Consider the following 72,089-nt stretch of genomic DNA (forward strand, 5'->3'; position numbering starts at 1 on the left):
CTGGCGTAAATCAGGTCCATTTATGTCAATGCTGTTTAATCAGGGTAGAATTTATGTGAGAGGGTAAAGGTGGGTACCTAGCTCACGCTTTTCTCTTATTTAATTTGGAGATAGTTTGACTAGGTAGTGTTTGTATTTTCCAAAGGTTATACACCTGATACCAAAGAACAGATGAAAAGATGCCCAAGTGAAATTAATTTTTTGATCCAACTTAAGTTGGATGAATTTGAACTCTGGTCAGGAATATTTGGTCAAAATTCCAGTATTGGCAACAAGCAAGTTGTATGTCAAGCTAATTATAATTCCACTCACCCTAACCATCAATTCTGGAAATGTCACTATTAAAAACAGATTAATTTAGAATCATGAAACAGGGAAGGAAATATATTTACAGAAGAAAAGTAATTAGACATTCTATTTTACACATTAACAGGCTGCAGCCAACTGAATGCAAAGATAATCACTGTTCCTACTCTCTACATTCAAACATGCTTTTATATTTTTAATTTTGATGTTTTATTAGCCTTGTGAAGGCTCCTACTATTGAAGGAATGTTAACATGCTGTGATGCAATTAAGGAAGGGAATGGGAAAATCCCTGCAGGCAATTGATCAAAGTGTGTATGGGAGAAAACTACCTCTGAGAAATGTTACACCATGGGAAATCCACTTTCATTCTGAACACTAACTTGGCAGGGAGGTGCGGGAGAGGAATACTTGTTCCATGCCAGTGGATTCAGATCTTACCAGCATTCTGAATAATGGAATTAGAAGCACTGATAGGTAAACTAAGCCCAAATATTGAGCATCTAAATTAAAACTTGGAACAAGTTACAATTATATAAAAAATTATTCTAATAGAAATATACTAAAATGCATTTATCAGCAGGAACACAATGCATTTCACAAACATTACGTTTCACAACATGCCTCTTGAACTTGGGTAATTATCTCCAGTTTACAGATGTGGAAACTGAGGCACAGTGTAGCAATTTGCAAGAGGGCACATAGCATGATATGCCAGGTGTCTCAGTCTCTGTCCTTAAGTATGACCCAAGTCAACTAACCAACATTCTCAAATGTGAGATAACTGGTATTTGGCAAATTATGGTCTCGGTAGTGAGAGAGTTAAGATTGCATCATTTTTTTCTGTTTTTACATGATCTGTACCTCAGCGTCCCACCTTTTTTGGAATGCTTTTTTTTGTAAACATGCTGATTTTCAAACAAATTCCAGCCATTAAGTGTGTGTGTGTGTGTATGTAAGTAACAGGGTACACTCACCTCTCATGAGTATCCCCTTGTCCGAGTGCATGTCCTTGCACTCTCTTGCTCAGATTGTCCCTGCTCTGGGAGAGCAGTGCCCCAGGGCTCCCTCCCTGGAGGCAATGTCTTCGCCCTCTTGGGCTTCCTGGCTAAAGCCCTCCAGCTGGGCCACTATAGTTCAGTTCCCCCTCTGGGGTGCCTCAGTGTCCAGGCCACTTCCCCCCTGTGGCTAAAGGGGGGTGGGTGGTCCCCAGGCCTGCCCACTCCTATACTCCAGGTTCCAGCAACCAGCTCAAGGCTCCTTCTCGCTCTCCCTGGCTTCTGGCAGTGCTGCCGTCTGAGATTCCCTCTGGCCCTGCTGGTCTTCTTATACATCTCTACCCCATATAACACGACCCGATATAACACGAATTCGGATATAACGCGGTAAAGCAGTGCTCCGGCGGGGGGGGGGGGGGGGAGGGCAGGGCTGCGCACTCCAGTGGATCAAAGCAAGTTCGATAGAACGCGGTTTCACATAAGGTAAGATTTTTTGGCTCCCGAGGACAGCATTATATCGGGGTAGAGGTGTACTATGCTGCTGGGCCCCGATTGGCTGTATGGGACACAGCCACTCTAGATAGCTTGGAAGACCCTCTCCACTGCCTTTTTTTGGGGTGGGGCGTGGCAGGGCCACGAGGCCTCCACAGCAGGGGGCCTCAGAAGGTCTGGTATACCCTGTCAGTGTAGAAGAACCTCCAATTTGTACATTGCTGGGTTATTGGGAAGTTTGGGAAAACCAAAAAATCGGAAAAGCCTAATTTTCTCCTCCTCCCTCCCCCCAAACAATGCAAATTTGTGACTCCGTGCTATTGCTGCCTGAGCTGAAACATTAAGACACTAGAGATAATCAGCCACTCCCTCCCTCCTAGTCATTTGAAGTCTTAGAGAAAGTCACTCTTGCCCTGGTTATCTTGGCAACAGCTGCCTATGATAACCAATTTCCCCTCAGACTACCATAACACTATTAAGAAGGGTCACAGGAGGAGCTGTAATCATAAAAATGTAGGGCTGGAAGGGACCTCAACAAGTCATCAAGTCCAGCCCCCTGTGCTGTGGCAGGACCAGTTAACCATAGATGCTAACTACTTATGCTAAACGATTTGTTCCATCATGCATTTTGCTGTGATTCTGGGAGTACCTTTCCCAAAGCTGAAAGAGAGCTCCATGTAGCTCAAATGCTTGTCTCTCTCACTAACAGAAGCTGGTCCAATAGAAGATATTTCCTCACTCACTTTGTCTAACATCCTGGGACCGACACGATTATAACTACACTGTATATCAGACCATCACTGACAAGTGTTTGTCCAACTGGTCTTTAAAAAACTTCCAATCATGGGGATGCCACAACCTCCCTGGAAGCCTATGTAAGAGCTTAACTACTCATAGTTAGAAAGCTTTTCCCCAATATCTAAGCTAAATCTGCCTTCCTGTAGATTGTGGGTATGGCTATACTCGTAACTCCAAAGCGCTCCCGCGGCAGTGCTTTGAAGTGCGAGTGTGGTCGCGGCACCAGTGCTGGGAGAGAGCTCTTCCAGCGCTGCAGGTACTCCACCTCCCCGAGGGGATTAGCTTACAGCGCTGGGGCACTGTTTAACACTGGCGCTTTACAGCGCTGTAACTTGCTGTGCTCATGGGGTTTTTTTTTTTCCACACCCCTGAGCGAGAAAGTTGCAGGGCTGTAAAGTGCCAATGTAGCCATAGCCTAAGACTATTACTTGTTGTCCTACCTTCAGTGGACATGGAGAACAATTTATCACCATGCTCTTCATAATAGCCCTTAACTTACTTGAAGATATCAGGTCTCCCCTCAGTCTTCTCTCAGGACTAAATGTGCCCTTTTTTTTTTTAAATTAAACTTTCCTCATAGGTCTGGTTTTTAATCATTTTTGTTGCTCTCCTCTGGACTCTCAAATTTGTCCACATCTTTCCTAAAGAACTGGACACTGCACTCCAAGTAGGCCTCACCATTGCCAGTTAGACAGGACAATTACCTCGTGTGTCTTAGATATGACACTCATGTTATTACACTGCAGAATGATAGTAGCCTTTTTTCATAGCTGAAGCTCATTGTTGACATATATTCAATTGTGATCCACTGTAACCTCCAGATCCTTTTCAGCAGTACACCCTCATTTTGTAGTTGTGCATTTGATTTTTCCATCCTAAGTAAAGTATTTTGCACTTATCTTTATTTAAATTCATCTTGTTGCATTCATACCAATTCCTCAATTTGTCAAGGTCCTTTTGAATTCTAATCCTGTCCTCCAAAGTGCTTGCAACCCCTTTCAGGTTGGTGTCATCTGCAAGTTTTATAAGCACACTCTCCACTCCATTATCCAAATCATTAATGAAAATATTGAATAGCACCAGACCCAAGACTGACCCCTCCAGGACTCCACTAGGTAGTGCCTCCCAGTTTGACAGGAAACACTTGATAACTACTGCGAGTATGGTCTTTCAACCAGCTATGCACCTACCTTATAATGACAGCAGATGGGTTGGATAAGCTTCTGCTCCGCTCTTTTGGGGTTGTACTGTCATATGTTACATTGTTTCTTTTCAAAGAGTAATTGTTTGGTATTTCCCCCCAAAAGTGTTGCATGAAAAGTTACATGAAGAGCAGCTAGAATATTGAATATTGCTGCCTGGTGCAACACCATCAACTGTGGTCATCAGTAGACTATGACTGTTTGAGGATGATATTCTTCATGTACGTTGTTTATGGCTTCTTACCAATCGAAATTGCTTAGTTATCTTTAAAAAGAGCAGAAAATTATAGATATGAAACCCTATTCAACTTTGAGAGTTTTTTAAAATGTCATTTAGAAGTGGAAGTAAAACTGATTTTGCATAAAAAAAATCATGTTTTGTTTGAGTATAGTTTAATTACTTTCAATATACTGGTCAGCATGGCACCATCACAAAGATAATGGCAATAATACACATTTGTTGTCTTCATTGTATAAGTGCTTTATTTAAATAGCACTTGAGATTTTCTATTTAAAAACTAAGGACATTCACAAACAAAAAGCTTCAGTGAACATTAGTTAAGGTTGCTCACATGAATGAACTGTAAAAAAACAAAAACAAAACAGGAAATACAAAGTTAAGGATTAAAAGGTTGCAAAGTCAAGAATTCTCCAGCTAGGAAACGCCAAGATGTACACGCTCATCAAAAACCTAAACTATTAAGTTTTTGTTTGTGAATCTAAAATAGGATTTGAATTATACTGTGCCTGTCATACCCATGACATAAGTGATTGCCCAAGACTCAGTGTGGCAACTGCAGGTAAACAGTGTATTTTGTGCAGAATAAGGCCTCGGGGCCTTGGACATTGCAACTTGTTACTCTTGAAAGAAGAGCATGCTGGCTAGGACAGTGGAGTTATTGATCCCCTACTCATTCCCCAAAGTGCCATTAGATCTATACGCTTCCTAGAAAGCCAACAGATTATGGTCACATTTGTAAGAGGACAGTATTAACAATATAGCTGGCTCCCCACTCCCACACTTACCGCCGTAAAGTGATGGCAATAGTAGCTGCGAACACAGGTGGTGTTGCATTGCTCCAGCAGAGAGAAAGGAAGAAAGCACCTACCTGGTCGTCATTAGTGGTCTGAGCACAGGACAGGCATACACAAGCAAAACTCCATTCCAGTTCCAGCTCTCTTTGGCCTTGGGCAAGTTATGTAACCGTTTTACCTTAGTTTCTGTATGTGCAAGATGGGTATTAACACCACTCATGCACCTCACAGGGTCACTACGACAAGGGAAAATTTAAGTCCGGAATGAACTGAGCATTTTATACTCCACTGCAAGACCAATTCCACAGCTCTCAAGAACAGAAATTAGCAGGGGACACTAACAGACAAAGCTTAGTGAAGACAACAGCAACTCATTATTGGAAGGGTTGGGCCATTAATATGTTCTATTGTCCAGCAAAGCTCTAAGGACAAGAAAAAGTTTTTCCAAAGCTGCCCCTGGCCTGTTGTAGGAAGCAATATGCTGGTAGTGCGGGTACACTCAGCTATGCTAGTCACTTGGAACTCATGCTTGGGGTCAGGGGGTTCTGTTGCTAAGAAATGACTGCACATTATGGATAATGAACTTTTTCGGTTCTTGTGCGGACGCTTTCACATTTTCATCTGGAGCCAGATGGTTAGCACCATCACATCTAGCCACATGACTAAGCACAGATGTTTGTTTTGTCCTGTATTTACATAAGCTCCTTCTCTTCCCATTTCCCCACTTGGTTACTGCACAAAAGTGGGAAGTGGAAATGGCTAATACTGCAGGAGCCTAGTGCTCACTGTCCAGTCATATCCTCAGAGGCTTAAAGCGGTTCCAAAGGCCCAACTCACCACTCCTGGTCTCCCTTCCCTGCAGTCCCTTCTGCTTTTATGCCAGCAGGCTGTGGCAGAGGTTGTATTCCTTAACTACTTCCACGCTTGACAAATTAGCCTTCAACTCCAGCTCAGTTTTCCTGAGCATGTAGAAGGGTCACCAGAGGCTACACAGCCCCAGAAATAGGCTTGTCCCATAATCCAGAGGTGAGGAAGTAGGGTCACAGATACATAGGAAGGTGCTTGGGGAGGGGTTTAGGCAGTGGTCTCTACTAAAGAAGGTTTGCCAATATAGCTATTCTGGCAAATCCTCCTAGTATTGACACAGCTTGATGTGCTTTTGCCAGTATAGCTTATATCAGTTCCCTGAACAAACTAAGCTATGCAACAACAAATCACTTGTTTTCTAGTGTAATTGTATCCACAGTAGGGCTTCTGCTGGCATAAAATATCACAAAAAGCCTCCACCCCTCTGACATTGCTATACGGCAAAAGTTTTTAAGATCAGGTATGTCTATATTAATCCTGTCCTGCCCAGCCCACTCAACACTATTTAGAAGGTGTTTGAGAGTTGATTTTCACTTAAAGCAGAACATTTGCTTATGCTGAGGAATAGTAAAAGCAAGAGCAAGTTAAAGTTTAGTCTTAGGAATTGATTCTTGGGATCCATATAGGAATGTGATAAGGTTTGAATTTGATTTCTTGAGGACGTGACTACAACATGGTTACCCCCCCCTCCCACTCTGGTTAAAAAACAGAGGTCTGTCTCAGAGTGGAGATGGAACCAAATGGTGGTGTTGTAATCACAATTCTGTTGATGGAACCCTGCCATGAGGGTGGGGGGAGGAGGGGGGAAGAGACCTGCTTCGAAACAAGTCCCAACAGTTGGATATAAAGGACCTTAAAAACATGCAAAGAACTGATGCTTTAATAAAGGAGTTGGGAGACTGGGGTTTGGAAGTTTAAACACCGGCAAGATAGTTCCAAACAATGATCCTTGCTAGCTTTAAAATGTGTCTCATGAAGACAGAGCTGCTTGGGAACTCTCACAGAGCATTTCAACCCCCAAAGAATTAAAGCCACATTTTCAAAAGTTGTGATTTTGAAGAAAGTGCATGCCCTGCCAAAGGTCAGGGAGCAAAAAACGTATGCCTGTTGACAAAAGATCAGACACTCAGACCAATTTGCAAGGCAGTCTGATTTGCCAGGAAAATTAGGCAGATTTTTGAGGATTTATTGAAGTGCTTTTTAAAGCAGGACACTCACCTCACCTTGTTTTTTACACTAAGGAGACATTTGACACCTGCAGTAGTACTCACAGTAATTCAGTGCTACTACCTAACCTCAAAAGAATATATGGGCAGGTAAGGAAGCAGTAGAGGGAGATGTTCCTTAGAGGGAGACAGAAGTTAATTCTGGGAAAAGTAGTTTCTTGCTTATTATGTCTCCTGCTGTGTCTTAAAATGCCATGCAAGATTGTGCACATTATATTTTACTGCCCCTTTGGTGGAGGTGATCAAGAGTGATTTTCACCTGTCCAAAATAAATAAATAAAAAATTACTTACCCTAAGTGAGGAGCAGTGAGAATTTTGCAAGGATGTTTTAAATGACCAAATTTTAAATATTCCAACTTCAGCAAGTTGTTTAAAGACTTGACTATATGTTTAAAAGGGTGATTGAAAATGAATGAAATATCTTTATTTCCTTTTGCCTTCACAGTGTTGTCAATAAGCACCAAAAGTACAGCGAGGAACAGATTCTGACATTTATAAAAAAAAAAAAAAACAGATCAAAGACTACTTATTAAGCAAAAATGCCATCATGTTCAAGCTCACAATAAAGCAATAGCCCTTAATATCTGCTGATAATGTTCATCAAACCCTCAACATTAATTTATCTTTGATCCAGGAGTACTAACCAACTTTTAACAGTAAATAACTTTATTTGAAGTATTTTGGACAGTGGCTAGAACAGAGAGATCAAGCTCTGGGGAGTAGTCAAAGCCATTATATCTCAAAACATTAGATATTATAGACATTCCTTATTTAGTTTTCTATGTTCGCTCCAAAGCATAAAGACCTTAATTAGCAAACTCATTGTAGTCGCTTGCTAATCACTGGAACGCTTTCCCCCATATACACCATATCAAGACTTAAGTGTTAAGAAAAAATAGCTTTTGCATTTTCTCAGCTAATTTTGCAACCCACTTCTGTCTTTTAAAAAATTACCAGTGAAATTTTAAAAATTTCCTGTTTTGTGACCCAAGTTATCACTTTCTATTCATATCCAAAGCCCTTTTGAGTTTGCATTTACAGCAAGCTTAGTTGCTACCTTTTATGTGATATATGCTTGGAAGTTATGACTATCAGCTTGTGTGAGTATTTTAGTGCTTGGATAGGCTGTGACTGCACTAAATGGCACAAGTGTGGGCTTTGAAAGAGTTATTACATCCATTAAGCTTTAAAAACTCACCCATCTTTTTGTGAACCCATGTAAGTCCCTTTAAGTGGCATGATGATAGAATCAGGTTTACAGTTACATTACAGTTGTCTGAGCTTTCCTACTTTAGCTACTCCCAGAGGTGGCATATTTTCATTAAAGACTAAAGGAAATTCACACACAAAATTAGGTGTGGCTTAAATGTACACTAGCCAGGAAATTGAAGTGAAACTCCTGCCAGCATTCAGAGGCATTGCAGAAGGTATGTTCTCCCAAAACAAGAGGCAACGTTGGGCTTTTTAGCTAATCTATTCTGAGAAACCTCTATCTGCTTCTTTCAGAGATTTGTTTTGATGCTCATCCTATGCACAGGACACAAACAGCAGAATTGAGAGAACCTAGGGAAAGGACATGTATAGAGAAAAGTGACCATGAAGGAAATTAAGAAATTGCAGAGGCACTCTCTCCAATTTAGAATTAAAATCACATAAGCAGTGTGATAGGATGCCCAAGAAATATATTGATCACATCACATCATAAGCTGTCATTTCACCACATGCCCTCAGTCCCGCTGCATCATTTCTAATTGCTCCTTAGATTGCTTCCCTGATTCACTTCTTGCTTCCTTGTATGCTGCCACATCTTACGCATGGAATAGTTCCTCACTTCCCAGGCAGTGAGTAGCACCTCCCTGATCTTTTACAATTCCTTTTTTGCAAAGCCTTCCTGTGTAGGTTTCCTAAACCATGGAAATACCATTTGTTAATTCATCCTGTGTATCACACTTGTCAAGAGTACTTTTGTGTTGTGTCCCAGGAAACACTGTTGACAGCTATAGCTTCTATACACCGATACTGGACCAAGGGATTACTTTGTGCAAGGCAGAAGTTCGCTGGCCCTTTTTCAGAGAAATATATTGTGAGAACACAGACAGTATTAACAAATAAGTATGTCAGATGCAGGTCTTTTGTTTATTGGATAATCTTCATCAAGATAGCAGTGGAAATGGTCACTAAAGAGTGACTGCAGACTGTCAAACACAAGACTTCACATGACCTGTTCTACAGAGGTTACGAAAAAACACATGGATTCCACAGTCAGAAATGCCCTAGTACCACTATATTCCCCACATGTTTAAGAGGGTCTTTACAATCTGCTGAATGGCCGAATGACTATAACAGTCATTAAAAGATACGCTAAAACCTTGTGGAAATAAGTTCCATATAAATACACAAACAACAGAATAAAAAAAGGGAACTATATTCTCTAAGTTGCTAAACTAATTTCTGTAAGGTATTGCCTCTTCAGTTTTGTTAGGATTTGTAGTATTTTTTTTTTTAAATTAAAAAATGAAAGAGTTTAAAAACTTTCCTAGCCTGTTCTGCTACGGACACGGTCATCTTAATGTGTGACACAAAATTACAATATGCAATATTTGTAAGAAGACCCTCATTGTTAAAACAAAAGTTAGCAGACAGGTTATTTTTGAGAGAGATTTTCCCGCCATCCCAACACATCCCTTAAAAAACTAAATTCTCTAAAGATATAACTTAAAGAACACTGCCGAACGTGATATTTAAAAAAACCCCAAAAACATAGCATTTGCCACAAATCAGAATAAAAGCATATTGCACATTGTCTAGACTGCTGTCCTGAGAACCTTTAAAAAAACAATACTGGCTTCCAGCAACTACGGAATGGTGGTTGCATAGCAAGTGAGTGTTCTACACCCAGGTAAAAGTCTCCATGTTACTTGTAACTATCTACATTACTACACAAATCCTCCATAGAATTTTTGACCAAACACAGGACGTTCCAGCTCAAAATGATTTTAAAAACAACCCTTTGGATACATGGTAGCAGGTATTCTCATTTCAGTACCCTTAACCCAATTTTGCTATAATGCTCCAAGATGGAATTTAAAGACCAAAGTTCTGTGCAGCTTAACGTTGCAGTCTTAGAATAAAGGCATAATCTCCACCTCCTCCTCATTAGTACAAGTTCTTCAGTCCTAAACTTCACTTTTACCACAAGACATTAATCCTCAAAAATAACTGAAGGCAGTGAACCCCTTCAGTGTATATATAAGAATTTTCTTCCAAGGGGTTTTCTTCAAGTAATATTAGATCCCTGATGTAGCTTGTAAACATTTTTACTAAACAAATTATATCCAGTCACATAAGGCAGCAGCATCTTAAAAATCCTAAAGGTGATTTAAGATTGAGGTTTTTTTACATGAAGGCAAAGAGAGGTTTTGTTCAGTGGCACAGCACCCAAATCCAAGAGGACTTTTAAGGCAAAGAGGATTTGATGGTCATCTGGGTTGCTTTCACTCCAGGTCAAGCAAAGGGAAAGCAACATTTTACAGAGAGATTTTGCCGAGACTGGGATTGTTCATCCAGATAGCATCAAGAAGCTTCTGTATCATCATTTTTAGTGGTAGTTTCCAGTGGAATAAGCTGCCATCAGAGAGACCTTTGGATAAATGCCACTTTCAAATAACATTCTTATTGGAGGATATTATTGACCAGAAGTCCCTCCAGGCATTCCTGCTCAAAATAACCCTTTAAAATCACAAGCCTTAGCATTTGTGATTCATTGGAGCCTGCTGTATGGAAGACAAAGCTAGTAAGCCCCATAGGGTGTAACTTCTTACACAAGATGCTTTGAAAAGCGACAACCTAAAGTGATGCATGTTATTGCATTTCTGTTTTTCTCAGTCTCATTAAAAGACAACACCTCAATCCTTGCAGGAATGGCACCCACATTAAAAAGGGTCTCAAGAGCAAACATCTTCGGAATCAACTAGTTGTAAAGATTCTGTTCCTTTGTGTGTTTTTCGCTGCAAATATGCAATTGGCTCACATCCCATGGGGCCTTTTGTTCAGACTTTACTTACATCACCATTTTTCTAGACCGTCATCTGTCAAAACACCTGGCTGTGTAGGTGTGATGTCCACTGAAATAGCTGCTGCCATAGGCCATGGAGATGCAGTGTCTAGGTTCTGTTGCTATAGCTACCTGCATCGTGATAGGTCCTTGGATGGGCAGAGTCTGCACAGAAGGTTGAAGGCTGGCCTGCAGAGCAGAGTAAGAATGCAGTGAGGTGCTAGCACTCCCAGAGAGTAGGCTGCTGGGCCTGTGGGCCTGCAAGGAGTCACGGTAAGCAGAGCACAAATCCTGCACTGGAGACTGGAACTGGGAAAGGGCAGTTGAGTGCTGGGCTAGTGGGTGATAACTGGATTGCTGAAACAGGACCTGAGTTGTGGTTTGGTGGTTCACACTTCCCACTACTTGCTGCTGCAATGTTATTTGTTTTTTCACCTTGCTGGCTTCTTTGACATCATTCTCATAATATCTAGAGAAAACAAAAATTAAAGCACAGTGTTGTCAAGCAAATGCAAGCTATCAGAACAGGTGTAAATATCTGAGGAGTTTCTACAAATTGATTTTCAATCAATTGCCAGCTTGTTCCTACATGGTCAGTACAAGTTTTCCCATTGACCCTAATGGGCATAGGATTTGGGTGCTCGTTAGCCTGCACAGGTCAGAGATAAAAAGAACTTATTGTGCTCAATAATGTTCATATTTCACCTGTCGGCACTTTGAATAGATTTACCATTTCTATCTACTAACGGCCATTCTGAACCATTAAAACATTCAGTGGGCATTTTGGGGAACATTCGGTCTACAGAGTGAAGAGATCTTTTAAAACGTGCAGCTGTGTTGTGTGTCAAGACCCCATAAATGCATAGAACCAATAAGGGAATCCTTTCCAGTCTCTGCTAGCAGGACTTGCCTGCATCCACATAGACTGGGCTGCTGTCATGATCTATCATAACCGAACAAGCAACCTCTTCTACTGGGGGTAGGGGTAAGGGGTGAGAGAGAGAATGAATAGTTCTGGAATGTCTTTGCTGTAAGGGGAATAATGCTATCACTTTACAACAATACTTCATACACTAAGTGTTATAACATCGCAAAGGATGGATAGCTACTTACACAGAAGCTATAGTGGAAGTCAAATTTTGTGCGGCCTAACCACCCAATTGCATGAATAAATTACCATTCTGGTTGATGCAATGGATTCATATGCTACCACTGCACCAATATTTAGAAAGATTGCCAATCCCCAACTTTGCTGATATGGGCTGAGATGTAATCTCATGTGATCTTGATTACTGCTAAACTAAATGCCATTTGGAGTCTTTTCAGCTCTACATTTTTGGAGAATAATAGAAAGTCTATTAAGAGTTTGAGGAATAGGTTACTTTGGTCCAGCAGTCTTACATTAGCATCATTTCGATACATTGGGTAAGATGCTCCCAGGAATAACACGTTAGCAGCTGGAGCTGTGTGGTCCAGGAGGGAGAAATCTGCATACAGATGCGTGAGGCGCACACACAAGCAGCAGCAATCAGAGATGGTCGAAAGTTGAGGAAAGCATAATCTAAAGAAATTTTAAAAATAATATTACGCTTTGACCGATCACCATTCACTCGGAGTTCCATTCACTCTGTGCACATGCAGCAAGGTGAATCAAGTTAAACTTATAGGCCAAATGCCCACAGAGGTGGACAATTAAGTCTTTATATATGATACAGAGGCCTAAGAGTGGCATTTTGTGCCCAGCAAAAGCCTCCACAAATCAGGATGGAATACAGGCGACTCATCTTATGCTGGGGTTACGTTCCGCTGTCAGCACGTAAAGTGAAAATCGCGTATAGTCAAAATTACATTGAGTGTAATGGTGGGCGGAGTCGCCCGCACTACAGGTACAGTATTTAAATTGTTATTTTTCTCCTTTTTTTGTTTTTGCCAACTGCGCAAAGCTGAATTCGTGCATGTTAAATGCGCGTAAGATGAGACTCGCCTGTATTTCAAACTATGACCCTGCTGTGGGCTTCTATCCCCTACAAGCCATTCTGATCTGTTCCATTTCATGCAAGTTGATTGCATTCTCAGACTCCTAATCAAGTTTCTAGGAAGGGTCTCAACTAGAACAAGGTTGGGCCACTTAAACCTTAACCCAGTTTTTCAAGAATCGAAAATACACTTTAGTTCAAATCTTGCCACAGCCGAGACAGTGAGCCCATTTGGCTTTTTAGCAGCTCTCCATAACGTCTCATCCTCAGAAAGGAAGTAAAAATCCACAGCCCCCATTTCTAGTGACTCTTACTTAGGGGCATCGCAGAAAAGTTCTAGGGCTGGGCAATTCCAACCTGCTTTCAGATGCTTGCAAAGAGAGCCATAAGGACCCTTCTCCTAGAAGAGTCCTTCCCCCAGAAGTGCCTTCGAGAATTTGCGCCATTTGCAGTCCATAGCAATACAGAGGAAAGATATTGCTCTTTGCAAGTATTTTTATTGCACCTACGTTGTGCCCGTTTTAAAAGCATTTATTTGTCTGCTATGGATTTTTGCCATTAGCCCACTGGAAGACTACCCAAGGGTAAACCTCTACAGACCCCACATCTCACAGTTGGAATGAGATATTACCTTGCACTGAGAAATCAAGGAAGTAGTAAGCATATTTTTCCATGAAAGCTTTGACTTTGGTCAGGGATGTGATGGGCCAGCCATTGTGAAGGTCCTTCTCGCCAATAGAGGCGAAGAGGTAGTAGTCAATGTAGTGTGCTGGAGTCGGCAGGCAGAGATTCCAGTTGAAGTTTTCCAAGAGTAGTAGTTCCATCTTGAGCAGGTCTTTTTTGTTTAGCACCACGTTCACATTGCACATGTAAGCCAAGTTATTTAACTGCTCCAGCTTTGGAACGCGATCCTCCTTTTCTTCAAATTTGCCTTAAAAAAATAAAATAAACAACAATTTAAAGATGGATTTAAAAATGGACTCAAAAAACAAACAAACAAAACAAAACAAAAAAACAACAACACTCAGCCCAAGGTCACCTAGATTCAAAGGATCCTGATACTAGTTGTGCATTAGTAAGCATGTAGAATTCACAGATCCATCATGCAGCATGGGGAACCTGCTCTTCTAGCGGGGCTAGCCAGAGTTTTGTGGACTTAAACCCAAAACTCATCACGGGGTCTATATGCAGACTTGCAAGGGTCTGTGCAAACACTGTATTTGGTCTATCTGTGCAAGACAAAGGCGTGCAACTCTGGTGCACTGGTGAACTATGAGCTAGGTAGTGCCTCCCAGTTTGGGGCAAGGGAAAAAGGCAGGAAGTGAGGTCTGATCAAGTCTTGCCATGTGAATATAAGGTATCTTTCAACCTAAGCTTCCTTGTCTTTAAGAGCACCTCTACTATGCCAAATACCAACACTAGATACATGCAAGTCAAGCAGGCCCACACAACTTAGGACAATAGTAAACTTTACAGAGATGGGTACACGCTTGCACTATTATGAAGTTGTGTCACCCATGTTGTCTTTCCTTAAAGACTTTGTGAAACTGACCCAGCCAAAGGTATTGGAATCCTAAACAAATCTCCCAAAGGATAAGCCCACCTCCCCATGAGGACTTATATCACATTCCAAGGTTTAGGAACAGTCAGACCAAAAAATAAATTTTAAAAAAAAAAGTGAAGTTGATTTGCAATTGACTAATATTTTCCCTGCAAGGATCTCAAAAGGAGCTTGTTTCCATAGCACAGAACATTTATAAGATTCTTCTATGTGGTATTAAGTTAAATTTACAAAATAAAAATCTGGGCAATTTATTTTTAAATTAGCACATCTCCATAAAATGCCTAGCACAATGGGACCCAAATCCCTGGGTGGGTCCTTGGGTGCTACTTCAGTAGAGATGATTGTGGCAGATAAATAATAAAAGTCCTTTAAAAAAGCAGCAAGAAATTTGAAAGGGAGGGATTGAAAGGGAGGGAGAAAAAGCCTGAGTAAATTCCTCTTCCCCAAAATCCATCCAAATAAACCCAAGCAGATTTTAAGCATGTTTTTTAGAACAGTGCTGAACACCACTGGCCCTTGCATACCCTCACTGCTGTTATCCAATATTCAGCTTACCCAGTGCCGAGTCTTGTCATCAGCAATGGGTAGTTTTTGCAGTGCAGCTCAGGCTCAGATGGTTGTAAGTTTAAATACAAAAACCCGACCTAAAATCAGTCACCATAAACAAAGAGGTTTGTAAAAAGAAGAGCCTATAAAATATAATGCAAAATAAGAGGATACGACGTGCAATGAGAAATGGGAAAGAACAAGACCTCTCTATTTGTTCTCCTATCTTCCCTCTGATAAATCCCTACATTTTTTATTCTATTATTCAAACAGCTCTCAGTAGCTAAAAGAGTGCACATCAACCCCACAATCAGGAAAGCCTTAGGATATGGTTAGACAAGAGATTTAAAATTTGGTTCAGAGATCAAATATCAGCAAGACCCACAACTCAGTTCTTCCTTTGGACATACAAAGGCAGCTCTCTGAAGCACAAGTGCAGATAAATTAAGAACACACTAATATACTTCCAGAGAAGTCTCAAGACACCAGGGCCTTTAAAAAAAAAAAAAAAAAAAATAAACAAGTGGTCTAAACAACTTGCTCCTTGAGTTTAACCATCCATTTACTTTTCTCTGATTTAGAATTTGCTTTCTGCCTTAAAACTAAGTAACCCCATCTTTGCAGCCATCTTGAATTAGATTGACTGCATCTGCTTAACAATAATTTAGCTATTGAACATTTGTTCAGGATCTTATAGAAGCAGATGTTGGAATTCATTAGCATTTTTATACAGCAGAAAGCTTGGCAGCACATCCTGGGAGATGCAATTGCATTCTGTAGGAAAACTGTATTTCAATATGAAAAGAGAATCTGCTCCTATTTCAAGAGTTTTATACTGCACAGGGTTTCAGAAGTGAATAAAAAATCCAAGATAAGCATGTATCTAAACAAAGCAATCTGCTAAACTATGAACTGTGACATTTAACTTTTCAGATAATATACTGGAAAAAACAAGCCATTTCTATAGCAAGTTATCTTTTTGGGGGAAAAAAACTGTTCTGAACCTAAGCACCTGCTATTTAAATAGAGAGAACAGGGCAGTAGCTATAGTGCTAACTCAAAATGTAACTGCTTTAAATAATAGTCTAATTTAAAATGACTTAATGATTGGGTATATAATGGAGTCCATATAAAAACTAACCTGTTCAAAAATACACACGTCACTTGTCTATTGACAAATGACTTTCTGGTAATGTTGGGGTTTTAGCCAACATTGACATCAATTTATTCAATATCTTTGTTTAAAAACTCATATTCTCCCAGATTTCTCATGGAAAGGCACAGGAAAACACCTCAATTTCTGAGCATGCTATAGTATATAGAGAGACCTATCAGGAAAATCATGTTACTGTCAAGTAAAAACTGGCTTTAAGAAATCAACTAACACATGCACTTAACCAATTATTTTAATTAATTATGTGTTGAAGATGAGTGCCTGTATATCATTTTAGCCACAATTTCAGCTCTTTCTAGTGCAAATATGTCCCTCTTGTTTTCTTTTCCAGCAGCGTTGACACTCCATGGGTCTCTAGCCAAGTAGGTACCAAAGTATTCTTAGTCCCTTCTGCAATGCTGGCTACCTAAATGAGAGAAGCGCAATACTCCAACTGCTATGATGCTCCGGGTGAGGGGGGAGCCGGGGGGTAAGGGGCCGGGGGGGTGGATAAGGGACAGGGAGGGGGCAGAGGTTGGGGGTGGTGGTCAGGGAACGGGGGGTTGGATCGTGGGCGTTCTGGGGGTCTGTCAGGACTCGGCGGGGGGGGGGGGGGGTCCTGGCATGGTGGTGGTGGTGGTGGGGGGGGTTTCCTGGGGCATGTTGAGGGGACAAGGAACAGGATGGGTCGGGGATTCTGAGGGGGCGGGAAGTGGGTGGGGGTCGGATAGGGGGCAGGGACAGGCTGTTTGGGAGGCACAGCCTACTCTACCCTAAAGCTCATTCAGCAGTTTGAGGCTTGCAGAAGAGCCAAGCTGTTAGTTTTTCCGTTACGGCTGCCGTCCCTTTCACTTCCCAAATGCCAAATTATAGTCTATATTTAATTTCAGTGCCATAGGGAGATTCATGTCAGGGGAGGGTAGCTTCATTTAATATTAGCCACTGGGGGAGGGAATCACATGAGAAGAGCCATATCCTACACCACCTACCTCCTTCCCAACCCTACCAAGGGAGGCTCCCCCCCCCCCCCCCCGCATTCCCTGAGGCTTCAGAGGGGTTAATTCAGTGGTTCTCAAACTTTTGTACTGGTGACCCCTTTCACATAGCAAACCTCTGAGTGCGACCCCCCTTATAAATATATAAAAAAATATTTTTAATTTAACACTATTATAAATGCTGGAGGAAAAGCGGGGTTTGAGGTGGAGGCTGGCAGCTCGCGACCCCCAGTAATAACCTCGTGACCCCCTGAGGGGTCCTGACTCCCAGTTTGAGACCCCCTGGGTTAATTTAATTTTAGCACCCTGTGTCCATTCACATGCATGTGCTATTTTGAGCATTTCAGTTTTCACAACACAGGCTCATCCCAGATTCTGGAACAAGCTCAAATGCTCAGTTCGTGGAGTACGTACATAAGCTATACTAAAGACAAACCCACAATAACCGTCTCCCATTTGTGAGGGACCCCATGGAGCCAGTCTCTAGGAAACAGATAAATGCATGGAGGTTAAGTCCATTAATGGCTATTAGCCAGGATGGGTAAGGAATGGTGTCCCTAGCCTCTGTTTGTCAGAGGGTGGATGGAGATGGATGGCAGGAGAGAGATCACTTGATCATTACCTGTTAGGTTCACTCCCTCTGGGATACTTGGCACTGGCCATTGTCGGTAGACAGGATACTGGGCTGGATGGATCTTAGGTCTGACCCAGTATGCCATTCTTATGTTCTAACCTAAATGAACCCAAAGTTATGAAGACAGATATGAGTCAAGGAAGCCAGCAGACTATCAGAAACCTGGAAAAAAATCTCTGACTGGATGGGCTCAGGCGTTTGGTTACAAGCTGAGGTGGTTCAAAAGTTTTGGATTTTTTTTAAGCAGAATTTTTTTGTTGTTTCTTTTAACAATCAAAACACAACAAGCAGCAAATATTTGGCCACACACTTCTGAAACCCCAAACCATATTCAGGTTTTGGCAGACTAATTTCAGCTTTTCAATTAGAAAAACCACAACAAATTTTGAAGGAAAGCAGACATTGTCCGTGATATTTTCTGCTTTTTAAAAACCCCTAGTTTTCGATCCAAAAAAAGTTTTGACAGAAAATATTTGTCCAACCCTTTTAATGAGCTTTAATGCCTTTTAGCACTAGCTGATGCTGAGAACCAGTGATACCTTGTAAAGAAGTTCTCTCAAAACTGGGTTTGTGCCCAGATGCGGAAGGTTTATTTTTCCCAGGGCCGCCTGTGGGAGGGAGGGGGGAAGCAAGTGGGGGCAATTTGCCCTAGGGCCTGCAGGCGCCCCCACGAGAATATAGTATTGTATAGTATTACAATTTTTCTTATGGAAGGGGCCCCTGAAATTGCTTTGCCCCAGGCTCCCTGAATCCTCTGGGCAGCCCTGGTTTGCGCCAATATAATTAGATCAATTTTAAATACATTTTGTTACACTGGTGAAAGTTTTCCCAACATATATATATATATATATAGAAGCCCTAAATCACTCACATGGATGCATTCTCTTTCAATATGGAACTAGTCAGCTGTGATTAAAGTGACTTCCCTTCAACATCCTGCACTAGAAGTATTATTTTTCAACACTCAAACTGGTTTAATCAAAGTCTAAACATTTTTCAGTTATACACATTAATTGCCATTTTATACTGCATTCAGGTTGCCATCGGAAAGGCCTACTTTCCATCCTTCACAACTCCCCTGTGGGAAAAAAAAAAGGTCTTTATCTGAAGCTAGACATGGGCATGCCTCTCAGGGCACATCTTCACTACCCGCCGGATCGGCGGGTAGCAATCGATCTATTGGGGATCGACTTATCGCGTCTAGTGAAGATGCGATAAAATTGATCCCCGATGGCTCTGCTGTCGACTCCGGAAATCCATCGCAGCAAGAGGCGGAAGCGGACTCGACAGCGGCGCGGCAGCGGTCGACTCGCCACCATCCTCACAGCCAGGTAAGTCGACCTAAAATACGCAACTTCAGCTATGCTATTCACGTAGCTGAAGGTGCGTATCTTAGGTCGACCCTCCCCGGAGTATAGACCTAGCCTCAGAGAGGTGGATGGACTGCACTGATAGGAACAACCCTTCTATTGATGTAGGAAGGGTCTATACCAGTGGAGGGCAACCTACAGCCCGTCGGGGTAATCCACTGGCGGGCCGCGAGACAGTTTGTTTACACTGAACGTCCGCAGGCACAGCCGTCCACAGCTCCCAGTGGCCATGGTTCACCGTTCCCAGCCAATGGGAGCTGCAGGAAGTGGCGCGGGTCGCAGGTTGTCCCCCACTGGCCCACTCCTGTGGCACAGCTGCGTTGCCATAGCTGTGCCGTAGCAGCATAGACACGCCCTATGGACTTACTCAAGGTCACATATGAAATCCAGTAGCAGGAACTTAATAAATGTCTTGCAAATGCCACGCTGTACCATAGCCTCTGGCCTTTCCTCTCTTGACAAGACTACCTTTCCTCTTGAGTCTACACAAATGTTGCCTGCCACCCCTTTGCTACCAGGAAATGCGATAAAAAGCGCTAATGCGGATATAACCAAAACAGTCATATATTCATCAGTTCCTTTTCCCTCCTCAGTCTCCTTCCACTGAGGAAATGTTTGTGGTGGCCTCCATCTACAGATATCAGCTTTTGATTTCCATCCTTTGTGCTGAGGGGCCAGAAAACATCACCTCCACATCAGTCTGAAAAGACAATACTTCTCCACTTCGCTCTGCTACATGAATGGCTAGAGTGGGAAAAGACCCAGATATTTAAAATCCATTTACAGATTTAGAATAAATGGGATTAATAAAATGTTATGATTCAGACTCATGACAGCTGGAGAGCATGGGAGTACGAAGTTAAAAGAAAAGCAGAGGCCAAGGAGAGTGAACGTTAAAGTAGGACAGAAAATCAATCAATCAAAAGTTTTGAATCAGAATTGTCAGTACTACAGGAAGATAGCAACAAGTTCAAGGTAATCACTGAGCAAATAGTGTTTGTTGTTATACTCACAAATAACTAAACAAATAACTATTTTAAACTCAGAAAATACTGAACCTATAACTGAAGAGATACAGCTCATTCCCCTACTGTTTCCATTTGAATTTTGATTTTGGATTTCTCACACACACACACACACACACTTAAGGTAAGGGGGGAGGGCGCGGAAAGGCGAAAAATGTTGGGGACAAGCAAGCTTATCAAGAAATGGGTCTTTCCACTGTAGTGAGACCTGCTTTCACTTCAGAACAGATGAGATTGAGAGGCCAAAATTTCCAACAGGTAACTAAACTTAGGCTCCTAAATCCACCTTAGGCACCTGGATAAGTTGCTTATTTTTAAAGATGTCTAGCACTCAGAAGTTCCCCTCTTTGTCCAGGATTGTCAAAGACAAATGCACACATTTTACAACAGCTCTCTCCCCACCCTCAAAAGTGAGCTCTGAGTTACTTGGTAAAGATCTAATGACATACACTAATTTAATGTGCCAAACTGCAATGCAATAGGTAATCACTCAAGTACCCATAAAATATGGAATGCCCAATAGCTGTACTCAGATTCAAAACTCTTTGAACACCTACAAATATGTCATCTTATGTTTTAACCAGCATTAAGGCCTGCTCTACTGTAGGAAGAGGTGTGTGAGCTAGCCATTTTTTTTTAAAGCCTTTTCCCTAGTGTAGGCATCCCTAAAGGGCTTTTCAGTCATGTTAAACTAACTTTATGAAGCTAAGCTGATTGAAAGCCATATCTCCCCTTGTTCATAGAATATCAGGGTTGGAAGGGGCCTCAGGAGGTCATCTAGTCCAACACCCTGCTCAAAGCAGGACCAATCCCCAACTAAATCGTCCCAGCCAGGGCTTTGTCAAGCCTGACCTTAAAAACCTCTAAGGAAGGAGATTCCACCACCTCCCTAAGTAGCCCATTCCAGTGCTTCACCATCCTCTTAGGGTATGGCTACACTACGGGATTAATCCGAATTTATATAATTTGAATTTGGGAAACAGATTGTATAAAGTCGAACGTATGCGGCCACACTAAGCACATTAATTTGGCGGTGTGCGTCCATGTTCCGGGGCTAGCGTTGATTTCTGGAGCGTTGCACTGTGGGTAGCTATCCCATAGTCCCCGCAGGCTCCCCCGCCCATTGGAATTCTGGGTTGAGATCCCAGTGCCTGATGGGACAAAAAACATTGTCGCAGGTAGTTCTGGGTACAGCCTCACCCCTCCCTCCCTCCCTGCATGAAAGCAACGGACGGCAGACAACCAGTTTGCGCCTTTTTTCCTGGGTGAACACTGCAGACTCCATACCACAGCAAGCATGGAGCCCGCTCAGCTCAAGACAGCAGTCATGAACATTGTAAACACCTCGCGCATTCTCGTGCAGTCTATGCTGAGCCAGGACCAGAAAAACGAGGCGAGGAGGCAGCGGCGGCGGCAGCGCAGCGACAAGCGTGATGAGGACATGGACATGGACACAGAATTCTCTCAAACCGCGGGCCCCGGTACTTTGGAGATCATGTTGTTAATGGGACAGGTTCTATCCATGGAACGCCGATTCTGGGCAAGGGAAACAAGCACAGACTGGTGGAACCGCATAGTGTTGCGGGTGTGGGATGATTCCCAGTGGCTACAAAACTTTCGCATGCATAAGGGCACTTTCTTGGAACTTTGTAACTTGCTGTCCCCTGCCCTGAAACGCCAGAATACCAAGATGAGAGCAGCCCTCACAGTTGAGAAGAGAGTGGCGATAGCCCTGTGGAAGCTTGCAACGCCAGACAGCTACCGGTCAGTTGGGAATCAATTTGGAGTGGGAAAATCTACTGTGGGGGCTGCTGTGATGCAAGTAGCCAAAGCAATTACTCAGGTGCTGCTACGAAAGGTAGTGACTCTGGGAAATGTGCAGGTCATAGTGGATGGCTTTGCTGCAATGGGATTCCCTAACTGTGGTGGGGCGATAGATGGAACCCATATCCCTATCTTGGCACCGGAGCACCAGGGTACCCAGTACATAAACGGCAAGGGGTACTTTTCAATGGTGCTGCAAGCACTTGTGGATCACTAGGGACGTTTCACCAACATCAACGTGGGCTGGCCGGGAAGGGTTCATGACGCTCGCGTCTTCAGGAACACTACTCTGTTTAAAGGGCTGCAGCAAGGGACTTACTTCCTGGACCAGAAAATAACCGTTGGGGATGTTGAAATGCCAATAATTATTCTTGGGGACCCAGCCTACCCCTTAATGCCATGGCTCATGAAGCCATACATAGGCAGCCTGGACAGGAGTCAGGAGCTGTTCAAGTACAGGCTGAGCAAGTGCAGAATGGTGGTAGAATGTGCATTTGGCCATTTAAAAGGTCGCTGGCGATCGTTACTGACTCGCTCAGACCTCAGCCAAACCAATCTCCCCATTGTTATTGCTGCTTGCTGTGTGCTCTACAATCTCTGTGAAAGTAAGGGGGAGACCTTTATGGCGGGGTGGAAGGCTGAGGCAAATCACCTGGCTGCTGATTACGCGCAGCCAAACACCAGGGCGATTAGAAGAGCACACCAGGAATTGCTATGCATCAGAGAAGCTTTGAAAACCAGTTTAATGACTGGCCAGCCTACAGTGTGAAATTTCTGTTTGTTTCTCCTTCATGAAAACCTGCCCCCTTTATTGACTCATTCTCTGTAAGGAACCCACCCTCCCTCTTCCCCCACCTTGCTTTCAAACCAAATAAAGTCACTATCGTTTAAAAATCATTTATTCTTTATTAATAGATTATAAAAAAAGGGAGGGAACTCGGGTGGGGTTTGGGAGGAGGATCGGCGGGAAGGAAAAGGCCACTAAAAAAAAAGGTTAAAAAAAAAGGACAGCCTTTTGCTTGGGCTGGCCACTGGGGTGGAATGAGAAGGTGTACAGAGCCTCCCCCCCCGCGTTCTTACATGTCTGGGTAAGGAGGCTATGGAACATGATGAGGGGGGCTATACAGGGACTGTAACGGCACTCTGTTATCCTGCTGCCGGTCCTGAAGCTCCACCAGATGCCAGAGCATGTCTGTTTGCTCACGCAGCAGCCCCAGCATTGCATCCTGCCTCCTCTGATCTTCCTGCCGCCACCTCTCATCTCGAGCATCTCTCCTCTCCTCACGTTGGTCCCTCCTGTCCTCACGTTCACTGGCTTCCTTCCTATACTGTGAAACTGTGTCCTTCCACTCATTCAGATGAGCTCTGTCACTGCGGGTGGATTCCATGATTTCTGCGAACATCTCGTCTCGCGTCTTCTTTTTCCGACAACTTATCTGTGATAGCCTTCGGGACGGAGGAGGGAGGCTTGAAGAATTTGCAGCTGCTGGAGGGAGGGAAAAAAGGAGAGAATTTTTTTAAAAAAAGATACATTTTACAGAACAATGCTTATACTCTTTCACGGTGACCAACACTATTCACATTACATAGCACATGTGATTTCTGTGCAAGGTCACATTTTGCCTCTTAAGTGCCTGTGGCTTTGCTGCTAGAGATCACAGACGCAGGTCCGGGCAACAGAATTCGGCTAGCATGCGGCCATGGTAAGCCATTGTCTTTCGGCTTCTGCGCCCTCCTTTCCCACATACCAAGCAAAGCCCGTTGAGTGCTGTAGTTTTCCTGTTAACATTCAGCAGCAGAAAAACTAACCCCCCTCCCCCATCCAATTATCTGGATGATCGCTTTATCCCTCCCCCCACCACGTGGCTGGTATCAGGGAAGTTCCCTGCTAGCCAAACGCGAAAAGCTCAGGGCCAATTCCCCACCCCCCGCACTTGGTTAACTGCAGGGAAGGATTTCTTTTCAGCCACAGGCAAACAGCCCAGTAGGAATGGCCACCTCTGTCTCCTTAATTAAATTCCCGTATTTCAACCAGGTTACCATGAGTGATATCACTCTCCTGAGGATTACACAGCATGATAAAGAACGGATGTTGCTTGAATGCCAGCAAACACCGGGACCATACGCTGCCAGGCTTTGTCAGGCAATGATACCAGATCACTCACTGCAAGCATGGCGCGGTCAAGTGTCCTACCATGGAGGATGGAATAAGGCTGCACTGCCCAGAAACCTTGTGGCAAGGCTTTTGGAGTACCTCCAGGAGAGCTTCATGGAGATGTCCCTGGAGGATTTCCGCTCCATCCCCAGACACGTTAATAGACTTTTCCAGTAGCTGTACTGGCTGCGAATGCATCCCAAGTCCTGAGGGCAAAGTAATCATTAAAAACCCTTGATTTTAAAACAAGTTTTATATTTTAAAAGGTAAACTCACCTGAGGTCCCTTCCATGGGGTCGTGGTCTTGGATACTGGGTTGGGAGGGTACTTCAGTCAGGCTGAGAGAAAGATCCTGGCTGTTGGGGAGAACGGAGTGCTGGGTGCTCTCTGCCAGCTCCTCCTCCTCTTCCCCGTCCGCAGAATCCTCAGGTGTAGCTGATGAGATTATCCCCACCTCGGAATCCATGGTCAGAAGTGGGGCAGCGGTGGCGGCCCCCCCTAGAACTGCATGCAGCTCGGCATAGAAGTGGCATGTCCGCGGCTCTGACCCAGAGCGACCGTTTGCCTCCTTTGTTTTTTTGATAGGCTTGTCTGAGCTCCTTGACTTTCACGGGGCACTGATCTGAGTCCCTATTGTGGCCTCTCTCCATCATGCCCTTGGAGATTTTTTCAAAAGTTTTGGCATTTCGTCTTTTTGAACGAAGTTCTGCTAGCACTGAATCCTCTCCCCATATAGCGATCAGATCCAGTACCTCCCGTACGGTCCATGCTGGTGCTCTTTTTTGATTATCGGCCTGCATGGTTACCTGTGCTGATGAGCTATCTGTGGTCACCTGTGCTCTCCACGCTGGGCAAACAGGAAATGAAATTCAAATGTTCGCGGGGCTTTTCCTGTCTACCTGGCCAGTGCATCTGAGTTAAGATTGCTGTCCAGAGCGGTCACAATGGTGCACTGTGGGATAGCTCCCGGAGGCCAATACCATCGAATTGCAGCCACACTAACCCTAATTCGAAATGATAAAATCGATTTTGGCGCCTTAGTGAAAAAGTTTTTCCTAATATCCAACCTAAACCTCCCCCACTGCAACTTGAGCCCATTACTCCTTGTTCTGTCATCTGGTACCACTGAGAACAGTCTAGATCCATTCTCTTTGGAACCCCCTTTCAGGTAGTTGAAAGCAGCTATCAAATCCCCCCCCTCATTCTTCTCTTCTGCAGACTAAACAATCCCAGTTCCCTCAGCCTCTCCTCATAAGTCATGTGCTCCAGCCCCCTAATCATTTTTGTTGCCCTCCATTGGACTCTTTCCAATTTATCTACATCTTTCTTGTAGTGTCGGGCCCAAAACTGGACACAATACCCCAGATGAGGCCTCACCAATGTCAAATAGAGGGGAATGATCACGTCCCTCAATCTGCTGGCAATGCCCCTACTTATACAGCCCAAAATGCCGTTATCCTTCTTGGCAACAAGGGCACACTATTGACTCATATCCAGCTTCTCGTCCACTGTAACCCCTAGGTCCTTTTCTGCAGAATTGCTGCCTAGCCGCTTGGTCCCTAGTCTGTAGCACTGAATGGGATTGTTCCACCGTAAGTGCAGGACTCTGCACTTGTCCTTGTTGAACCTCATCAGATTTCTTTTCGCCCAATCCTCTGATTTGTCTAGGTCACTCTGTATCCTATCCCTACCTCCAGCGTATCTACCCATTGACTCATCAAGATAGAACCATAGGGACTTTCACATGAAGTGAGGGTTCAGAGCCCAGACTACAGTGTAGTAGCCCCAAATCCCAGTTCTTTGCTTCCAGTAGCCCCTAATTTATACCACCCCTCCATAAATCATTTAACGGCCATTTATTCTGACAGTCTGAAAGGGGCTTGGTGAAAGGCTTGCAGTCAAGTGTCGAGAAACAACATGATTTGGGGAAACTCAGCAGATAAAGAAGATAGATATTCAGAAAGAAAACTCGTTCGGATAGGTTATCTGAAAGCTAAAATGCACATGCTACAAGAGGGAAGACACAAAGCCCTCAGGCAGCTCCAACTTTGCCCTGTTTTTGCAGGATTTCTTTTTCTTCATGTCTGGCAGAGCCTCATTAAGATCAGGTCACTGAAAGGTTAGGAAAAGTATACAGTAACCAAGTAATTAACAAATAATTCCTATGGGGATTAGGAGAGAGTATACATTTTCACAGAGCCAGGATGGCTGTGCTGCACTCAACTTCTTTAGGCTACATTTACCACTGTACTGGACTATGGCTTTCCCCAGAATTAGTCATCTACTTCTTAAAAAGTAGTTATAATGAGCATTGCCACTAGAAAAGCAGTGTGTTCAGGTCTCCATTCACCTTTCCTGAAAGGAAGCTGTGTCACACATTTGATTCCCAGTAGGTGACCAATCGAGAGATAATGGAATAATGAGAGGGTTAGTTTGGTGCGAAGTTAAGAATGCAATAATTAATACCTTCTGCACTGTGAAATTTTCAACATAGTTCAAAGGCAGCAATTAACAGATTCACTAAAAAGAGTCTCTCGCTTTAGATTATTTGTTTGCTGCAAATTCAAACCAACTACACCTCTACCTCGATATAACGTTGTCCTCGGGAGCCAAAAATCTTACCGCGTTATAGGTGAAACTGTGTTATATTGAATTTGCTTTGATCTGCCAGACTGCGCAGCCCCGCCCCACCCCCGGAGCACTGCTTTACTGCGTTATATCTGAATTCGTGTTATATCGAGGTAGCGGTGTACTTTGATGTATGGTTACATATGAGTGACACGCAGGTTATCATTCCTTTTTGCTTCTGCAGTGATCAGTGCTACTACACACCCTTAGAATCCTCCCTTCATCAATCCATTTTTCAAACTAACAGAAAGAGCCTTTGAACATCAGAGCTGTATGCTGTACAAATTTGTTATTGTTATTAAGTCAAAAATATGAAAGTAAAAAAAACAGTAAGATCTTGCTGTTCAAGGTGATGTTTTCCTTTGTTCATCTTTGTCATTCATCAGCAGATTAAAAAGGTGACACGACAAGTTTTAATTCTACTCGTTGTGTCAAAAAAACTTGTCTAACTTTCAGAAAATGACAACATCCTCCATATTTTTTGAGCTTCTTCAGGTATTGCCACAGAGCAGTATTTTATAGCCAAAGGATGTGTTCTACACTATTTTATGAACACCTTAGGAATGTCTATAGAGCAGCAGCCATTTGCCAAAAAGCATGTTATTTATTAAAACAAAATTCAGCCTTAAAATTCCAACAGTGAAGCAGGAGAGAAATAGTGACACTGTCACTAAACCAAAAAGAAACTAAGATTCAAGAGTGAATTAGGGCACAGAGTTCATGCATTAGTCTTTCACTTTCAGAGATCATTTTGCATCAGTTTTTGAAGGTCCCCCTCTGGACTTTATGACTCACCTAAAGCTATCCTAGCACTTGGCACAGAAATTTCAGAAGAGTGCACTGGCGGATCTCTGTGAGAACCTCTGTGTTCTTGTGTAACTAAGGACTAGCTAAACTAACAATCAGTTCCATAAATACTAAATCACTCCTGCTTCCCACTCAATCACAGATGTCTTCAAAAGCTTTTTGCAGTTTGGAAAGCAATCCATGACTGTACAACCTGGAAAGTATCAAGAAAACAAAGTTCTGTCCTGTTTGGCTTTAATCAAGATGATATATTACATGCTTTAAATTTAAACAAGGACAGCTAAGTTCAGTTGTGGCGTTGAAATTTTGACTGACATTTATAGGTAAACAGCCTGTGCCAGATTTGCAACCAACGCCACTTTCCAACACGTTCTATAGCTACAAATCAAGAAAGCTGGAAGTGTTTCAGCCAGGCTATACTCCATCAGTATGAAGTCTCTTAGGTCTGTATAACTATGTCACTCAGTATGAAAATCCAGAGCCCCGAACGACACAATTAAACCGACCTAACCCCCCAGTATAAACAGCACTGGGTCGATGGGAGAATTCTCCCGCCAACCTACCTACCACCTCTCAGAAAGGTGGGTTACCTATGCTGACAGGAGAAGTCCTCCCATTGGTGTATGTAATATCTACACTGAAGAGCTGCAGCATTTTAAGCACAGACAAGTCCTTAAATGCTTTTGAAAATCCCACTCGGAGGTGCCTAAATATTTTCCTAGAATCCTGATTTTAGGGTCCTATTTTTTTAAACTGTTGGCCTGTGTGTAAAGAGTTCCAATTCCTTTGTTAATGCATTGAAAAACCTAAACCTAGATCATTAAATACTGAAGCAGTTTTGTTTTCAAGTGATGCCTCTAAAAGAAAAGAATAATAAAAAATACAGTAGCCTCTGATGCTGAAAACACTTATGCACATCCTTAACTTTAAGCACATGAGCAGAACTATTGAATTCAATGGAACTACTTGGGTGAGCCAAGTTCCATACCTGCTTAAGTGTGTGCAGGATCTGGGCTTTAATTTTCAATGTTTTGTTCTTTGCCTATAGCAGTTTTGTAAAATACAAATGAGATGTCCTTCCAGTAGTGTTCTTCTTAAGAAGCAGCATGTGTAACTAAATTTTAATCTAAAGTTACAATAGCAAAAGTTGTAAATTAGCTGTATAAAGCCTCAACCTGATTAAATCAGATTTAAATCGCTCCACTCTGTTCACAATCAAGAGGTTTTTCCAGTGTGAAAAACTTGCTTTCTTTAAAAAGAAATATGTTCAGCTAGCTAGAGTGAAAGCCTGAAACAGTGTTGCCAAGAGGAACAGATTTAAGTCAAAGAGAAAAGAACATTTCATTAGCTCATCTGTCTGCCAGAAAGGATTAAAAGGGCCTACTCATGCTGGCTTTTAACTAGGGAAAAAAGATAAAGGTTTAAAAAGGGGCACCAGCTGTCAAAAGGTACCCGAAGCAACAGTTGCTATGCAATCCTAGCTACAGTGTGCATCTCAGAGTGTTTACCTGGGGGTTTGCGGAGGAGAGGACAAGGAAGGTCTTCCAGGGGCTTTGCACAGTGACGAAAATAAAGAAAAAGAGGACATACAATTAGTTTTATTAGAGTTTCAAAGTCCAGAGGAGTGGGGTAAAAAGGAATATTGATTGTCAGTTTAAAGAGTCATTAAAATGTAAGAGCTTTTCATCCCATAAATATCCAATTCAATCAAACCAAGTGGGGGGGAGACAGATCAAGCACATCCAGCCAGGCCTGAAGGAAACACTCATTCAATGCTACAAAGTGGTGTGCAGTTGAATACTGACAGACTATATTTTTCTTTACTCCTTGATCCACTAGATGACATACACATCTGAATGGAAGTTTTCCCAACTAGTTTGTCTTACTGCAAGACAGAGGCACTAGCAGCTCACAATGAGATCTCTAGTTAGCGTAAGATAACTGGCTCAATTAAGGCTAGGCCTACGCTGGCAATTGAACTACTAAACTTTTGTCTTTCAGAAGTATTAACCCTCCCAGTCCCCTACCCCCCCAAAAAAAGACAAGTTTTGCCATGACAAGTGCTAGCGTGAACAGCAACACAAACACTGCTCGTTGGGGGTAGAAGTTTTTTGTTGGTAGGCGAGTCGACAAACAGCGGTTACACTGCACGACTTTTAGCGGCATGGCTGTGGTGACACAGCCATGTTGCTAAAAGTGGTGTAGTGTAGACACAGCCTTAATGCTCCCTCCTCTTCCTCCCCCAGCCCCATTGTCTCTCATCCTCCTGCTGCATTTTGTTATAACCTAGATGGAGAGCTCTTTGGGACAGGGATTCTTTCCTACCTCTCTGTATAGCATATACCACAAGGTGCCCCTAGGTGCTAGTGAAATACAAATAAGACAACACTTTAGCCCTATGCAGGGACAGCGCTGTTCCCTTTATGGTATCAGGGAGATTTCAAATTTAAAAATATGCGCTGACTTAGAAAGGTGAGTAAGAAATCACAACTGGCTGATTTTTGCTGTACGAAATTAAATGCGGAGACTCCCCGTACCTTTGCTTTATCATGTGCTTCTTGCTAACTCACCCTTCTAAGTGAAGATGCTTCAGTGCCATTAACATGCAGTATTTCCAACTCACATGATTTTTATCTTGAATCTCACATTTGATATCTTTCTTAAAGCCCCAAGCTCCTGGAGTCAGGTGAAAACATTACAAAGTCCGTTTTTCATTTTTTTTAAATGACTGTTGAAAAAGCTTGAAAAGTTGAGCTCTAGATGATCAAAAACCAGAAAGTATATAAAAAGAAGCCAAAATGTGAGGGGGGTGGGGAAGGGGTTAAATTTCAATCTTTTAAGATAATCTTAGGATGTTTGGGGGCCTGACTCCTGATTTTTGAATGCCTGAAACTGGCAGTAGCCCCCACCCCATCAGATACAAGCCTCCAACTTATTGGGGTCCACAGAAGTCAGGGCAGGCAGGAGCTCTTACCCCCTGTGAGATGTCCTTCCTCTTAGCTATATCCATAAATCCACCAATTGTTTTCATCTTTCTTCAAATGCCTAGTGGGCCAGCATGTACCTTCTTCTAATTTTAGTAATCAGCTCCAGGCACCTGGTGTTGATTGTAAACACTGAATAGCTCTTCAGGCTCACACACACAGATGCTGGCCAGGTAGTTTATCAGTTTTCTAATTCGTTTTCTGGAGATGTGACCCCACCCAGCCAGCTCAGCTCAAATCACTGCTGGTTTTAAGACTGTCAGTGTCTTGTTCCTGAAAATCATTCAACTTCCTGCATTTCCTTTTGACATGTTGGGGTGTGGAGCTTTTAAGTGATAAATTAGAGGCAATGCAGAAGCCACTCCATCTCTCTCCCCCCGCCCATCTCTCTTGAGGGGGTGTCATCTTGGGGAAAAAATAGGAAGGACAGTTGAAACATGGACATAGAAATTTGATTTGGGGTAGGGTCCCCTTATAACACTAATACCTAGTTAATAGATAGCACTTTTCATTTGATCTCAATGTTCTTTGCGCATTAGGTCATCCCCATTTTAAAGATGAGGAAATGGAGGCACAGAGGGGAAGTGGTTTGCCCAAGGTCACACAATGAGCCAATGGCAGAGCTGAAAATACAATCTACATCTCCGGAGTCTTGCTCCAGTGCTCTATCCACTAGGCCACATCCGACGGGAGGAGGGGGACTCAGCATAACTTTAAAATGGAAACACACTCACTTGGGGCGGTTTGTGCCTAACTTGTAAAATATTAAAATGTATTCAAGTTGTTAGCAAACAGGTACATGACAAGGAAGAGTAATATTTGCAGCTTCTGTCTTTTCATTCCACCCAACTGCTCCTGCTTCAGTGTTCCTTCTCACCAAACTACCCTGTAATGCAGGCAGCCAGGGAACCAGGAGTGGCCAGCACCAGTTACAAGTCACCCACCTGCTGTCTCCCAACCCTGAATAAGAGCAGTAGCAGCACAGTCTGTTGATAACTTGGGGAGGAAAGGGTGTGCACAAAGGCAGCCTGGTGGTGAAAGAAGGCTGAAGTGTGCAGAGGGTTGAGGACAGACGATCAGGAGTGTGACAAAGAACTGTGTAGAGAAAGGAGAGGGATTGGGAACGGAGAAACAGGGAAGTGAGCGAAAACACTGAACCGATGGTGGTGAAAGGAAGGCTGAATCAACAGCAGTAGCATGTTTTTCATAAACACTTTGAGAGTTACATAAGACTTGGCAGCGATGGAAAGCTGGCCCCAATACTGATGCCAGCTAAGTGAGGCAAAGTCAGCACTATTACTTCCCCTACCACCAGTCGCTGACCTCACCTAGTTTACCTCATGGTAAGTCTACCGGTGCCTTGCCTCCACTAGGTTTTACAGCAGGATAGTCAACACAAGTTAGTCATCCTGTAGTGAACACACAACTTTTTTTGGTCAGTGGAGACATAGCCAGAGTGGTACAGTTAGGAGTAGTCTATATGGGAAAGTTATACCAGTTATACAGATATGGCTATATTAGTGTAACTGTCTTACCTTTCAGCAGAAAAGGAAAGGATTTAAGCTAAACAAAAAAATCAAAAAACCAACCCACCCAAGTGACAAGCTAAATTAATAAGCGACCACTTATACAAGAGGGAGAAATTAAATTCACAGTGAAGTCTTATGTGCCATCCTACCTAACTTATTTTCTAACATTGACCAGGAAACAATTTACTGCATTTCTGTTATTTATATTGCACTAGCACCTACATGTGCCAATCAAGAAATGGGTCCTCACTGTGATAGGTACTGTACAAACAGAGATGATACCCACCCCCAGAGAATTACTGTAAGTGAAAGGAAAATCCACAACACCAAACTAACAGGCTGCCTGCCCATGTGTCAATGAAGCAGTTTTGCCAACTGGCCTGAATAGGGCCCGTGAAAGTTTTTCTTTAGCTCACCAACAACATATGTCAGATGCCCTGAAAAGCGAGCCTCGCTGCCTTAGAGCACACTCATGAGCAATGCTCTTTCTCAGCCTTTCAGTCAGAAAGCAGCTCTCTCCCCCATCCACCCCCCTTCTAGTCTCAACAAAGGAGTCTGCAAATGCATCTTCTTTCAGACAGCTGAGACTTGCACTGCTCCAGCTTTTGGAAGGCAGCCCACAATCCTCCTTGCTGAAAGCAAGCAGCTGAGCTGCCCCCGTCAAGGCACTTACGCATTCATGTTGGTTGGCTGTTGTGCTGTCACTAATGACTTTCTCCAACTGTGCATAGCAAGGGTGTCACAAAGCAGAATCCACCAGATGAGCTGGAAGCCGCTCTACATGCCCAGCGGGGAGGGAGAACAGGGTGGGGAGAGATTGCCCGTACCTGAGCTCAGCTCAGGTAGTGTTAATGTGTTCTCCTTTCGCTCCAGTTCCCTCTATTTTTTAAACTCAGCTCTTGAAAAGCACACAGGAGGATTAAGAAGTTGTGTAAACTCTGTAATATGGTAACACCTTGTTAAACAGAGAGATTTCATGACTATAATCCTGTATCATGTCGCCTTAAACAAAAGCTCACTGTTGTAATGATTGTTTTGTTTCTGATATTTACATGGCAAGAATCTGTGAACCTGTTAAATACTTTTTTTTTTATTACTATTTAGAGAGTTATTTAAAAACCCTCTGAGAAATTAGAATGTTCTGGAAGCAACACGACACTGAATATAGTGAAGCAGCTAACAGATTGCTCACGGAGTTTGGCTAAACAAAATAAATTACTACGTTGCAATAAAAGCAGAACCCTCAAGAGGAGAAAGGAGCAATAACTAAAAATTGTGAGAGCATTCAAAGTTGCCCTGTGTTAACTCATGGAAGGAGATCTGTTGCCTAAAGCCAGCTGTTGAGGGTTAGCTCTTCAGGGAAGAAAGGAGAGCAGGATTTTATACTGATAAAAGCAGAGTTCTCTTTAGGGATAGTCTAAACACAAAAAATCAGTATGCTACAGGTATAGTTGAAGCTGTGCATCCTCCTTCCCCCTTAGTGCACAGGTAGTTATACCAATATAGCACCTTTATGGCAGAATAACTGTGTCCACACGATGGCCTGTGCTGGTATAGTTAATTTTAAAAAATAATCACACTCCTAATCAAAATAGTTATATTGGTATAGAAATCAGTGTCTGTAAGCCAGGCCTTATTATATCACTAAATGACAGGTTTTAAGTTATGGCATGGTTTTGCAGAGTGTTAACTAGTGGTTTCCTTTACTGCAGTCAAGACTACGTAAGCAATTTAGAGATAGGGTTCCCCTCTGCCTCAGAAGGAATTTTACAGAGAAAAATCTCCCAGTCTTGCACTCTTTTTCTGAGAATAAGGACCAATAATGGGCACCCAGACAGCCTGATTCAGGAATCAAATGCCTTTCATCTCCATAAACTGATAACTCCAGGAAGGCTACAGAGATTGACACACATCCTAAACTAGGATATTTAACTGCTTCTGAAAGCCATTTTCCAGCAACAGACTCCCTGTGAACCAGTATTGAAGGAGTCTCAAATCACATTTTCTAAAACTACTGTGAAGGTTTTGTCCCATCTGCACTAGCATTCATTCATTTTCAATGCCAACTCAAGGGGAACAGCAACAATCCATGTTATTAGTGTGCACAGGGCTTTAATATTAATCCCCTCACAACTGCAGAAACCTCCTCTACCCCTCCAGCTCTGCATGCATTTGAAGCAGTAGTGGCAAGCAGGTTACAACTACTTGATGGTTTTTCAAGGGACGCACACACCTTGGTTACAGTGATTTCAAGTTCCAATACGATTTGACTGGCTAGCACAAATAGACCCAGATTGTTCTGGAACTGCAAGATCCTTCCCATATGTCAAACATTTTGTAACTAGTAAGTTACTTTACCTGCTAATAAACACAAAGATATAGGCAAGTGTGCATGCTTCAGGTAGAACAAATAAATGTATTAACTATAAAGATAGATTTTAAGTGATTATAAGTCAAAATATAAGTCAGATTTGGTCAAATGAAACAAAAGCAAAAACACATTCTAAGCTGATCTTAACATTTTCAATGTCCTTACAAACTTAGATGCTTCTCACTACAGGCTGGCTTTTCAGCCAGGCTCTCTCCTTTGATCAGTGTTTCAGTTGCTTGATGTTGGTGGTGTCTGTAGATGTAGGTGGAAGAGAGAAAGCATGGCAAAATGTCTCTCCCTTTTATTATGACCTTTCTTTCCTCTTGGCTTTGCTGCCTCCCCCCCGCCCTTTCAAAGTCAGGTGAGAATTACCTCATCACAGTTCCAAACTGACCAAAGGAAGGGGGTGATTCCCTCGAAGGTCTAACAGATGCTTTTGTTGCTGCCTAAGCCAGCGTCCTTAGGTGCCAAATCTGTGGGTGTTCTGGGGCTGGAGCACCCACGGAGAAAAGTTAGTGGGTGCAGCAGCCAAGCTCCCTGTCCTGCCTCACCTCCTCCGCCACCACCACCTCCTCTGCCTAACTTCCAGCGCTTGCTGCTGCCAAACAACTGTAGGGGAGGGGAGCGGGAACGTGGCGTGCTCAAGGGAGGAGGTGGGGAAAGGCGGGGCCAGGGCAGAGGTTTGGGGAAGGAGTCAGAATAGGGGCAGGAAGGGGGTGGGGCAGAGGTGGAGTTGGGGCAGGGCTGGGGGCAGAGCACCCACCGGCACCAGTAGAAGTCAGCACCTATGCCAGCATCTATTGTTCCTGTGAGGCTGGGCTGGGTTTGTCCCATCCATCCACCCTGACGAGGTGTGAACTGCCTCTCTGTCCTTGGAGAGTTTTTGCATGGGCTTGCTTTAAGCCATGAGGGTACATTTTCAACCTCAACTATATACATCGAATTATAACCTATAACATCACTGTAACAACCATGCTCAGTGCATCATGAGCCTTCCAAAGACACCCAACATGACAAACTTTGCATCAGATATCACACAATCAGAGAAGACTAAAAGCTTTGAGACCTCCTTCATCCATCATAAACAGAAGAACAACTACTATATTCTCTTAGATTAAAGTGACCTGGAAAGTAAGTGCTTTGAACTGGCATTACTTCAGCAGTTGCAAGCCTCTCTTGCAACGTAATGAAGTTATGCAGTACTGGAGATTTTAAAAGATGAGCTGCAAGTTGTTTGAAGTTCAGTTCTGAGCTTGCATAAGGGTATGTCTACACTGGAAGCTTCGAAGTGCTCCCACAGCAGCGCTTTGAAGTGCGAGTGTGGTCACACACGAGCACTGGGACAGAGCTCTCCCAGCACTCCTGGTAATCCACCTCCATGAGAGGATTAGCTCCCAGCGCTGGGAACGCGGCTCCCAGCGCTGAGAACCTGTCTACACTAGCGCTTTAAAGCACTCAGACTTGCTGCACTCGGGGGCGGGGGGGTGATTTTTCACACCCCTGAGTCAGCAAGTTAGAGTGCTATAAAATGCAAGTTTAAACAAACCCTTAGCTTTTAGGGATATTTAAATCTGGTATTTTGTTTAAAAAAAAAAAAAATTAGACTGAACCAAAATACCAGGCTCAAAGAAAAGATTGAACTAATTCCAGCCAATGCTATTATTTGCAATTATTTTGGTTTCTTCTCCATTCCAATTTTAATCAGCTTTTACTGCAAGGTAAGTCAGCAACTAAATGATCATTCACCAATACTAGCTCCTCTATATTTCAAAGATGATACAATAACCTCCACCTTTTTCAAAGCTAGGAAAAAAGGGCAACACTTCTCTAGATTTAGAAACGTATACCAAAATCTTGTGTCTGTTCCACCATAGTGTTATGCTGCCTTAAGTGTCCTTTGTATGGTAGAATTATCCTAGCACAATCCATTTCAGGAGAGACCATAAGTAGGATCCTTGTGGCTGCATCAGTGCCATCCACCATTTGCATAGCCTTGAGTGCAGAGGTGGTGCTGAACAAATAAAGCTATCTTTGTCACAGGCTCATTTTCAAGACAAACCAAGAAACCGGAACAAGTATGACAGTGTCACTTTACTCAAATGGACGTTAGTTGCTGTGTAACATTTTAGTACATATTCTGTGTTTATAAATTTTCTAGCCAGGTTCTCACTCAAATCATAGATGCATTGATGGAGAAGACATCACTGTGAGCAAAAGTTCTCCAGTGGTACAAACGTTTTAGGGTTTACGTAGAGCTATTGGCTGGGAACCCTGAACTTCTTTGCCAAGTTAAAAATTCCATTCTTTAAGATCGCTTCTTAAAAAACTTCCCTGAAATGCAAGAGTTTAACAATTCAACTTGTTCTTTAGTTTGGTTACTAAACAAAGCTACTTTAAAACCATGTAATGCCGGTTCAAAGGTATATTGGCAAGCACATACCAAAGCACACTGCGGCAGCTGTAACTGCCTTCAGCTCAGATATTAGGAGATCCTATTCTGCAATGTACTGAGTGATCCCAGCTCTCTATGGAAGCCAAGCATTGCACAATTTAAGGCCCAAATTGATAAATTCTAGGAGAGGTTATATATCTTGCATTAAAATGATCCCCTGTTGAATGGAGAATAGCAGCTTGTGTGTTACATAAACAAAGCAACCATCTGCTTGATCAGAAAAAACAAATATGTTCATAGGCAGCAGTTAACTTACTTGCTAGGAGAAGGCAGGCAATCGAAATGACATGCAGTTGCTTGACAGTAATATCATAGTGATCCATAAAGAGGTCCAGTAAGTAGACAGCAAGGTGCCGTGCCGTAGGGCAGAGATTGCAGCGGCTGCTGAGGACAGTCAAGAGGTCAGTAAAGTAGCGGCGCATCCCAATCTGTGGTGAATGGGCCTTATAGACAGGCAGTTTCAGTTCCTACAAAAACACAACAGAGGGGAGAGAGGTATTAAAAGGAGTATTTGTTTCAATGGCTAGAATGCCCAAACCAACATCCACCATCTACTATGGTAAGTGCTTAGCTACTATAGCAATAGGATTTACTCAGAACGCAGAGCTGGGTTAGTGCCAACATGTTTCGAAAGTCAATTCACTTCCAATATGTTCGAGTTGTTCATTTATTCATTTTCCTTAGGAGACTTAAGGTACTTGGTTGTGCACTGTAAATTCTGGTTTAACCCAGCAATAACTAGTTATTGCTTTCCATAAAGAGAGCTCCAACACTATCCAGACTTAAAGAAAAATTATCATGAAGAATAATTGAAAAGGGGCATTGTCAGGTCAAAATTTTGCACCAAAGTCAGGTTCTGTACTATATTTCTTAAGACATAGGGGTTCATTTTTATACACACACATTCCATAGAGAGCACCTAAACTTTGCTTTTTAAATTTTTAGAACAAGGAAGGAGTTTTGTATTTTAAAGGACCTAGCATTCTTTTATTGTGTTAAAAACCCAAATATTGGAGAGTAGTGGTAGCCTACAAAAAAGAACATTGATTAGAAAGGAAGCAGTTTATTTCCATTGTCCAAGGAGAGAAAAATGCAGAGACAAGCAGCATAATGATGAGTGGTTAGAATTTAAATCTTTACAGTTTTAACTATTTGGGGTGTTTTTGTACGAGAGAAGTTTGAGAGCCCATTATATTTTATTTGACTAACGTTTTCTATGTCACATCTCACGTGTGAAGTTTTTATATTACTCAAAGACCAAGGCCTCACATGTAGCTCTGCAGTATGGCATTCCCTTCTCCAGATAAAGACAAAGTAAAGTCACATGCTCGGTCTATACTAGTAAAATAGTTCAAACTCAATCTAACGAGATTTTAAATAGGATTCTGCACCCAGAGGGGACAGGGAAAGTGTGGTGAACCCCAAGGTTACCCATGACCAGCCAAACACATTTTTAAACATGAACTTTTTCCTAGTTTAGATGCGGCCACAAGGTAAGGAGGAGGAATTTGCTGTGCTCAAATCAGAATGGAATACATGTTCTTGATATGGCAGTTTCCCATCCATAGAACAGTGTATATCTCGTGATATCAGCTTGTTTGCCCAGTTTGTGCCACTTAATGTCTGCTTAGAAACAGATGTACTACCCCTTAAATGCCAACACAGTTATACTGGTATAAAAAGATGCTTGTAATGGGATAGTTTATTCCCCTAAATTAAAGTGTGTAAACTGGGTCTTAGAGAAGCATTTGTAAGAAATGCACAGTAGGGTGCAACAATTAGGGTATGTCTACAGTAGAAATGCTGCAGCTTTGTAGCACACACACACACACTCTACAGTGACAGAAGGGTTCATTTACTGCTGTAGTAAATCCATCTCTACAAGAGATGGTACCAAGGTCAACAGAAGAATTCTTCTATGGACTCAGCAGTGTCTACCCCAGGGCTCAGGTCAATTTAACAGGGTGTGAAGATTTTCAGAGTCCTGAGTAACGTAATTAAATAGATCTAACTTTGTAGCATAGACCAGGCCTTGGTCGTTGTACAAGCTCTTTCCTCAATTAACACTTGGCTGAACACTAGTTTATAGGAACCAGTGGCTTGCTGAAAACATATAATGAAATCCTTTGGTACTTTATTAACCCCCATTGCCTAGCTGCCAACATGCAGACTTACCTGCCATAACTATCCTACCACCATGAAATTGCTTTACAATCTTTATTTGACAGCACTAAAATAGGGACTAAGACACCACCCTCCAAACCAGGGTAGTGACTGCCCAATATCTCTTTCTTCCTTACTGAGAGGAGACATTCCACGAGGAGGTTCAACTTATCAGAAGAAAATATCATGACACAATTAGCCTTAGGGGGGTGCTTATAGCCTTAGGGGGGTGCAAGAAGACTCCATACCAAAAAAGCAGCTTACAAATACAGCGAGCAGAGTACTGTTCTGGATGATCGATTCTCAGGCCTTTTTAAAAAGAGGCAGCGACAAACCACATTCCGGAGTAAACAGCCACATGCTGTGGACAGGGAAGCAGCCCTTTGAAACCTGGGGCAGCCTTCACTGAAGGATTATAAAAATATCCCCCACTAGTAACGATTTATAAAAAAGCGAGACAATGAAACATTTCCCCCATTGTTTTATATCAATTAAAAAACCCAGCCGTTTGAGTCTGCAATTTTTTTTATCCTGGGATTTAAGGTAATCTCTACAACCTACACCTGGGTCCAGAACAGAATCCAATACACTTACAGACCAGATGTTTGAGTCTGTGGCTATTGAAACAAATTTTAAAACCAAAGAGTAGCTCATCTTTTCAGAGAGAGAGATGGACATACACAAAACAATGTGGGTGAGGTAATATCTTTAATCTACAGAGTTGTCCAATAAAAAGTCCTCCCCCCTACTGTTTTTTTTTTTTTTTTTTTTTTTTTTAAAAAGTCAGTCATAATCCATTATTCCAACCCAAGTAATTTATAGAAAGCCTGGCTGCTTTTCTAGCCTTTTATTCCCTTAGACAGTCATCAAGATTTTCCAGTGTTTTTCTTCATATAAAGAAAACTAGGTTTCCTAGCAAATGTTTTGACTATGCAGATTGAAGTTTTACTTCCTTTATATTGATTTTCAGTAGAATAGAAAAGCAATGGATGTAAGAGACAAAATTTGAGGAGTTGGGGTTACCAAAGCATTTACCAGAAAGTTATTGGCATGTCCAGAAATTGCTGTTTAGTTGCAGAGTGTCAATAGATTAGAATGTGACATGGGCTTTGAAACACAAGTGCATAGATCAGGGGTCGGCAACCGACAGCACGCGTGCCAAAGGTGACACGCGAGCCGATTTTTGATGGCATGCGGCGCTGCTGCTGCTCTGGGGTTCCCGCTGCTGACTCCTGCCAGCCAGGGTCCCACCGCCAGTGCAACTCCGCACCCGCTGCTGGCCTGGGGGAAGGAACCCCAGGCCGGCGGTGGGCTGAGACCCCGGCTGGCAGGAGCCAGCGGCCGAAACCCCAGAGCAGTGGCGGGCTGAGCTGCTCAGTCGCTGCTCTGGGGTTCCAGCTGCTGACCCCTTGCCATCCAGCGTCCCCACCTCCGCAGCCCCACTCACCTTGCTTCCCCTTGGAGTTCCAGCGCAGGCCCCCACCAGACAGGGTCCAGGCCTCTAGCCCTGCTCAGCCCTACCAGCTCTACTCACCTCAGCTACTGATCTGGGGTTCCAGCCGCTGACCTCCTGCCAGCCGGGGTCTGGATCTCCAGCCTTGCTCAGCCTGCTTTCCAGCCTGACCCTAACCCTAACAGTAGTTTGGTTATATATTATAGACTTATAGAGAGACCTTCTAAAAAACGTTAAAATGTATTACCGGCACACGAAGCCTTAAATTAGAGTGTATAAATGAAGACTCGGCACACCACTTCTGAAAGGTTGCCGACCCCTGGCGTAGATCCTTAGAAGCCAAACACATACCAGAATAGTGACAACTGCCTCTATCAGGCTTTGTCTACTACAAAGAAAAATTCAGTGGATGCTCTTATTCTAGTATAGAAGGGGCTGTTTTCAGTTTAGGTCACTTAAGAAGGTGTTTAAGAGCTAAACTAAAATGGAAATGTTGACATAGGGGACTATACTTAGGCTGTAAGTATGGGGCAGGGACTCTTTGTTCTGTGTTTGTATAGCGCCTACCATAATGGGATCCTGGTCCATAACACACTCTTAGGAGCTACCACAATACACAATCACAGCTAGTTAAACTTTCCAGTGTAGACAAGGCCTTAGGTCTTCACTAAGGAAGTAAGGGCGAGTCTACACTACAAAGTTAGGTCAACACAAGGTGACCTATGTATGCATCTATACTCAAATTACAGTGACAGTCAAACCACCTCCCTAAATGGTGTGGAACCATGGGTGACCTATTCAGGTTGATGTAGTGCAACTGCAGACACTGTGTGACATGTGTCAGTCACAACTATCCTCCAGCAACTGTCCCACCATGCCCCATTCTTCACTATAGAACTGGTGCTGAGCCACAGACCTGCTGCTTTTACAACAGGCTGCATCCCATACTTGGTGAAGACCTCACCAGCACCCCACAGACCATAGATACCTCCAAGGAGCCTGAGACAGAGACCCCTGCTGTGAACAATGAGGAGGAGGAAGATGCGGCTGGGGGTTCCAGCCATGCCACAAGCCAGGATCTGTTCGAGACTCCCCCACAGTCTAGCCCAAGGGTGGGCAAATTTTTTGGCCCAAGGGCCACATCTGGGTGCGGAAATTGCATGCAGGGCTATGAATGTAGGGCTGGGGCAGGGGGTTGGGGTGCGGGAGAGAGTGCAGGGTGCGGGGTGCCAGAAGGGACTCAGGGCAGGGTGTTGGGGTGCCGGGGGGGTGCCATGTGTGGGAGGAGGCTCAGGGCAGTGGGTTGGGGTGCAGAGGGTGGGGTGTAGGAGGGGTGCAGCAAGGGGCTCAGGGCAGGGGGCTGAAGTGCAAGAAGGGTGTGGCAGGAGGCTCAGGGCACGGGGTTGGGGTGCGGGGTGCATGAGGGGTGTGGGCTCCAGCCCGGCACCGCTTACCTGGAGTGGCTCGTTGTGACTACAAATCCAATGGTATGTCTGTTTTTATTAGCAACTTCTGGCACGGTGAGCTTAAGGGATGCACCCTTAACGCCTGACCTCATGAGAAGGAGAGAGAAGACGACAAGCTAGAGATCTTTCAAGCTAGTGCTACATCAGACTGTGGACAAGGAGCTTGTAGGAACAATCTGACTGAAAACATGGAAAAAACAATACAAAACAAATGTCAAGCAAAAGGCCTAGCTAGGAGTCCCAGCAGAACAAGGAGAGGGAAATGCACCAGCATAATAATGGGTCTTTTCAGGCAGCAAACCCAAACACTTCAGACTTTGGTTGACTGACAGGACTAAACATCAGACTCAGCCTTTGCAGTCACTGGAAAACTGCATGGTCACTGCTCCCCAACATATCACTTGGCATTATGAATGGCATCCTTACTCCTACCACTCCACACTGGGGGAAAGCAAGGGAAACCACAGCTTCACATACACCAATCTATGGTTTTCTCAGCCACAAACAACTACACTGGACTAACAGCCACTTATGAAAACAAAAAGAAAGTGTTTACTTCCTTTTCAATAGTAATTTTAAATGGTTTCACTCATACAGATTTCTAACACAATTTAACATGACATTGTATGCGTTTGTCTGCACTATGATTTTGTGCATGAAACTTTAAAGTTCTGGGACTCAAAGTAGCTTAATTGCTACAGAATGCCCACCAGCAGTCAAGAAATCAAGCAGTACTTGTAAATGCACATCAAGCACCACAGAATTCCTAGTCTCAGGAAAACACCCAACCATGTCTACAAGTGTACAACAAGCACCACACAGTTCATAGCAGCAGGCAAAGCTGCTTTTTCCACACCCCTGAGACGTAGATATGCAGATATAAGTTCCCAGTGGAGGCCAGCCCTTAGTTAAGTAGGAGTCAGGTGAAGTCTTGCCTAGCACAGCTCTAAGGATGGAATTCAAACTGGTCTGGGCTCAGGCACCTCTTTATTTCTGCAATCAGTTCTGGAGCCAGGGCCGGCAGGTCCCTCACTCCCTCTAGGAGCGAAGGACCTGCCACTGCCGATCACGGCTTCCCTCCCCCCGCGCCCCCAATTGCCACTGCCGATCGCGGCTTTTTTTTTGCGCTTGGGGCGGCAGAAATGCTAGAGCCGGCCCTGTCTGGAGCTAGTGCCTGAGTGGTTAATGAAATGAGAAATACAATGGGAAGTTTGTCTCCAGAGCTCTGGAACCACCATGTCAAATTTAGTAGTAAGGGGGTAACATTGACTCACTTTGCACCAGTGTTAGCCACATACTTATTAAATGTATTTCATTGTGAAGAACCCATCTATATAATGGCATCAAAATGCATTTCTATGGTGAACTGGCACCACACAGTTTGGTCAGTTGTGACAACATTAATAGAGTAAGAGCAGAGCAAGGTACTTTCCCCTCTTCAAGAGAAGGAGCATCTGGATTTGTAGTCAATAAAAAGCCTGATAAACAGTGAGGGATTTATTCCAGTTGAGGTATCTGCTTCTTAGACTTTCCCCACATATCAAATATCAAAGATTTCCAATGCTTAATTCCTTCATCTCCTCTTCCACCCTTCTTTCGCCATGTTCCTCTTCCACCCTTTCTCCCAATACTACAGGTATTAATGAAATATCCAGCAACTGACTCAATACGAGCAGAAGATTTAGCAGATTATGTGATGGTTGAGGTAGTAAACCACTGCTCAAGAAAACAAAATGGAATTCATCAGACTGGCTTGTTTAAAAAAAAAAAAAAAAAAAAAAAAGAAATATTTCCAAGAAATACTCCTATCATTTCTCAACAAATGTACCAACAACCTGGGATGCTTGCTCTCATAACAATTTCTTTTTCTATAGCATTAAATCAATGTAACAACTGTCAAAGCAGTCAATTTAGATAGCAACAGGGCACTGATTATTAACATATGAATAGCTATTTTACACATATACAAAATGGTTTTAGTGTGGACAAAGTTTACAGTAGTATTCTTGGGATCCCTCTATCGTTTTGTGACAGGCAGAAATAATCCAAGGATATCATCTCTCTCTCACCATTTGCTGATGACAGTGAGATTAAGAAAACCAATACTTGAAAGAAGACTGTTTCACTACTATGTTTCTTAAATGTAGTTGTGAAAGAAACTGCAACTATATTTGAAGGATGCTATTTAATCCAGTGGAAAGTTGCCTAAACCTACATAGGGCCAAAGCCAGGTCTGAAAACCAAAAATAAAAATTCCCATAGTTTATTCAAATCAGAGTCAGCAACAACCAACAAGTCTTCAATTTTTTTAGTAGTCTGTATGCTGTCTTTTCCTTTGCACTGGATTCTCAGATTTCTTATAACAAGAATCTCTGTGTCATAAGAAATACTGTAAGATTGTTGCCAATTAAGCAGCAGCAGCAGAAATGCCTATAGTTTACAGGTAAGGAAAAAAAAATCCTAGATAAGGTTACCTTAAAAGTTCACCCTCACAACAATTCAACTTATTCCTGTTTTCTATCTTACTCAGCTGGGGGAAGAGGTCCTAATTTTCTCTCCTCAAATTCAATTTCTGCATAGAGCATTAGCAAAAAAAGTCAGGGGTGAAAAGTTAACTCCTTTGTAACTGACACTATTTAAATAAACAATCCTCTTGTCAGGAAGTGTTTGGAGAATAAAACAAAGACCTCAAGGAGTTAGGGAGCTTGTGTTTCTGTTCTTTTTAAGGGGAGAGGCACATATTCCTTAAATTTAACCTAAGCTACCTGTCTTCCAAACTAACTTTCCATTTTTGGCCAGTATTTCAATATTAAGTGAAATCTGAATGCTTAGTTACAAAGGGCCTTCAAACTCATGAGGGGACTCTACAGTTGATGGCATGCTATTCCCTACTGAAACTACCTTTAGCTTCTGCACAAACTGCAGTGTTGTGCCTTTAAGTTACAAAAACATTTACAGAAGTGTTCTGCTAAGTGTTTCTACGATTAGACAGTTGGCAGTAGTTTAGTGAACAGGTCATTAAGGTTAAGAGTCAGATACTATGTTTATGAAAACTTGTTAGTGGGTTACAGTTGATGCTTTTGGATTTTGCTGTCACGATACAGAGATTATGCAAACCACCCCCTAACCACCATCACCCAACAGGAGGAGGTAGAGCTAACTGACAGGTCAATGACACTTCAGAAGGAACTAGCACAGCGGCAGGCCGAAAGCAGCCCATCAGGGTAATCTGCTGGCGGACAATGAGACAGTTTGTTTACATTGCCAGTCTGCAGGCACAGCCCCCCTCAGTTCCCAGTGGCCGTGGTTCACCGCTCCCGGCCAATGGGAGCTGCGGGAAGCAGCGCAGGCTGCAGGGATGGTGTTGGCCGCTGCTTTCCGTAGCTCCCATTGGCCGGGAATGACAAACCGCAGCCACTGGGAACCGTGGGGGCTGTGCCTGCAGACTGTCAATGTAAACCAATTGTCTCGTGGCCCACCAGTGGATTATCCTGACGGGCCACAGGTTGCCCACCACTGAACTAGCAGGATGTGTTTGGTCAGAGGACAGAAATGTGCATGAAAATCCCTCCAAAAGATCATGTTTTACCCTTGTCTGCATCAGACTCTAGCTATGCTACTGCTATATCACTTCAAAGCTGTAGTGTAGATGGGTTCTAACCATGTTAGGGGGACAGTCCAGGGTTTTAACCTTGTTATGGGGCCGCAATTAGATACGCTCTACACTTTTAGCAACTTTTAGCCTTATTATAATTAGGTCACCTATTTGTTATAGAATAGATGAGGCCTAAGTGGCAGAGAAACATTATTAACATAACTTAAAAAACTTAAATAAGAGTCTTCCGGCTTCATTAAGCAAGTTTTAATCGGTATTCCCCCACCCCTCATTTCTAACTAAGCAAAGTTCTAGAAGACTGTGGGGTTAGAGTCTCATAACAGACCTGGGTTCATCCCCATTGCCCTCATTTAAGCACAGGACTGGGAGGGACACTAAGCTATTCGTTTAAAGGATAACACAGGATGTCAAAATGCAGCTCTCTTGAAATTTAAGTATACAGGCCAACATTCTCCCTCCTTCAACAGAGTCTAATTATGGATAAGGTTGTGTGCAAGATATTGATCAACAAACTACGCTGGCTGATTTGTGAAGTTAATAGAGCTATATAAAAATACGATTCTATGCAGCACCACCACCACTCTCCTACAATTGAAAGAGATGGCAGACACTTCCTTTTGAAGAGTACACAACTTGTTCTAAGTGGAGCACATCAGAACTTCCCATATCCAGTAAGTAATGACAATTACTGCATGCACCTACTGGTTTTAAAAATAGGTCAGACAAGCTCCATTTATTTAAAAGCTAGAAGACAAACTTATCTAGAAGACAAACTTCGAAGCACCTCAAAAAACCCAAAAAACAAACAAAAAAAACTTTACTCATGCAAACATGTGGTTCTTGTCAACTGACTTCAAATGGCATTATTGGAAGAGGGATGTTCCATGTTTAGGTCTGTAAACCAGGGCTTAATTGTGCCAGGGCTAGCCAGGGTCGAGCCCCGGGCACCTCTGGTTGTTGCATCAGCTCTGAACGTAAAAAAAATTGCTTGAGCCCCAGCACCTTTTTCATTACAAATTAAGCACTGCTCTCAATTCCACATCAGACTTGCAGATTAAGGTATTTTCGTAACTGACAGTCCTTTAGGGTATGTCTACACTACGAAATTAGGTTGGTTTTATACATTCTATTGTGTATATCCACACTAAGCGCATTAAGTGGGCAGAGTGCGTCCTCACTACCGTGGCTAGCATCGACTTACGCAACGGTGCACTGTGGGTAGCTAACCCACAGTTCCCACAGCCACCCATTGGAATTCTTGGTTAAGCTCCCAATGCCTGATGGGGCAAAAACATTGTCGCGGGTGGTTTTGGGTACGTCATCAGTCACCCCTCCCTCCATGAAAGCAACGGCAGACAATCGTTTCGTTTCAAACACCAGGACGATTAGAAGAGCACAGCAAGGCATGCTGCACAGAGAGGCTGTGAAAACCAGTTTCATGACTGGCCAGGCTTCTGTGTGACAGTTGTGTGTGTTTCTCCTTGATGCAAACCCACCCCCTTTGTTGATTTTAATTCCCCGTAAGCCAGCCACCCTCCCCACTTTGAAATAAAATAACTATTGTTTTGAAACCATGCATTTTTTTTTTTTTTTTTTTAAAGAAAGAAATAACAGACAAGGTAACCCGGGTGGGATGGGAGAGGAGGGCAAGACAATGCCACATTGCTTATTGTAGCCATACTAAAAATCAAACTGTTTGAATGACAGCCTTCTGTTGCTTGGGCCATCCTCTGGCGTGGAGTGGCTGGGTGCCCGGAGCCTCCCCCTCCACGTTCTTGGGCATCTGAGTGAGGAGGCTATGGAACATGGGGAGGAGGGTAGGCGGTTATATAGTGGATGCAGCAGGGGTCTGTGCTCTTGTTGGCTTTCCTGCAGCTCCAACAGACACTTCATCACGTCCGTCCGTTTGCTCCCCCATTAGCCTCAGCATTGCATCCTGCCTCCGCTCTTCACGCTCACTTAATTCTTTCCTGGCCTCTGCCACTGAGTGCCTCCATTCATTAAGCTGTGCCCTATCAGTACGAGAGGACTGCATGAGCTCGGAAATCATGTCATTGTGAGTGCGTTTTTTCCGCTTTCTAATCTGCGATAACCTCAGGGATGGAGAGGATAGGGAGAGCATAGAAACATTCTACGCTCTACGATTCTGGGGGACTGCATGGTCACCTGTGCTGCTGAGTTCGCCACGCTGACCAAATAGGAAATTAAATTCAGAAGTTCCCAGGGCTTTTCCTGTGTACCTGGCTAGTGCATCGGAGTTCAAAGTGCTGTCCAGAGCGGTCACAATGGAGCACTCTGGGATAGTTCCCAGAGGCCAATACCATCGATTTGCATCTGCACTACGCCAAATTCAACCCAGCGAAGTCGAATTTAGCACTACTCCCCTCGCTGGGGAGGAGTACAGAAGTCGATTTTAAGAGCCCTTTAGGTCGATGGAATGGGGTTGGTTGTGTGGATCCATTCATTTTTAAAATCAACCTAATGCGGCTAAATTCAACCTAACCCTGTAGTGTAGACCAGGCCTTAGACTAAGCCCGGCCTGTGGGGAAAAAGAGTGTCAAGAGGAGTTCTTTCCAAAATTTAGTTAAAACTTGTAGTAGTTCACCTAGTATGCTACAGCATGGCCAAGCCAATAAAGCTAACATGAGTAAATCAAAGTCAGCAAATACAGGATCTGAAAACCACCTAGCTCTTAGATAGCTCTTTTAATCAGCAGACCTTAGAGTGCTTTACAAAAGGTGGTCACAGTACAATCATCCTCATTATACAAATGGGGGAAACTGAGGCACATCAAGGGACATGTCTTGCCCAAGGTCAGCTAGCAGGCAAGTGGCAGAGTTGGGAACAGAGTCTAGGTTTAATGAGTCCTAATCCAGTGCTCCATCTACTAGAGATCACACTGCCTTCTCTTTATGCGAACTGGCAACTTCTTACCACTCACTTTCAAACAAGAGCCATACTTTCATAATGTTTTCCCATTCATCCAGAGGGGAAGCTACCTCTGACCATGTATATCATGTTTTTCACTTCATATTTGTACTGTACTGCCAGATTTCTGCTCTCTGACAATGCCTTTCAATATACGCAGTTAAAACTGCAGACTCCACTGCTCAGACATTCAAAAATTTATTTTTTTTGCAGCCTACTAAAGACGACAGACAGGAGTTAGCACACTGTTCTTATGTAAGAGGAGGTATTTGTGCTTGAATGCACTCCACAGCAGGCATTTTTAATCACAATATTAAAAAACATTCTAATTTCAAAGGACAGTTTAATTGCTACTGTGTTTAAAAATCCACTTCTTCATGTGTTCCATTTTGGTATTTTAGAGAGTGTTTCATTAAATTCTCCTTACTCAGTTTAAATTATTCAAATGCTCAGCAGCTAATCTGAGGCAGATTCAGAGAAAACTGAAATTCCAACTGTGAGGAAAGATGAAAGAAGAGAGATCATGAATAACCATGTACTTTATTAGGACACCTGTTCCTTTCAGCTCCATACATATGGTGCCATCTATACTATAAGCAAACTAAAGCTAGCAACCAGTAATGCTATTGTTACAACTTTCAAAAGCTGGAGTTTTTAAAGTGAACAGATTACATTTTTGTTGCTGGGCCGACAATCCCTTTAGAAGCCTTAACGCAATGGAGTTGCTCACTGCTGGTTATGCCTACTTTCATTTTACAACTGATTTAAACTAGAAGGGCATGTTAAAAAGCAAATATTAACATTTTTTCAGGTCATCAAGATGAACAGAAGAGATAAATTGAGTCTCATAGACATGCTGGATCCCGGAAATCCTCCTCTGGATTTTGCTTTCAAGATCTGGAAAAGTTACATTGCTTTTTGCAATGTCCTAGCGCCTGCTACCGCCGTGGACAAAAAAAAAAAAAAAAAAAAAAGAAAGAAAACACAATTGGCTGATTTACTTAGTTGTGATGTTTGTACAATGCTGAATTCAATTATCTGTGCCAAGCATCTGTAATTTATTGAAAAAGCACCTATCAAATAACATTAGGTAAGGAGTAAAACATACAATAGTGGATTTAAGAGGATACAGAATTGAAATGATGAAATTACTGTGGCCTCATTTTTAGTAAGGTCTTGCTTAATTAATAGAACAGGGAAGCCAAGTGTTTAAGGGATCCAGAGAATGTGTGTAAACAACACAGGGAAACATTCCCCCCTATTCAATGGGAGAAAGGTGGAGGTGTTTTTACTGAAGAATGGGGACCATAAACCTGTTGCTTGTAGTACTTCCGACAACTTGTTTTATTACTATCAGGGTTATCTGTTAGTTGGGGGAGTAACTTTTACCTAGAGGAAATATCTATCCCCCCAGACACTGTAAAAATGTAAAGGCACAGAACTGTTTGTTTTCAGCAGAAGGCATCAGCTCTGTTCAACTATCCACCTGGCTGGAAAGCCCACAGACCACTCATTGGCAAAGCAATTAAAACGGCCTTTGAAGGATTAAGTTACAATACAAACTCTTAAAGCTTGCACGCTCAACGGGCTTTGTGAAATTCAGCCCTGCTCTTACTCACATTGCTTTGAGAAGCCATGTAAGAGGTGAATAAAGGAGGAAATACAAGCAGATCTACTGAGTACTTTTAAATTGTAGGAAATGTGCATATCCTGGAAGGAAGGAAGAAAACCAACATACCACAAACACTGGGGGTTGGAGGACAACTCAGAACTCGGTTTCCAAAACAAGCACAGACCATGTTCTAAATAGATTTGTTTCTCTTTTTTAGCACTTGTGTGCAAGGAAAAAATGCTGACTTGCTATTTAAACTCTCTCTCTTTCTAGAGTACTTATTCCTGCTAAAGCAGAGGTACAGGTTTACAAGAAGGCCAATTTCTGTGACATTCTATCCATTTGGTAGGTCCCAAAAACCTCTTGAAAACTGAATGACTTAAAATGCAAGTCGGCCTGCTAGCAGGATGTCCCTCCACCACTAACTACCACTGCACGGGCTCTAGGCTACCTAAAGGTCATCATGGGCAGGAGCACATACACTCAACCCACCTGTTACAGTACTGCTGATTAACAGGGTAGAAGAGAACACTGAAGACTGCAGGGCAGGCTCTGCCCTGCCTTCTACTCCACTAGTGCCCTTCCACCTCCTCAAGCAGTCCTCCAAGGCACAATCCTGCAAGGCTTAAGTGTTCTGACCCAAACAGAGAAGCCATTAAACTTGTACTGTACTTTGACTTCAGACTAGTCATGTCCTTACAAGTGTTCTGGATCTGGCCAGAACACTCAAGACCTGCATAGCCTAGAAAGATACATAGAAGCTACCTCCCGTAGCAACCACAGTACTGCTTCTTGACCAGCCAGCCAACATAGAATGCCAACTCAAGGGATTTATTTCCTCTGATTTATGAGCACCCCATCTCTACAGCAAAAAGCTTCCCAGCACCTTTAAACCAATTTAAACTAGAAGACTTCAGGTGTGCTATGTACATCAGGTGCCTGCCCTCATTATGTACAGCTAACAAACATACTGCATGAAGGACTCCAGTCCATGCTGTAACATCAGCTTTCAGAGGCCCTAATTATCCTCAGAGTACAGTAATTTCAGGTTTTTGCACATGATGTACAGTATGGACAAAGATATATTATGCCACCACCCTTACAAGTTTTTGTGGTTTCATACCCTCCAAAGGAAGGCTCAGTTAGGTTTAATATTAAAATGATCTCCACGTTTCTTGTTTTAAAACAAGTTAAAAATTTTCAGAAACTTTCCTTCAGAAATCCTTATGTTGCTGAATTGGGAAATTTCTTCTCTGCATTAAATACAAACTTTAAGTACGTTCTTCTCAAGAGGGGACAATCTGCCAAGAAATTTGCACCGCAAGTCATGGGCTACATAAAGTGTATTTTTCCCTAGTGCCAAATACAACCTTTACTATAGTTTGTTTCTGTCTCAGACTCACCTGCTTAGACCAAGACTAATCTGTTGGTGTGTTCTTCCCTCCCCCTACACTCCATCCATGACCAGATTAACATGCTGGGCCAGACCACAGCACTGAAAGTGTTTAGAAAACCCCTCAGTAGAGATCAAGAAGAAAAGAAAAAAAAGCTTTGTTTTGTGGGCAACACCATCTGCTTTACTATTTTCTACAGCACAGCACCATAATATACCACTAGGACTCTCAGCAATCTTGTAGTGATAGAAAAGCAGAACAATATTTATGCTTTTTTTGTTCTGTGCTGCTGTTGCAGATTTCCCCATCACTGAAAGCTAATTAGTTAAATGCACTGTATTCTTCCAGAACAAAATCAGAGGTGCTTCTTCTATTTGAAGAGAAACATGCTAAATCTAATTCCTTTTTAAAAATAAATAAATAAAGTAAGGATTTCTTCCAAACTCCCATCTCAAAAGCATGAGCAGGCGACAATCACATCCTCAATACTGCAGGGTTTACGAATCCTGCATTTAGATTTCTCTTTAAGGGAAATTTGCAATTTAAAAAAGAAAAAAGCCTGGGCTTGCATCCTCTTTTTTGCTTCTTTATTATGTATAAGGAAAGCCTGAAGTGTTTTGGAGGGAGGGGTTTATGGGTATTTTTTCACTTTAATATCATATATATCAACTCTCATCTTGCTGGTTATGCGGACGGACAGTCTGTTTTACTGTCTCATTTGTTTCAAGAATTCAAATTTCTAAAACGTTAAAGGCATTAACAAAAAGACTCAACAAATTGTACACCATGACAGTCCCTTTCTCTCTCAATACACTCATATTCTGAGCTCTCAAATATCATTTCATTCTTTAACCAGAATCTTCCAAGCTAGGCAGGACCTGAACTTCTAATGCAAGAACATAAATACACACAGTTCAGGCCTTTCTTATAAAGTAGCAAAAGAAAAGTACAAGCCAATTTTCCCTCTTTTCAACTTCACCTAAAAATTCAAACAACCAGGCCTATTCTTGTCATAGCAGTTGGCATCTATGTGTACACGTTAACAAAATTCTAGCATTGTAGGCTAGTCCAATGTAACTATGTCCCAAAAGTAGGCTGAAGTATGCACTTGCTAAAGACAAATTCTAAGCCACATATACAAGAGGTAAAACATGGCAAAGAAATTACGCAGGCCTCAGAAGAAATTGAGGAGGCAAATAGCATGGGTTTCAGTAAAAAAAGCTTTCTGACCAAATAGAATTTTCAGTGGACATTGAAGTCTTTTGTCATGAAAATTAATGTGGTAAAACTCAATTGCCTAATAAGAGCCTATTATTTACTTTGTCAATTTCATAAGGAATTAGATGGCTGATACAGGAAAATTAGTTTTAAATAACTTCATAAACAAGTTGTTTTCTTTTGCAAGAAAAGAAACAGCTGTTGATCTAGCTTTACTTGTATCAATTATCCCCCCCCCACCCCATTTCAGAATCAGAAGGACCTGTCCCTCAATGTGATAGCATGAGAACAAACAACCCACTTGCCAAGACCTGATAATGATTAAGTCACCTGATGTAATTTATTGTTGAATGCCTGCTGGAGAGACAAGGGTAGTAGAATATCCCAAGTGTTAATTTTGTTAAGGGTAACTTGAAAGGGAGTAAAGTGCAGATAGTTAATCTTTGCTGTGATCTCTCTTTCATGTTACCCAGCTAAATGCATTTAGCAATTCTTTAATGTTTGAAGTGTACCTAAGGAAATGCAACATGTAAATAGACAATGCTATTATTTCTAGCCACTCAAAGCAAGAGCTTTTTTAAATTAAGAGAACAAAACAAAGCACAGCAATAAATCCCTTCAAATACTGCCCAAATATTGTTCACTTAGGTATTTTAATATCAAAGATTTTTTTCTTCTTTAGGAGCACACATGTAGATGCAGTACTAGCTTTATCAAAGCAGACAATTACAGCCAGCATTTGTACTGTTATCTCACAACTCCTCTGCAGTCTGCCAAGAAACAAGAGTCTGTAGTAAAATTGCCTCTCAACCTGTATTTGTTTGAAAACAAATAGAGTTACTTCTTCAGACCTTAAAGATCTTTTGATTGTATGCAGCACAGCAACAGTATCCTCTTTTTATTTAACACACAGTATCATCACCAGCTTTCCTGAATTAAAACTGCTGAACAAAAGCCAGCAGATATTTTTAGCCTGTAATTTAGAGCCTACAAAAACCTATTTATGATTAAAGTATTTTATAGGACAGAGAGTGTTCAGTGTAGCTTCTTCTTTAATTAACTGAATTGATGAAGACAGTTACTTGACAATTTAGAGCTTTAACATTTGTTTTCCTTATAATGCTTGAGGGGGGTGCCAAAGCATTTTTGCTGAATCGAAAACAAACAGGGGAAGGCAAGAAAAGGGAATTAAAGTCCAACCTTCATTCTCAGAGTTTGATGAATGTCTGCTGCCAGCTCTCCTTTCCACCACTGCTCTTCCATCCTCATTCTTCCCATCCAAAGGTGTGGAAGAGAGGGATTTAGTAACTCTGCCGGAAAGGAAACAAAACAAATAAATAAATCAAGCAGCTTGTACAAACCAATCCAGTGCCATCAGTTTTTCATAGCTGTTTTAGTGTTAGTTACTTGCCATCAGATTGACAACACTCCCTAGAAATAAACCACTTGAAAAAATCACTGTTCAGCTTGTTTCAAAGAGACAAAAGTACAAGTTATTCAGGGTCATCATAAGGCCACCAAACTTCTGATCAGATTGTGACCTGTAAGTTTTGCCATTTGTAGGCCTTTGCCAAATCCTTCCAAAGGGGTTTTGCTCCAAAAACATTTCGGAGCAGCATTGTCCTCGGGATCACTTAAAAATTCAGAGAGCTCCTCCAATAGCAGAAGTGTTCCTTACACTGCTGCATCCTTCCCATAAAACAAACCAGTGGTGCCTTTACCCTCAGACACCTTTATTCTCCCATTTTTAGGTTACCAAAGACTTCCTTCTAACTGCCTTTCCCAGGTAAAGGTTTTGTTTGTTTTAAATGGGGAGGGGAGGAGAGGGGTAGAGGACGGGGGGGGAGAGGCAGAAAACGGGAGGAATGAGTCCCAGCTAGAGAAATCCCGGGGGACTTCTTCCCACCTGATGAAATCAGGGCAAGAAATGCCCTGTAATTGATTTTACATTAACTGGATCTAGCCCTTCCCCCAGCTGGTTGTGTAACGCAGTCACACTGGGGTTTTTAATACCCTTCCAATGTGCAATTCCAGCCTGCAGATTGTTGTTGTTGTTTTTTTCTTCTTTTAATTAACAACGCTACACAACTTCAGGACCCTGAAAAATGCCATTTGTGTTACCTTTGCTGGCTGCCTCCTCTTTGCCTCACACACTCTGATCAGCAGCCTTTGTCCTACTCCAACATCCTGCTGGTGCTGCTACAGCAGCAGTGCGAATACTGCAGCCAAGAGGGGAAAAATCAGACCCCAGTAGCCCCTGGCGCTAAAAGTCGGAGGGAAAGACGGGAGATGGATGCACACACCCCCACCCCAGGGTGCACCACGCATGGAAAATAGACACTGGTGCCGCCCCTCCCCCCCTTTATAGCACCCAACCCCTCCAGCCTCCGGCGTTGTTCTCTTGCACCCACTCCCCGCAGCAGGCTCCTGCTGCCGACACTCTATGGGAGCGCAGCAGCGCTCACGGGGGATTACAACCCCGGCCGCGCACCACGCAGGCGCCATGCCTCCGCCCCGAAGGACTCTGGGGACTGTAGTTTCCTCCCCCCTGCGCGGTGAGGCTATGGGAAGGGGCAGGTGAGGCGTGGCTTGGCTCGGGCGGCGGGCGCCCCAGGCAGAGGGTGTCCCGCGGGAAGGCGGCGCATGCTGTTGGGGCTCAGGAGCCGGCTGTCCACGTGCTTGCAGCAGTGCTCTCCGCACCAGGGTCACCAAGCCCCTTGCCTGGGGGCGGGGGTGTATATGAATGTCTTATGCAAATCATGCGATGACCTAATGTACATATTCGCAAATAATGTGCATCTAATCCTACATTTTATGAAGGCATTGGCTTGACAGTCTGGGGAGTAAGGTCAGCAGCAGGGCAAGCTTCTGCCAGACCACTCTTTTGCCAGCCACAACCATTCAGAAGTCAGGGGTTAGCCCCCCTCCCCATTATGAAGTTGGCTGTAAAATCATGAGATTTTTATAATATAATAAAAATGTTGGGTTCTTTATATGCCTTCTGTTTTTTGAGACTTTAGGGCTTTTGGTGCTTTTGGGGGATGCATGAAGGCTAGAAACTCTTTCCCCCGCCCCCCGCCCCCCCAATGAAAGCTCAGTATGCAAGCAGGCATCCACTGTGAGACATACAATGCCCCATACACACATGACCAGACAGGGAGATAAGCATCTGTTACACCCTGCTTGAAAGGAACCTGTCTATGACATGTCACCTCCTGGTTACCTTCCTTAAGAACATAATTTTCAGTATAGATACACAGTACAAATAGTACTCCTTAGGTCAGTGGTGGGCAACGCCACGTGGCCCGTCAGGGTAATCCGCTGGCAGGCTGCAAGACAGTGTTTACATTGACCATCCTCAGGCACAGCCGCCCGCAGCTCCCAGTGGTCGTGGTTCGCCGTTCCTGGCCAATGGGAGCTGCGGGGACCAGTGCAGGCCGCGGGGATGTGCTGGCCGCTGCTTCCCACAGCTGCCATTGGCCGGGAATGGCGAACCATGGTCACTGGGAGCTGCGGGGGGCCGTGTCTGCGGACAGTCAATGTAAACAAACTGTCTCACGGGCCGCCAGTGGATTACCCTGATGGACTGCATGCAGCCTGCGGGCCACAGGTTGCCCACCACTGCATTAGGTACTACCCATCCATACATTTCCCAGTGATTATGACCACCAATGGTCTACTGGCTCTTGGTAGAGACCTCCCACGTCACCCTTTAGTGAAATATTATGAATATCCCTCAGAAGATCCCTGTAAAACTCTATTCATCCCCTCTCCCAGTTGGTACCATGAGGTTCATGGGTCACACTGCTGATTAGTGCAAAGCATAGTGGTCAGTTTGTGATGGGAGAACTGGAACTGAGACCCTTCAAATTCAGCTCATATAAGGGCCACTAAATATCCATTAGATTAGAACATATTTTAGTCCCTGCTGAACTGGGCTGGGTTTAAAGTTGTAACCTCCAGATTAAAAACTCTGCAGTGCATTAGCACTGTCCTGAGGCATAAATGCTAATTTAAGAGGGAATCATAGATATAGATTTTTTTTTAAAAAAGCCCAGTATCTATGTATCTATCTATGTTAACAGAATATGAAGGTTGCAAAGTCAAGCACTCAAAATGGAGATGTTAGAATTAATGTTACGTATGGCAGCCTTAATTCATCATTTCCCTTCTCAATAGGTCTTTAATTCTATGATTAAATATTATTTTTTCTCACATGATTCATCAGTTTGGTTTGAACCTGGGACCTTCAATATCACAGCATAGACACCTACTAATTAAACTAACTGAGCAACTGACAGCAGAAGTAGGTTATTAGCCTCTATTGGGGTCAGCTGATATAGTTGTGTCATCCTTTTCCAGTGTGTTACAAAACTGTTTGCTAGACCAGGTATTCCTAAACTGTGCTGTGGTATGTGCGCTTGATATTTCATCAATTCACTTCACAACAATTTTTGAAGAAGATGGTACATGAACCAATATAGTTTGGGAGCCACTGTACTAAATAGGAGTAGACTGTTGGGTGTCATGATTCCTAGTTGCCATTCCTGGTTCAAGGAAGGTAGCATAGGTTGAGAGTGGTGGTCAAAGACAAGAAAACCACCCTATAGCTTCTTTCTGGAGCAGTGTGGCTAGGACTTGGTTATGGATCTAGGTTCTAATCCCAGCTCTATTGGACATTACCTTGACCTGGATCCTCAAAAGTGTTTAGGTGCCTAGTTCCCACTGAAATAAATGGGAGTTATGTGTCTAAATACCTTTGAGGATCTGGGCCTTATCTGAAAGTGGAGAGACTAGAAATTGTTTCAGAAGGGAGTATAATGGGTTGTATAGACCCTGTACTGCAACAGCTACTTAATGGATTGACTCAGAACAACTATTTTTCCAACTGTGGCTAATTATTTGACTAACAAGCTGCAACATTGGGGTAAAAGGCTGCAGGTCAGCCAGAGGCAGGTCGGTATTAGGTAACCCGAGAAGGATTTGGCACTGGGTGCAGTTTGGGAGGAAATAGTGTACGCACTTGGAACCTCTAAGAATAAGCACTGGAATGAGATGCTCTTTGAGAGGGGCCTGGAGGTCAGTGAAGGTAGGAAGATAAAGTAGCCAAAGGACGTAGCAGTACATCTGAGGGAGCAGACCTTAGCATGGTCTCTGGGCTGAAACCCAGAGTGGGAGGGCCTGGGTTCCCCTACCTGCCCCCAAGGAAAGGGATGGAAAGCTCTCCTGATGAAGAATGTGGTTGAAGACCTGGCATAAAATGTTTAGCAGTTGGGATGGAACTACAAGTGACCTAGTAGGGGTGGCTGAGTGGTGAAAAGGAACAAATTGCATGCTCTGAGTGGCTGTTGATAGAGGGTGCTAGAGCTGAAGAGACACTACACCTGGCCATAAAGGGGTGCTCTAGTTGGTCAGTGACTCCTCTGCAAAAGAGGGGTCACTGACCAAGAAGGCTTGCTCAATAATAAGGGTTATGAAGTATATGAAAAATATCAACAGAAGTGGTGAGCTTTGAATTTATTGTCTTATGGTTCCCAACTTGGGGAAGTTTCCCATAGGCTGCAGGACAGAGAGAGAGAGAGAGAGAGAGAGCTTGTAAGGGAAAATCTCTATCTCCAGGCTAGATTTGTCTGTTTCCCCATCTGTAAAATGGGAATAGTTGTACATGGCTCCATTATAAAGTTCTTTGAAATCTCCTGATGAAAATTGTTATATAAGAGGTGGGTATTATTATGCAGGGTTTTTTTATCATGCCAAACACACTGGGGTCCAGATTACATGTGGGCACCTTCAGTGCTAATAGAGCAATAACATAATATAAGGATTTTGGCTCTCTTTGAGCTCAGAGAGGTGGGATTGTTCCACATTTCAGAGAGACATGGTGCGTGAGGTAATATCTCTTATTGGACCTACTTCTGTTGCTGAGATAGTCATGCTTTTGAATGTAAGCAGAGCTCTTACACAGAACTGACCTGAAGAAGTGCCAGAGCTTATCTCTCTTACCAACAGAAGTTGGTCCCTTTTTGTCTCTTTGATCTTGTGATCAATACAGCTACAACAACGCTGTATACCATACAGATGGCAACCACAGCTGAGGCCTGGGTTTATAGCCCTAGTGCAATGTTCCCTATCCAAGAGAATGGGGTTCTATCCATAGGTTCTGGAGTTCCATATTCAGGGAGCTGGGATCTATTCCTCAGACCCCACATCTAGGGAGCTGTGATTTTATTTACACCCGAGTAGAAATTGCAATTGACTGCATTATAATCCTTCAACTTTATTAGCTTTCTGCTGTACTGGCTTGGAGGGAAAACCAGTAGTTCCTGCAACCAATAAATCAATGCACCCATTAGTTTATTCCCAAATCTAGTTCCCAATCAAAATCATATTAAAAATATTATTTCCAAGTAGGAATTATAATAGGTGAGGCTGTGAATTCTCACATTTGGGAACCTGGGGTTCCATTCTTACAGTTAGGGCTGGTAGGAAAAACTCCAGTTTTTCATAGGAAATTAACCCCCTCCCCCTTGATTTCCTATCAATGTTTTGGCTTTTCCATTGGAAAAATAGTTTTTTTTTCCCCCAAGTTAAAAACAAATGAGCTTTCCATAAATTTTCAATTTTTGAAAACAAAACACTTTATTGAAGAATTTTCAGTTTCCAGTTTGACATGCAGAAACATTCAATCAGAATGAAAACTCTCATGAATTTTCATTTTGGTTGAAAAGCATTTCTAGCTTACAAGATGTTTCAGCGGAGAAGTTTTGACCAGTTCTGTTTAAGACAAAGGCCCCAGCTGTTCTTATGCTAAAAGTTGAGCATGTTTTCCCTGCTTCATTTATTAACTTGCTCTGCAAAACAAAAGGAATCCTACTAATGTTCAGTGAAGTTGACTGTTAATGGCCTGCTAGAGTTCAACTGAGAGTTGGCTGCTAACTACCCATCAGAAACTCTCCCCTATTTTCTTTTCAGTATCGCTAAGCAGTCTGCTAAATGGGTACTAAAATTTATTAGAGAATATTTAAAGAAATAAACGATACAGAAAATTTGAAGCGTTAGTCATTGGTCATTGGGGGTAACATGCAGAGTATGGGGGTATGTTGGTGTTTTGGGGCTGGGCAGCACACATAGTATATACACACTGCAATGTCCCCAATGGGGGGTGGGTAACCGGTGGGCGGGGTCAGGAGACAGTCGATAAACGGTGAGGGTCCACCACCCATACGGGAGGCAGGGACAGTCATGGGTATAAGCAAGCGGGCTGGGTAATGGGGATGGGGTGACCCTCACGTGGCGGGATTCAGCTAGGTTTGGTGGGTTTAGGGCTCAGGGGATAGGGTCCAGCAGGGGGTGTGTGTGGGTGCACGAGGTCTCCCCGGCTCACTCTTGGTATTGGCAGTGGCCGGTGATGTGCTCGGTGTAAATGTCCCGGGACCAAGTACTACAACATTTGCCTAAAATTAAGCATCTGAGTAGTTCTATTGTCACTGGCTTAAAATTCAGCACATTAAGTGCCATGCTGAATCAGCACCTGAGCTATTAGTCCTGCCCTAGCGGTACAAATGTGAGAAATATTAAAGTATCAATAGACCTTTTTTACTTCATCAATGCAGCTATGGGGTGTCTAATATTTACATCAATGCCATTCTACTACCTTTAAAATCCAGATTTATATAGATGTAAAGGTAAATGACTAGAAGGGTCTAAAAGATAAAAACTGTTCATAAAATGTTTGTAATTTTCAGTCCAAAATATATCTCCTCCTCCCAGCACCACTGTAGGGGCAACTGAAGGGATTTAGGTGACTGGACAGGTGCCAAACCTACCATGTAGGCACCTCTGACACTTTCCAAGCTGCACCTCAGGAGCCTTCTACCCCCTGAGATGCCGGCATTTCTGTTGGTTGGCACTTTCAAAACAACCTACACGCTGCTATCACCCCCACGGCTGGCTCCAGGCACCAGCTTAACAAGCAGGTGCTTGGGGCGGCCAAGGGAGAGGGGCAGCACCTGTGGCAATTCGGGGGGCAGCAGGTCCCTCGCTCTCTCTAGGAGCGAAGGACCTGCTGCTGAACTGCCGCTGCCGATCGTGGCTTTTTTTTTTTTTTTCCCGATTGCCGCCGGCGATTGCGGCTTTTTTCTTTTTTTCTTTTGCTTGGGGTGGCAAAAATGCTGGAGCCGGCCCTGATCACTCCCCAGCTCACAAGCTGCTCAGAGCCCTAATTCAAGTCAATGCCCTGGAGGCCCTTAAGTGGGAGTTTTAAGCTAGGTGGAGCTAGCTTGCCAGTGAGCCCAGTCCCACAAACATGTTCTGAGCACACCTAAGATCTGATGCCGAGCAGACCCCACAACAGGAGAGCTGGACACAAGTTTCCAGTATGTGGAGAGGCAGCACATCACCTACACACAAAATAATCAGAGGCAACAGGAATGGGCAAGCATGAGAGAAGTACTGAGCATGAGTAAGCAGCTGATCTGGTTCAGGTACCTAATTCTAGAGTGTTTTGCAGCTGAAGCTCCTGAGTGGAGGGAGGCACACCGCCCTCTGGCCCGTCAGCAGGCACACCAGGCCAGCTGCTTAGTTGCCTAAGTCCCTCGCCTCTCCTCTTCTTGGCATTGCTCTGGGCTAGTTTAGGCAGCTCCCTACCCAGCAGGCCAATTTCTGAAAATCTGTTTTTAGGTGCTCAACTGTTTCCATGTCCTAGGGAGTTTAGGTGGCATGGAGCTGCTTAGCTTGGGGCTGACAATTCCAATGGGCTGTGTGGGCCACCTATGGATTAGGCATTGTTCTGCTCAGTGCTGAGCAGCACCTTAATCTCTTTCAAAGTCTGTTCCATGATCAATGTGTTTCACTCATTGCATTTGGAATGGAATGAAATGTGATGCACAGCAAGACAGTCTGTGCAAAATTAATTTCAGCAAAGTAGGCAACAGACAAGGAAACAACTGTTGTTCTTATTAATGTAGGATTCTTTGTACTTGTTAAAGGATCATCAAGGTGATTCTCAGCTCCATAATATGAGTTAAATTACTGTTGAAATAGAAGAGCATACAACTTGGCTTTAAATATTGTCTGGTGTCTCAAAGTGTTTACAAATTAGCGCCATTGTGTGCTTGATTACTAGTTCATGCCATTGCCTCGCCTTGAACGCTACAGCTGCTTTAGTGAAAAAGACAAGGGGCACTTGGGTAAAATAACAGAGAATTTGCTTAGATCCTTTCAAATATTGAGCAATCCCAGCAGTTCATTTCCATATGATAGTAGTTTAGTCAGTCAAACAATATCCACACATAGTATTTTGGTTCAAGTTTTTGATACAATACGTGTACTGCAGTTATGGGATTATATTTTCTATCAGAATGTTTAAGTGAAAGAGGCCTCAACTTTTTGTGTGTGGGCTAAATAATATAATACAATATAAATAGTTTGGGTTAAAACAAAGGCATTTTTTTATATTCAAAGTTGTTCTAGTTTAACTTTAAATCAACTTAAAAATTAACTTGGTTAAATTGGTGCAAAACCCTATGTGGACACGCGTAAATAGATTTCAACCTGGATTTTATTAATGTGTATTGCAGTGGTGTCTAGAAACAGAATCATTGTATGCTAAGTTAGTATAAACCAGGTATAAATTGAATGAGTAGTGCCCACAGTATCTTCAACAAATTTAACTAAATCAGGTTTTTTTTTTTTTTTAATTCTAGTTTAACCAGTGCAACTGAGAGCATAGACAAAGCCAGCATTTTATATGGCGCTCTGGAAAGCCCCTTAGAATAACTTTGGGAAAGTTTTGCTGTGACACTTCCTACAGTTCCCACTCTGAGAAATACAGGCTGCATCCACACTAGAGTCTCCTGATCTTGCTCTCCCAGATCCCAACTTCCTTATTCTTTCCTGTAAATGCTTCTCCTCAGACCTTCAATTTTTTACTGAAGTTGACTGACAAATCATATTTTTACCATTGAAACAACACTTTATTTAAAGTCAATGTGTTAGATTCCTGATATGCACGTTACTTTGCAAAGGTATTACAGGAAAACTTGTACTCAAAATGCACTGAAAGCAGCAGAGAAAGCAGAGATGGAAAAAATGCTCATGCCTTGAGGATAGAGTACTGGACTGGGACTTTATTCCTGGCTCTGCAACTAGCCTTCTGGGTGGCCTTGGGCAAATCACTTCACCTCCATGTGCCTCAGTTATACCGTGTGTAAAAGGAGAACAATACTGACCTTGGTAAAACGCTGCAGATGCAAAACACTATATAATAGCTAAGTGCAATCATCAAGAAAAGACATGAGTTAGGCTGCAGATTCCCCATTGAATGAGCATACTTAATATTTGGCACAAAAAAGGACTATCTGTATTAACAGAACTGGCAGAATACTGCAAAACAACATGAACATAAAAATCAGTTTGGACATGAGAGTCTTACAAGCACAAATATTTATAGAAAATGATTTTGCTTTCCCTGGACTCTTGCATCAGAAGCCTGATTCTAAGGCTATGTCTGCTCTGCACTGTCGTTGGTAAAACTTTTGTCGGTTAGGGGTGTCGAAGAAACACATCCCTCATTGACAATAGTTTTACCGACAAAAAGCACCGGCGTGGACAGCGCTATGTCAGTGGGAAATGCTCTCCCGTCGACAAAGCTACTGCCCCTTGCTGGGGGTGGTTTTATTTTGTCAGCAGGCGAGCGGCTACACTGCATAGACTGACCTGGTCTAACTTACAAACTTAGGTTGATGCAAGGAGACTTGCATTGCCCTATTTGTTCATGTGCCTACCACCCAAATCTGTCTCTAGGGCATTTGTGTCAGACATTACAGCAGGGCAATAAAACTACCTCCCCGAATGGCATGGAGCCATGGTCAACCTACTGAGGTTAACACAGTTCATGCATAGATACTGCATGACTTGTCATTTCTATTGCTAGGATCTCCCAAAAGGCACTGCACCAGGTGGCAGTGTGTAGCACACTGGGATACCTGCACCACACTTTGCACTGATGCAAGCTCTCCTGGTGAGTATGCTGAGCACTGATGCAAGCAGCCAACTATGCATGCACCCCAAAGAGAGTCACATTTTGGCAGCTGTGCATTGACAAAACTTGCATTGACCAAAGATTGTAGTGTAGACATGGGCACAGAGAGACAGAAAACAGCAGCAGCAGGATAGAGCGACTAGAGAGAGGGAGAACTGGCACGTTTAGAAAGCTATTGAGAAGAACAGAAGCTGAAGAAAGTTGCTGGAGAGCTCTGGCCAGAGCTGGGGAACCCAGCTGAGGCCTGGTCTACACTACAGAGTTCAGTCGATGTAAGACAGCTTAAGTCAGTGTCTACACTACAGCCTTACTCCTGCCAACGTATGTGCCGTACTACACCCATATAATAGCTCCACCTATGCAAGAGATGTAGGGCTTATGTTGGTGTAATTAGAGTGATGCAGTGTCCATGTAGACACGGCAAGTTACTTACATTGGCTATTGGCTATCATTCTTGTCAATTTCACGGCTGCCTGCTGGAACCGTGAAATTGACAAGTAAGCCGTTCACAGCTCGGGCTGTCACACTGGAGCTAGAGCCTGGTTGCCCCTGAGCTCCCTGGTCTGAGCTGGGCCACTGGCCTCCCCACTCGGAATTGGGCTGCTCCCTACCCCCATCCCCGGGCTCCCGGCTAAGGGTCGGCAACTTGTGGGAGGGACACTAAGGGGGGCACCAGCTAATGGGGAGGACATGTGACCTCCCCATCTGACTCGTCCCTGCCCCAGGCCCAGCCTGGGGCCCCTGCATTCTCCCCATCCCTACCCCATTCCACGTTACCTGAGGGGGGCTCTGTCCTCCCGCTGCGCCAGCTCCCCCTGGCATGTTCGGCTGCTCTTCCTGGCAGCCCGGCCCTGGAGCCACTCCCCCATGCCCGGTGCAGCACAGCAGCTGCCTGGGAAAGTGCCTGGCTGCGGCGGCAGCAGGCTGCCTTCCGCTCAGGCTTGGTTTCCAGGATAGCAGCTGAGCAAGTCAGAGCCCCCCTGCGCTCCCTGGCATGCTCAGAATCGGCTCCTGTCCTCAGAAGCTGAGCCTAGGCAGGGGGCAGCCTGCTGCTGCTGTAGCCAGGTGCTCGCTCTCCCAGTCAGCCGCTGCTCTGCACCAGGCAGCGTCCCAGGCAGAATGTCTGGAAGAGGAGAGGCTCTTGTCCTGGCCCTTCCTCTCCCTGACTGGGCATAGGCGTGGGAACTAGGGCTGCTGCTGGCCCCGCACACCCAGGCTTCTGGCTACCGGCCTCAGCTCTTGGGGGAGGGGAGGGAGAAGTGGACAGGGGTAATGGGGGGCTGGTTTTCAGCACCCCCACTATTAAAAATGTTCCAGCGCCACTGTACCAAGGCTGGCTGTTGGGGGCACTTGACCCTTTGTGAACCTCCCCCGAGTCGCTACTGCCAGCGGGGAGCTGCACATGGAGCTGAGCCCGGGTTTTCAGCCCCCCACACTGCCTCTCTTAAGTCAGTGGAAGTGCTCCTGGTGAGGACACGCACCACCGACAGAAAGAGGGTAGTGCGGACATGAACCACCGTAGTAAAAGTTTGTAGCGTAGACATGCCTGCAGGAGAGCTTGTGCAGAGGCTCCTGGGCAAAAGGAAAGAAGAGCCTGGAAATGAGAGGCTTGATGCTGGAGGGTGGATCCCAGGTAGGACTTATGGATGAGGAGTCCTGGGGCAGTGGAGCACTGGGGGAGCCTCTTGCAGCAGACTTGAGTGGGGGGCCAAGCCCAGCTTTTAGCAATGACTGGACTGAGGGATTGCATACAGGCAGATAACTGATACAAAAGGTTCTTTAGTCAGGATTCTTAGGTTGCTCTACTGCCTGTGCTAAGCTGTCAAGTGTTAAATAATTTACACTGAAGGTGCACTAACACAGAGTAGTTCTGAAACCTAGTGAGTGTTAAATAATCTATAAAGCATCACTCTTAGGCCTTGTCTACACTGGCAAGTTTCTGTGCCAGTAAAGCAGCTTTCTGCGGTGTAACTCCCAAGGTGTGCACACTGCCAAGCCACTTAGTGCGCAGAAACTGCGCAGTTGCAGCTCTATAAAAAAACCACCCCAATGAGAGGCGTAAAGCTTTTTGCACTGGGGCTACAGTGCCACGGTGCCAGTGTAGACACCCTGGTTGATTACAGCGCTGCGATTGGTCTCCGGGAGGTGTCCCACAATGCCTGTTCTCGCCTTTCTGGTCATTGGTTTGAACTCTACTGCCCTGCCCACAGGTGACCAATCGTGAGCCCCACCCCGTAAATTCCTTGGGAATTTTCAAAGTCCCCTTCCTGTTTGCTCGGTGATACATTCTGTGGTCTCAGCACATCTTTCCAGGTGACTATGCCTGCTCCATGCACCAGGCGATCCCCCGCTTGGAGCAGTGCCGAGCTGCTGGACCTCATCAGCATTTGGGGAGAGGAGGCTGCCCAGTCTTAGCTGCACTCCAGCCATAGGAATTATGATACCGACGGACAGATTTCATGATTCATGACAGAAAGGGGCCATCACCAGGACACCCTACAGTGCAGGGTCAAAGTGAAGGAGCTGCGGGACGCCTACCATAAGGCGCTGGAGGCAAACCGCCACTCCGGTGGTGCGCCCACGAGCTGCCGGTTCTACAAAAAGCTGGACGCAATACTCGGTGGTGACTCCACCTCTGCTGCGAAGAGCACTGTGGATACTTTGGTGGCTCATGTACCAGTCGCGAGTTGACCGAGCCAGGAGGAGGAAGTCTTGGATGAGGATGGGGAGGGGAAGGGGGAACCAGAGGCAGAGGATGACTTGGAGGCCAGAGATGCATGCAGCCAGGAGCGCTTCTCTACCTTGGAGGAGGCTAGCCAGTCACAGCTGTCAGACATTGGCGAAGAACAAACAGGAGAGGAGGCCCCTACTAAGTGGATTTAATTTTGGGAATCACTGAAGGGAGATGTTGGGGGCAGGAGAGTTGCATAAAGCAGGTTTGTGGTCTGTATGATGTGTGTACCACCACATGCCTAGTCTGAGTGGCAGAACAGGGTGTTGATTGACTTCCTCTCCAATGACAGGGCAGCTCTCATTCTCGTGTCCTTGCGCCGCAGGGCTGGGGCAAGCTCTTCACACAGTCCCAGTTCCAGACATGCATGATGATGTGATCCCAACACTTAGTGCTTGTTTCCCAAGCCCAAAAGTGGCGTTTCACTGTGGTCAGCCCCTCCATGAATGCCACAACAGTGGTTTCCCTTCAGTGCTCTCTGAGCGGCACTGTTTAGCTGCCAGCGGTGTAACTCTGCCAGTGTAAACATACCCTTAGTGATCCATGTCCTTTTTTCTCCTGAAGGATGATTGTAGGAGATTGAGATAGTAAGTCCACCTATCAACCTATTAATTAGCAACAAAATTGTCTGGTGTGAAGTTTTAGAGCAGAGGTTCTCAGAATGTGGTGGACTGTGGAGAGCTGACTGGCTGGGTTGCTCTGGTTTCTTCTTGTTTCCAGCTGTTACATTTCAACATTATGTTCAAAACTGCCAACATACATTAGATACTTAGCTTACATGCGAAAGTAATACTAGCAATCACTGTAGTTTTTCATGTTTATTTCATATTTAAGTGAATAAGAGCAAAACAAATAGACATTGAAATATCAAAATCCTTTTGGTGTAGAATGGTTTTTGGGGGGAAGGGAGCATAGAACTTGGGAGATGGGCTGAATATTGGGGTCACTGATCTGGGCTAGGCAATGGGGATGAGGACAGTTCTGCATCCCATTGGTGTTGATCACCCTTAATTCCCATTCATGTCAGTACTGCTTGTTGGTGTCAATACCTCACAGGCTCAGATCTGTCTGATGCCTCCACTGCTTGAGAAGCTGGTGCCTGGAGCCGGCCCTGACTGCAAGAGTCATAATTTCATACTGAGTCTTAAAGGGGGAAGAGAAAAATCTGTAAGCATATCACTTTGTATTGAGTGAATTCAGTGTAGTCCTTCAATTTAGATTAAAAGTACCTTCCTCTACTAGGTCTCAATGCAGGTGATGTGATAGCATTTACTAAGTAACCTATATGCTAGACCACAAAAGTTTTCAGCCTCTACAGAAAAAGGTTTTCTAATTATTTTTATTGCATGACTGAGCATTTAGTTAAACAAATGATCTTAGCTCAAAGAGCCGAGAAGGAGGGTGCATTTTCTTAGATCATGTTTCATAATACACATGCCGTATGTGCCAGACATCTTATAAGCCTTATACTTTTTCAGCCTGAGTTAAAAGAAAAGCTAACACTAGAGAAATAGGAAATCAGCTGATTCTCCTTGAATGTGGAAAGGGCGAATCTCTGTGCATGAGCAGAGCACCCCCTTGAGTACAGATGTAAAATTCCAAAGAGAAATGTCTTTTCTGAGACAGACCAGGAAGCCGGGCATAAGTATTAGCAGCCAGGGCCCGGGACACTATGGCGGTTTCTAGTGGATAACAGTGAACCAGATGAGATTTTCATCAGGAATGAACAGATCCTTATGGAGGCAAAAGAGTAACTGACATGGAGGCAACTTCCTCTTCAACTCCTTTCTCCCAGTGACAACATAAAAGCAGGACCCTCATCCACCCCAGAACTCAATTCAGAAGATTGGAGGGAGGGACATCGCTAACAGATGCAGCACTGCCAATTCTTGTGATTTTTATGTGAGTCTCACAATATTTGGTGCTTTTTCTTAAAGGCCCAGTGGCCGAAATCATGAAATGCAAATCTCAGGCTTCATTTATTATTTGGCCTGGCTCATGCCTTTGAAATAATGGGGGTTGGCATTGCTGAAGATACCTTTGCCACTAAACCAACTGCCTCTCCACTCCCAGTGACAGGTGGAAAGTGAGGGGGGAAGAACACCCCTGCTCAGCAGCTGGTCTTTATTAAATGCTGCCTCTATTTTTCTATATGTGTTTGAATCCCCTGTGACGAACTTTGTAAATACGTTTTTTTCAACAGGTAAGATAGTATGATCGTGTTTAAGCCATTGTAGGTAAAATTCTCCCTGTTCAGAGGAAACCACACAAGACCAATACAACGCTGAACTCTTTCAGGGACATTTCACGGAAACACTTAAGTGGTTCAAAGGCTTTGGGTGGACCCTCAGCTGAGGGGTGAATTTCCTCCTGTGTGAATAGATAATTTCTCCCACTTTGCCCTCTTCAGTTTGCTAGTTTCTGGGTTTTCCACTTCCCTTCTGTAACTCTCCAAGTTCTGTACTTGCCTTATGTTCATTGAGCTGTGGTTTGTGTCATACAGACAAGCCCTGGAAATAACTTATCTGTGGTATATAGCAGTGGTTTTCATACTTTTTTTTTCATGGATCACTTGAAAATTGCTGCGGGTCTCGGCGGACCACTTAATGATCTTTCCAAATATTGTTTATACCGTTAGCTAACTATTGTAAAATGCTTTGGATAAAAGCGCTATATAAAAAAAACTTAATAATAAATGTTTTTGTTCTACAAATAAAAGCACCCAATATTTTAATATCAGTAGTCTTACCTTTCTAAAGCGATGGATGTGCCCTCTCATCCCCACCATGGCAGCCCCCAAGCTGGGGCTGGGACGGAGGGGAGTCTCTCCTCTGCCACAGAAATGAGGCTGGGAAGGAGGGGGATCTCTCCCCTGCAACCGCAGCCCTGAAGCTGGGGAAAGTCACTGTGATGGGTTCAGTCACAGAAATCCCCTTGGGACTGTCATCTGATGTGCTGAAATTACCTCTGAGCCCATTTTCCCTGCCAGCTTGGGACTCCAGAACCCTGCCTTGTTGAGCCAGACATGCTAGCCTGTTGCAACACAGACCCAGGGTCTGGGCCATGCCCCCAAAGCTGCAGGCTTTAAGTGAAAACAGCTCTGCAGGTTACCTGACTCTAGCACCCAGACACCCAGCTCCCAATGGGATCCAAACCCCAAATAAATCCATTTTACTCTGTATAAAGCTTATACAGGGTAAACTCATAAATTGTCCACCCTCTATAACACTGATAGAGAGATATGCACAGCTGTTTGCTCCCCCAGGTATTAATCACTTACTCTGGGTTTACTAATAAACAAAAGTAATTTTATTAAGTATAAAAAGTAGGATTTAAGTGGTTCCAAGTAATAACAGACAGAACAAAGTAAGTTACCAAGCAAAATAAAACAAAAACACGCAAGTCTAAGCCAAATACATTAAGAAACTGATTACAGATAATACCTCACCCCCCAGAGATGTTCCAATAAGCTTCTTTTACAGACTAGACTCCTTCCTAGTCAGGGCCCAATTCTTTCCCCTGGTACAGTCCTTATTAGTTCCAGCAGCCATCTCAGGTGGTAACTAGGGGTTTTCTCATGACTAGCTGCTCTTTATCCTGCTCCACCCCCTTTTTATAGTTTTTGCACAAGGCGGGAGTTCTTTGTCTGTACTTGACCCCCGCCCCTCCTTCTAATGGAAAAGTACAAGGATTAAGATGGATTCCAGTATCAGGTGACATGATCACATGTCCTGTGAGACCCCAGCCACTATTCTTCCTGGGCTGGCTTACAGGTACACAGGAAGGTTTGCAAGTAAACAGGGCCATTTACAGTTCATTGATTCTGAAGCATCCTTAATGGCTTCCACTTAATATGTTTACATCAGCAATACAAGTGCATAACTTATTCTCCTAATTTCAGAAATCGAAATAATACATGCAAACAAATAGGATGAACACACTCAGTAGATTATAAGCTCTGTAATGATACCTTACAAGGGACCTTTTGCATAAAGTATATTCCAGTTACATCATATTCACATTCATAAGCATATTTTCATAAAGCATATGGAGTGCAATGTCACAGTCACCTCTTTCTCTGGCCGCCACAGCCCTGCACATTCCAAATTCCCCCACCCTCTCTTCTCACCTCACTGCCCCCCTCCCCTCTCCCTCCTATTCCCCCCAAGGCCACCACCTCACCTTACATGTGCGTCTTCTCCAGGGTCCAGGCACCTAATTAGTGGAGCCATGCCTGTGTGGCTCCACTAATTAGGTGGATGGCCCTTCATTCTTTCATGTGCAGCTGCTCAGGCATGCACCTTAGAGGGAACTATCCACAGACCACCTGAATGGAGCTCCCGGACCACTGGTGGTCCACAGACCACAGTTTGAGAACCTTTGATATATAGGAAGACCTGCAGACCTGAACTGGTGAGCATGGAATTGTTATTGAAACATGATTCTGTGCTATTTGAAAGAAAGAACTCCTGCTCCCATTCCTTGGATGAGAACATGAGAGCTCAAATTTGTTCTTAAAGTTGAAAGCAAAACCTAGAGTACTGTACTAATGCCAGTGATCTGTCTTGCATTATAGATCAGTTGCACTTGGCGAGTCTGACCTAAATATTTGCATTCATTTTTCTCATGTTATTACAGAAAAAATAATGAATTGCCTAACAGGTAATCTCCCATCTCTTCCAGACCAAAAGATATAGAGATAGATATGTATGAGATGTCCCAGGCAGAGTCACTGTTGTTTTGAGATGAGAGCTGGGGACTGGGAGTTAATTCTTAGATTGTGTGTGACCGTGATCTAATCACTTTCTCTCTCCATGCCTGAGTTTACCCCAAATTAGACACACAGCAGAGTTGAGGCTTAAATAATGAGTGTCTATAAAGCACTGCAAGATTGCAGATGAAAGGTGCTTGAAAAGTGAAAATTATCTGAGCATCCACTGAAAATTTGAGTACACTGGCCCTTTAAGTTAGGGATAGCCAACCTGTGGCTGCGGAGCCACATGCGGCTCCTTGTATAGGCACCGACTCTGGGGCTGGAGCTACAGGTGCCAAATTTCCAGTGTAGCGGGGGGTGCTCACTGCTCTGCCACAGGCCCTGTCCCCACTCCACCCCTTCCCGCCCCCTCCTTTGAGCCTGCTATGCCCTCGCGCCGCCTCCTCCCCACCCAGAGCCTCCTGCATGCCACAAAACAGCTGATCAGGAGGTGCGGGGAGGGAGGGAGAGGCGCTGACTGGCAGGGCTGCCAGTGAGTGGGAAGTGCTGGGAGCGGGGGTGGGGGCGGAGCTGATGTGAGGCTGCTGACATATTACTGTGGCTCTTTGGCAATGTACATTGGTAAATTCTGTCTCCTTCTCATGCCCAGGTTGGCCACCCCTGCTTTAAGTGATAAGTCTCAGGGGAAATATGGAGCTGTATTCTCCTGCCCCACAAGAATTCCTGCATAGAGAATAGAAAACTGAGTTTCCACTTGCAGAG

At 43.7% G+C, this 72,089-nt stretch overlaps 1 protein-coding gene across 2 annotated transcripts; it reads right to left on the bottom strand.

The window, feature by feature from the left end:
• Nucleotides 1–7,326: 7,326 nt before the first annotated feature.
• Nucleotides 7,327–55,162, bottom strand: CCNJL (cyclin J like). 2 transcript variants are annotated; one of them, XM_054038631.1, is made up of 6 exons: nt 54,963–55,162; nt 54,042–54,151; nt 37,248–37,458; nt 13,586–13,885; nt 12,380–12,539; nt 7,327–11,447 (listed from the first exon to the last, which is right to left on the bottom strand). In XM_054038631.1, the coding sequence occupies exons 2-6, from the start codon at nt 54,117–54,119 to the stop codon at nt 11,009–11,011; spliced, it is 1,188 nt and encodes a 395-aa protein (XP_053894606.1). In that variant the 5' UTR covers nt 54,120–54,151; nt 54,963–55,162; the 3' UTR covers nt 7,327–11,008. The 2 variants fall into 2 exon arrangements, with proteins under 2 accessions (XP_053894606.1, XP_053894607.1); XM_054038632.1 differs by lacking the exon at nt 54,963–55,162 and adding an exon at nt 54,563–54,639.
• Between the last annotated feature and the right edge of the window lie 16,927 nt (nt 55,163–72,089).

Source organism: Malaclemys terrapin, chromosome 8 (assembly GCF_027887155.1).
Source record: "Malaclemys terrapin pileata isolate rMalTer1 chromosome 8, rMalTer1.hap1, whole genome shotgun sequence".
NCBI classification, from domain to species: domain Eukaryota; kingdom Metazoa; phylum Chordata; order Testudines; family Emydidae; genus Malaclemys; species Malaclemys terrapin.

Excerpts from the sequence above, each read along its gene's own strand:
- CCNJL (XM_054038631.1), bottom strand. The coding sequence starts at position 54,119 with ATGGGAAGAATGAGGATGGAAGAGCAGTGGTGGAAAGGAGAGCTGGCA. Across the intron at positions 37,459-54,041 it reads ATCAAACTCTGAGAATGAAG|GAACTGAAACTGCCTGTCTA; the intron begins GTTGGACTTTAA and ends GTGTTTTTGTAG. Across the intron at positions 11,448-12,379 it reads TGTATCGAAATGATGCTAAT|ATATTATGAGAATGATGTCA; the intron begins GTAAGACTGCTG and ends TGTTTTCTCTAG.